The 59,327-nt window shown below is 43.8% G+C and overlaps 1 protein-coding gene and 1 pseudogene across 1 annotated transcript; both read left to right on the top strand.

The window, feature by feature from the left end:
• The first annotated feature begins 15,752 nt into the window (after positions 1–15,752).
• Positions 15,753–37,860, top strand: LOC144248280 (3'-5' RNA helicase YTHDC2-like). Its single transcript, XM_085568001.1, has 21 exons — positions 15,753–16,027; positions 17,020–17,213; positions 18,813–19,012; positions 19,685–19,785; positions 20,088–20,104; positions 25,974–25,991; positions 27,235–27,345; positions 27,507–27,648; positions 28,578–28,680; positions 29,851–29,978; positions 30,728–30,783; positions 32,200–32,307; positions 33,397–33,545; positions 33,935–34,070; positions 34,427–34,553; positions 35,513–35,578; positions 36,365–36,549; positions 36,700–36,796; positions 36,873–36,960; positions 37,060–37,140; positions 37,780–37,860. Exons 1-21 carry the CDS (start codon positions 15,753–15,755, stop codon positions 37,858–37,860), a joined length of 2,463 nt encoding a protein of 820 aa, XP_085424127.1.
• Positions 37,861–39,399: 1,539 nt separating this feature from the next.
• LOC146763726 (uncharacterized) lies at positions 39,400–51,536 on the top strand (annotated as a pseudogene).
• Positions 51,537–59,327: the final 7,791 nt, after the last annotated feature.

Raw genomic sequence — 59,327 nt, 5'->3', positions numbered from 1 at the left:
CGCAGTCGTCAGGGCTTTTGAGAGGTTCTCTGAACCCTTCAATTTGGTCACCGATTCGGCATATGTAGCAGGTGTAGTATCTAGGGCACAGGATGCGATCCTGCAGGGTGTTTCCAACGAGGCCCTCAATGAGTTGCTCTCAAAGCTGGTTAGGCTAATCTCCCACCGAGAGCAACCCTTTTATGTAATGCACATAAGGTCCCACACCGACCTGCCGGGCTTCTTAGCTGAGGGTAATCGGCATGCCGATGCCCTTGCGGCCGCCCCCGTGCAGCTGGCACCACTCCCGGAGAAGTTCCAACAAGCGAAGATCAGCCACCAGTTCCACCATCAGAATGCGCCTGGTCTGGTCCGGGAATTCCGACTAACCCGGGACCAGGCCAAGGCCATTGTGGCAACCTGCCCATCCTGTAAGTCGCTCCCCCTACCATCGGTGAGCGCCGGGACTAATCCCAGGGGTCTCCAGTCCTGTGAGGTGTGGCCCATGGACGTTACTCACGTCCCTTCCTTCGGGAAGCAAAAGTACGTCCATGTCTCAGTGGATACCTTCTCTGGGGCAGTTTTCGCCTCTGCCCACACAGGGGAGAGGGCAAAGGACGTTGCGAAACATCTAGTCCAAGCCTTCTCTATGCTGGGCGTCCCTAAATTAATCAAAACAGACAATGCCCCCGGGTATACCTCCAGAGAATTTGCCAGCTTCCTGCAACAATGGGGGATAGAACACAAGACCAGCATCGCCTATTCCCCCTCAGGTCAAGCGGTGGTGGAACGGACTCATCAAAACATCAAGAGGATGCTGAAACAACAACTTTCAGCATCCAGGCACGAGTCCCCCCAGGTCCAATTGTCGCGAGCCCTGTTCACCTTGAACTTTTTAAATTGTTCGTTTGACTGCCTCAACCCTCCCATTGTGAGGCATTTCGGGGCGTCAGAGCAGAGCCAGGTCAGGGAGAGGCCGCCAGTTCTCGTTAAAGATCCAGAGACCTGGCGGCAGGAGGGACCCTATGACTTAGTCACCTGGGGACGGGGATACGCTTGCGTATCCACGCCCTCAGGCCTGAGATGGGTCCCTTCCAAGTTCGTCCGGCCCTATGTCCCAAAAAACACCGAAAAGAGACCATCAAGTCCTCAGGTGGGACATGCAGCCCTCCGCAGGCGGAGGAGGTCCCTTTCCCCCGATTCCAATTCGTTTTTATATGACCTCCCGTTCCCCTTCCTTGGCTCCACAGAATCCCTTTTTCTTTGGAGGATGGACCTCCCCATTAATTTTAAGTATTAATTTTCGTTTCAGTTTATTTTGCAGAATTGCGCCCACCACCACCAGTCCACCCAGCATGATTCCACCAATATGCCTCATCCTTCTGGGCCTCTCCATCGCCCCTCATCTCCTGCATTCCTGGGTCGTTCCTCAGCCGCCTGCCAACGTGTGGACAACCCTCGCCAAATCCCTGAATCAAGATCACCTATGCTTGTCCACCTCCTCAGCCGCTAACCCATTCTTGTCTTGTCTCATGGGGATCCCGTTTCCCCTAAAGAGTTTCCCCTTTACCTTACCTCCCAACGCCTCCGCTCCGCCCTCTAAATCCAGGGCCAGGATCTTCTTCACTCACACAATGAGGGAGCCTGAGCTCTGGAGGAAGTGCATGAGAGCATTCCCCCTGCTAGAAAAGGACCCCGAGGAATTGGAGCTGCTCGGGTCCTCCTTAGCCTACATGTGTATCCATTTTTTCGTTTCCGATAACCCTTTTGCTCACCCTCAAAGAAAAATAGTTCAAACCATCCCCGAATACCTGGCAAAGAATTGGTGTGACCAAGTCCTACACATTCCTGGCTTTTCCACCCCAGACCACCAGCCCCACGCTCTCCCCAAGGGTGTGTTTTTAATTTGTGGCAACCGAGCGTGGGCAGGCATCCCCCCTCACCTGGTCGGAGGGCCGTGCACTTTTGGGCAGCTGAGCTTGTTTACACCTAACAAAACACAAATAGCTCATTGGAAACAGCTAAATTCGACGGGTCAATTGGCACGACAAAAAAGAGATACAGATCTCGTAGATTTGGACGAAAACTGCAAGGACGAGGTCACTCATTGGTCAAAAACCAAGAGCGTAGTTACCACCGCATTTCTTCCGTGGTTATCCATAGCTCAAGCATTCAATGAATTGGCCGGACTTGAATGCTGGGTCGTAAAACAAGCCAACATTACATCAGCCGCCCTTAGCAACCTCCTTACAGATGAGGAAACAACGAGACAAGCCACTTTACAAAATCGAGCGGCCATTGATTTTCTTTTATTATTACATAATCATCGTTGCGAGGAATTTGCAGGACTTTGTTGTATGAATCTATCATCCAAGGCTGAGGACGTCCGGACTTCCATCTCGCGAATGCAGGAGATGATCCACCACATTCAGAAGGAGTCCGCCGGATGGCTGGACTCCCTCTTTGAAGGATGGGGCCTCGCTGGGTGGATCCGTTCTCTAGTACAAACAGGCATCGTGCTGCTGCTGGGGCTCATCGCCTTTGCTATAGGCTTCAGCGTGGTCAAGAGGCTGCTGATGAGAGCCCTCGACAGCAACATCAGAGTCAACCACACCGCAATGTCCGACCCCAGTGAGCTCCAGCCCCTCAACACCAAAGAGCAGCAAAAAGAAGACCAAACTGAGAACGATGTCTGGTTTGAAGAAGAAACAAAAGACTTTGACCCCCCAGTTTAAAGACTTACGTTTTACCTCCCTCTCCTTCTTTTCTTTTTAAACAAAAAAGGGGGAGATGTGGTGGTGCGTTTTTATATATTTTATGTACGATTTTAAGAATTTGTATTTCTCAATAGTTTGTCCCTGTTTCCCCCTATTGTTGAGTTGGTATATCCTTTTGTTCTGTTTTCCCGCCTGGTCCTCCCTTCCCGCCTTCCCAACACCTGTCAGTATTCCCCTGTCCCCTCCCAGGTGCCTTGTCCATCACTCGGTGTTCCTTCCCCTCTCTCCAGAAGCTTCCACTCAGGGCACCGAGTGATTGGACGAGGGCCTGGGGCCACTCCCATGTCCCCTTCCCATTGGACCAGGTGGAATCACCCCACCTTGGAGCCACTCCTTTCCCCGTATCCCATTGGTTCCCACTCCCTGGTCACCACTCCCATTCCCCTCCCAAACCCTATAAAAGTCTGTCCCGAACCCCACTCGGGGTTCCAGTCTGCCAGTTTGTCTTCTCTGCGTTTGGCCACGTTGGCCACTTATTAAAGAAGCATTTAATCCAGGCTGGATCCAGGCTTTTCTTTTCCTGCGGGGCTTCGCCCGCGTAGATCAGGACCCACGGGGACACCTCTCAAACCCCGCTAGGGAGCAGAGAGAGGTGCCTCACTGCCCGTCCTCACCCCAGGTGCAGAGCTAGCCGGGGTTGAGCGTGAGATCAGTGGGCATTTGGGACTGAGGAGCGCGGCAGATGGAGCTCTCTGCAGCCTCAACCAGCCACCACCAGAGCCGGAATATCCCCTCCAGCCTGCGGCGCAGCCAGTGCCGCAGGGGCTTCAGCAGCTGCGGCTGTCCACGGAAAAGTCGGGCCCACACCTCGGGCAGGAGGCCACCCGGGAACTCCGGCCCTGAGGGGCCCTGCTCAGCTGGGGACAGTGTCCCCTGTGGCGCAGCTGCACAGGACACCACAGGGCCATGGGGCTGTTCTCATCCAGGCAGCCGGGAGCTCTCCCTGCCCGGCCGGTGGCCACTGGCAGCTGCTTGGGGGCGGTGCTGGCTGTGTCCTGATGCTCGTCTGAGTGCTCAGAAAGCCTGACGGTCTCTATGGGTGTCCTGCAGAGTGGGCACGAGGGACTCCTGTGTGCCCACTGCTGGATGCAGCCCAGGCAGAAGTGGTGGTGACAAAGCAGTGCACAAGTCACATCCTCTCCGTGCCTGGCACCGAGGTCTGCCAGGAACAGGCTGTGCCCAGCACCAGAGAGGCCTGGCTTGATCCTCTCGGCCGTGACCTCTCACTCAGTAGAGTTCAGGCTGCAGCCAGAGTGGCCCTGCCAATGCCTGAATGGAAGCAGTGAGAGACACAATGTCTGTTGGAATCGTGCTCTTCCCAGCCTTCATTCTGGATTAATTGCTGAATACTATGGATGCCTTGAGGGCACTGAAGGGCTGCAGTTCAGTTCAGTTCAACAGTGATGTGGGAAATGGATTTGTAGAGACAAAGCCCAAGTTCTGGACCATGGCAAGTGAGGACCTGAGAGAGATTGTTTTACAAAGACAGAACTGATCAAAAGGCCTTTTCTTTGATGTCTCAAAAATAAATAGAACTGAAGTAAGGGAAGTGGAAGTGGAAAAGACAGAAAAGTAAGAAATGATGCGTCAGCAGATGATAGGAGAGGTTACAGAAAGGGGGCAGTGGCAATCACCCGGATCAGCAGCCAAAGGTCTGGGGAACTATCAATGTCAGTAAAGCAAGAAATGCCCATTTTCACTGCAGTTAATTTATTAAACAAATATCTCTCAATATAATTTGACATCAGCCTTACTTCCCTAAATGTGTATAAATACATAACTTAATTCATGGGATCATTAATGATCACAGCAGCAAACAGCTGTCTGGTTACAAATGTACCATAATGCTTAAACCCCTGTGTAAGAGAAGGGTGACCTTTTTGTTCGATGCAGCTGCAGATAGTAATTTGTTTCAAGGAAGTTTGTTTTTTACAGCGGTAATAGGCAACAGGCTGTGAATTGCTGATAACACGCATTCCTAAGCTTTTACAGCAGTAGTAGGCAATAGGCTTTGCATTGCTTAACTGATAACACGCATTTCTAAGATAACACGTATACTTGAGACTGTGAGAATCCCCAGATCAAAGGACACCTGTGAGGAAGACAACCAGCCTTCATCCCACGACCACTAGAAGGCAGAAAATGACCACCTAGCAACAGAATGCGACTGCGCAGAAGAAACGAGTGAACTAAGGAAGAAGATAAAAAGAGCGAACTAGGGGATCACAGGCGCGGCAGTTCGGCGGAGCGGTTGCTCCCCTCTGTCGCCGCAGCGCTGCTTTTTACTTTGCTCTCATATACTCTATTAAATGAATTAAATAAATTCTATTAATCGGATCAGATGGCCTCTTGTGCTCACTCATAACAATTTGGTGCCGTGACTCGGATTGCGGATTTGGAGGACCCCTCTCTGGGAGAGGCGCCACAACTCCGCTCTTTCGAGCGGACTCAGACTGGGGGTCTTGTCCTCATCCCGACCGACGAACCCAAAAGCCTTGAGAGGAAAGCAAAAAAAGGGAAGCGGGCCCAAGATACCCCTTAAATTTTGTGCACAAATCCGAACGAAGACGCAGGACGCGTAAGTATAAGGGTTCCGTTCGGGCGGGGTCGGGATCCCGGAGTGTGGCGAGTGTGTGAGTTGCATGAGAGGGGAGCCGGCAGCCGGACTCCCCAAGTGAACGCAGACCCTCAGTAGTGCGGTTCCCAAAGCCCGCGAGGGCCTGGGCCACAAACCAGGGGAAGTGATTGTGATTCTTTGATTATTTGTGTGTGTTAGAAGGCACTCTGGAGGAATGGGGCAGGGGAAGAGTAAATCCCCCTCCCCAGTGGGGGTAAAACTCCCTTCGATTCCTAAGGACAGTCCCCTAGGATTCATGTTGACCAATTGGGAACACTTCCCAAGAACGAGGGGAAAGGATAAAGCAAAAATGATACATTACTGTATAGAAGTGTAAGGAGGGAAGGAAGTTTCCAAAAATACATTCTGGCCCATATTCGGGTCCTCAGAAGAATAGGTTAGACAAGCTCTAAACATCTGGGTGAGCACTAAACAACCCCCTAACCCAGAGGAGAGTGACTATGCTAAGACCTGGGTGAGTCGACCAGAGGTGCTTGTGTTCAAACTTTCCGAAAAACCTAAGGGGAAAAGAAAGGGACGACCAGAGGAACTAATAGTAGCCCCACCCCCTTATGTTCCTCCTGTACCACGAGCACCCCCTCTCCCCTCATCGGATGATGAGTCTGACTCAGATTCTGAACAGCCTGGCCCAGTCACCCGGAGCAGGGCAAAAGGCAAACTGTTTCCCCTGAGGGAAATGCCCATGGGAGGGCCACAACCAGGAATAGGATTCATTTCTGTTCCCTTGAGCTCGGGAGATGTGAGAGATTTCAAGAAGGAGATGGGAAACTTATTAGAAGATCCTTTAGGTGTGGCAGAAAGAGTGGATCAATTTTTGGGCCCCAATATATACACTTAGGAAGAACTGCAGTCCATACTGAATATCCTATTTACGGTTGAAGAAAAGAACATAATTAGGGCAGCTGGGATGCGGGTCTGGGATGCCCAGCCGGCACATGCTCAACACCCAGCTGACACTAAGTGGCCTCTTCAAAATCCTAATTGGAATAACCAAGACCAAGATCATAGGGTCAATATGCGGGACTTCCGAACCATATTAATTAATAGTATTCAGGAATCAGTCCCCAGGGGTCAAAATATCAATAAGGCATTCAATGACAGACAGAGGGAAGATGAAACACCCACTGAGTGGCTAGAGAGGCTGTGAAAGAACTTCCAATTATATTCAGGATTAAGACCGAATGATCCAATGGGGCAGGCAATATTAAAAGTGCATTTTGTATCCAAGTCTTGGGACAATATTAGAAAAAAGATACAAAAGATGGAGGATTGGCAGGATAGGGATTTGGCAGAGCTGCTGCGGGAGGCGCAGAAAGTGTACGTCCGGAGAGAGGAAGAGAGTCAGAAGAGGCAAGTTAAAATGATAGTTGCTGCGGTAAGGGAAAGTAGGAACATAGAGACAGGACAGAAGAAGTCTACTCGAGACAAAGCGGGTAATAAAGAAAGGGGGGGGGAGAACAGAAGAAAAGACTTGTTATTATTGTGGCAAAAAGGGACATTTCAAGAGAGAGTGCAGAGTGCGGCTTAGAGATGAGAAAGAATTCAAGGCCGACTAGGGGGGTCAGGGGCTCTACTTTATGGGGACCCGGAGACATCAAAAAGAGCCCTTGATAAAATTAAAGCTAGGTCCCCAAAGCCAGGAAATAGAATTCTTAGTCGATACAGGGGCGGAAAGATCTACCATTCAATTCCTGCCCCAAGGCTGTACCCTGTCAAAACAGACAGCTATGCTAGTAAGGGCAAAAGGGGAACCGTTTGAAGTACAAATTATTAAAGAGGTAATGGTAGAATCAGAAACTAAAATGGGGGTGGGTGACTTCTTATTAGTCCCTGAAACAGATTACAACCTATTGGGGAGAGATTTAATTGTTGAATTGGGAATTCAAATCGAAGTAGTAGAAAAAGAATTGAAAATCAGGCTTTGCCCTCTACGATTGGAAGATGAAGAGAAAATAAATCCTGACGTATGGTACAATCCGGGAACCGTAGGCAAATTGAATATGACTCCATTCGCGGTAAAGATCAGAAACCCTGAGGTCCCGGTGAGAATAAAACAGTACCCTATTTCACTAGAGGGAAGGAAAGGATTGAAACCCGAAATTGAAAGATTACTAAATAAAGGATTATTGGAACCATGTATGTCGCCTTTTAACACCCCCATACTCCCAGTTAAAAAGGCAGACGGATCCTATCGGCTGGTGCATGACCTTAGGGAAATTAATAAGCGAACCGTGGCTCGGTTCCCAGTAGTGGCAAACCCCTATACCCTTTTGAGTAAATTAGGACCTGAAAACGAGTGGTATAGTGTCATAGACCTGAAAGATGCCTTTTGGGCCTGCCCTCTGGACGAATCCAGTCGAGATTATTTTGCCTTTGAATGGGAAGACCCTGACACGGGGAGGCGACAGCAACTCAGGTGGGCGGTATTACCTCAAGGATTTACGGAATCTCCCAATTTATTCGGGCAAGCCCTAGAACAAATTTTGCAAAATTATAAAACAGACCCAGAGGTAAAGCTAGTTCAGTATGTGGATGATTTGTTAATAGCAGGTAAAAAAGAAGACAAAGTCCGGAAAGAAAGTATCAAACTATTAAATTTCCTGGGACTGAAAAGATTAAAAGTTTCTAAAGCAAAACTACAATTTGTAAAAGAAGAAGTTAGATACCTAGGACATTATTTGAAAAAGGGAGAAAAGAAAATTGATCCAGATAGAGTACAAGCAATCCTATCCCTGCCTTCACCGCAAAATAAACGACAAATTCGTCAGATATTAGGACTTACAGGGTATTATAGGCAGTAGATTGAAAACTATAGCGGAAAGGCAAGATTTCTGTATCAAAAACTTACCCAAGATGGGCACCTTAAGTGGACAGAGGAGGAAAAATCTAAATTCCAAGAATTAAAAGAAACTCTGTTCCATGCTCCAGTCCTAAGCCTCCCAGATTTAAAGAAGCCCTTCTTTTTATTTGTCAATATTACAGATGGGGTAACTTATGGAGTACTTACCCAGGACTGGGCGGGGAAAAAGAAACCTATTGCATATCTATCTAAAATTCTAGACCCTGTAAGTAGGGCATGGCCGGGCTGTTTACAAATAATTGCAGGCTGTGCAGAGTGAGTAGAAGAAACAAAGAAAATCACCTTTAATGCCACTCTGAAGGTGTTAACTCCACATAACATACGGAGTGTGATGCAGCAAAAAGCAGACAAATGGATATCTGATGCCAGGCTCCTAAAGTATGAGGGGATTCTATTAGAAACCCTAATTTCACTTTAGAAACCACCTCATTGCAAAATCCAGCCTCCTTCCTCTTCAGAGAGCCAGAGACTAACCCACTGACTCACGACTGTGTGATCACTATAGAAGAGCAAACTAAAATTAGACCTGACTTAGAAGAAGAGGAGTTAGAGACTAGAAAAAAGCTGTTTGTAGATGGATCATCCAGAATAGTAGAGGGCCAAAGAAAATCAAAGTATGCCATAGTAGGGGGACCTGACCTAGAAGTAATTGAGTCCAGAGCCCTAAAGAAAACATGGTCAGCCCAAGCCTGTGAAATATACGCCATCCTAAGAGCCTTAGAATTATTAAAGGGAAAAGAAGGAACCATTTATACAGACTCTAAATATGGGTACGGAATAGTACATACATTTGAAAAATTATGGGAGGAAAGGGGCCTTGTGAATTCACAAGGAAAGAACCTAGTGCATCAGAGATTAATAGTAGCCCTCCTGAAGGCCTTGAGAGGCCCTGCAAAGATAGCTGTAGTTCATTTAAAAGGGCATCAGCGGGGAATGGATTACCGGAGTAGGGGTAACAACGCGGCAGACCATGAAGCGAAGAAGGCTGCAATTATCAAGGCACTGACCTTGAGCGAGAGAGCCAGGAGGGATCCTACAAATACCCCAGAGAATCCTGGGTTAACCACCCAGGATAAATTTGTATTTACTGTAGAAGAGCGGGAGAAACTTGCAAAATTGGGGATAAAAGAAGAATCGGGGAAGTGGCTGTTAACGGATGGGAGGGAAGTTCTGCCTAGGGCCGTAGCCCAGCAAATGCTTACTAAATTACACCAGAAAACACACTGGGGCGCTCAAGGGCTGGTAGACCGCTTTGCCACCCATTATATGACTGTGGGTCTCCATGATCTAACAAAAAGTATTACTAAGGGTTGCCCAACCTGTTTACGTGTAAATAGGAAGAATTTAAGGAAGCCACCCTTGGGAGGGAGACCCGTGACAAAGAGGCCTTTTACAAATTTACAAGTAGACTTTACAGAGCTTCCCAAAGTGGGGAGGATAAAATATCTTTTAGTTATAATAGATCATCTAACACATTATGTGGAAGCAATCCCCACCGCTAGGGAGACAGCCCGAATGGTGACAAAGGCCCTGCTAGAGGAAATAATACCCAGGTATGGGGTCCCAGAAACAATAGACTCCGATAAAGGCCCCCACTTCACTTCAAAAATAACACAGCTGCTGGCAGAAGCCCTGGGCATAAAATAAGAACAACATACTCCCTGGCACCCCCAGAGTTCCGGGAAGGTAGAAAGAATAAATGAAGAAATTAAAAAACAACTCACTAAATTGGTACTAGAAACTAAGTTATCTTGGATAAAATGTCTGCCACTAGCATTATTAAATATTCAGACTCAACCACGATCAGACATAGGGCTTTCCCCATTTGAAATGTTATATAGGATGCCCTACTCCCTAGAGAAAATTCAATCTAATCCTAATATCACTGACCAAAGTATTAACAAATATTTTAACTGTTTTAATGAAATACAAGAAACAGTTATGGGAAAAGGGGATGTGGGCCCAAAGACCACCATTAGATCTTGTATTACACCAGGTACAACCCGGCGACTGGGTTCTCATCCGAAGCTGGAAGAAAGATTCAATCACCCCAAGGTGGGACGGACCGTATCTGGTTTTAATCACCACTGATTCCGCAGTTCGTACGGCAGAAAAGGGATGGACCCATGCTAGCAGAATAAAGGGGCCAGTGGACCCGACTCGATTCCATGCAACTTCCAGAAAGACGAGCTGGAAGATTGATGGGAAGCCGGGAGATTTGAAGCTAACAGTAAAGAGAACCCTCAAGTAATCTTAATGGACACTGCCAGTTCCGGGGACATTTGGGTCGGGAATGACTGGGGATTGCAAACACAACTGATAGGAGAAACAAAACCCCCAGGATACTGTAAGCATTTAGAAGACTTAGCTCAGCAGCCCTATTATCGGCCCATCCGACTCGAAAGGGAGCAGAGACCTTGAGAAGGGGAGGGTCATGCCAAGCATGAAGATATTAGAATAAAATGTAGCTGGTTAAATTGTGATTGTTTCCCTTTTGCTTGCTTTTCTTGTAAAATTTGTAAAAAGCTGTAGTGGGCTCACTATAGAAAGGGGAGGGCTCCAAAAAGTGTGTGTCAGCGCTGCTGGCTAGAGCAACGCAAGTTAACCTCTGAAATATTGAATTATAAGGTCGCCACTCGGGAATTGACTAAAGAATCTCCCGAGTGGTGGGAAATTTTTGTAAAGGGAATAAACCCTGAATTCCATTGCTACCACTCCAACGAGCTTTCAAGTCCATTTCTTACGGACATAGTCCAGGTCAAGTGTCGCAGGCTAGTCAAGAGACTTAGGTGCGACACCCCACAATTAAATGAGAAAAATTAGAACTCCCGGAGGTCAAAGTGGGAGAGAGGAAATAATCCCGCCCCTAAAGAATATCTCTGCTGTCAAGAAGATGGCCTACCCTATAGCTTATAGCAACCAAGTTGACAGGCGAGACAGAGAGGTAGCTAGTGGGGATGAAAGACCCTCCCAAATCGTAAGAAAAAACCCTGACCACCATAGGCACAAGAATGATGACAATAGAATAAAAAAAAGTAGGAATGTAAAATTAGGTATGATAAGCAACATCCCCTGCAGTGTGTACTACTCAGCCCTAAAGATTCTTACATTTGTGATGATATGCTTTCCTCTCCAAAGTGTTGCTACTGAAACCCATGAACCCTTTAAATGGACAATAAGTAAGTGGGAAAATCATAATACTCATTATAACCTGCAGACTGTGATAACCTCTGGGGCACCAAGCTTTAAAGCTGGAGTATGTAACATAACCAAGAATCCAAGCTGTAGGCGGCTGTTAAATTTGACAAGTTTCTATATGTGCCCTGCTTCAAATTTAGGGAGGTCATATTGCAACCTCCCCGGGCATTACTACTGTGGTTATTGGGGTTGTGAGACAATAGCATCAGCATGGGCCCCAGGAGGAGGGTCGGATAAATACCTAAGGGTAGGATATGGACCAGCTAAATGTGTAAAGCCACAAGAATAGCCATGGACAGGGAAAGATTTACTGAAGAACTGTACTTTCATATACCTCAATGTTACTCATCCAAATGACCCAGGGTGGCTATTGAGAAAGACATGAGGAATTAGGCATTAAATAAAGGGACACAATTTGAGAAACCTAATACTTATTAAGAAAAAACCTATTCCCTATGACCCTGCACCAATTGGACCCAACAAAGTAATAAGTGACATTAAAACTAAAACAATTAACTACACAGAGACAGAGGTTATTACCAGCCATATTAACATAGATAAGTCAAGTGTTCCTAAACCCGAGCATGCCACCTTGTAGAAAATAATGCAAGCCACATTTGGCATTTTAAATTATACATACCCAAATCTAACAGAGGGTTGCTGGCTCTGTTACATGATGAATCCACCCTTTTATGAGGCGATAAGATCCTCTGCCAAAACCAGAAGAATTAATGGGACAAACCCAAGAGAATGTCTGTAGAAACAGAGAAAAAATAGCACCCCAAGAATAACCCTAGCACAAGTAAGAAAAAAAGGAAAATGTGTGAGAAAGGTACCCGCAATAATGCAACACTTGTGTGAGACGACAATCAGCATCAAGAGAAAAGATAAACTAGCAGAATGGCTCCTGCCAGCGCCCAACACCAAATGAGTATATAATACACTCAAAACCACCCCTTGCTTATCCATAAGGCTTTTCAATGAAAGTTCAGATTATTGTATACAGGTGTTAATTGTCCCTCACATATCATATCACCCAAAGGAATATATACTAGAGCATCAAATAACTCCCAAACACCATCTAGTCAAAAGAGAACCACTCACAGTATTAACAGTAGCAGTCTTACTTAATGTGGGTGGAGTTAGAGTAAGAACGGGGGTAGCCTCCCTAGTAAATCAACAACAAGGTATGAAAAATTTACGAATATCTGTAGATAAAGACTTAAGCAAAATCGAAAAAGCCATAGATGGGTTAGTAAAATCAGTCAGATCCCTCTCTAAGGTTGTGTTACAAAATAGACGGGGACTTGATCTATTATTTTTACAACAAGGGGGGCTCTGCGTTGCCTTACGAAAAGAATGTTGCACTTATGCAAACCACACAAAAATTGTGGTTGATACTATGACTGAATTACGCAAACAAATAGAGCAAAGAAAAAAAAAGCAAGAAGCTCAGCAAAACTGGTATGAATCATAGTTTACTCATTCCCCTTAGTTAACAACTCTTTTGTCTACCATTGCAAGACCAGCAATTCTGCTCATCTTAGTGCTAACTTTCGGACCCTGCATCTTTAATAAGCTTATTGCTATAGTAAAAAGTAAGTTAGAGGCCGCTCATTTAATGATAGTAAAATCAAAATATGAATCACTCACTCAAGTAAAAGCCGAAAACTATCTAAAACTTAATAGAAAAGAATTAATGCAGTTCAATGAACAAAAAGAAGGATAAAAGAAAAGGGGGGAAATTGTAAGAGAAGGGTGACCTTTTTGTTCGATGCAGCTGCAGATAGTAATTTGTTTCAAGGAAGTTTGTTTTTTACAGCGGTAATAGGCAACAAGCTGTAAATTGCTGATAACACGCATTCCTAAGCTTTTACAGCGGTAGTAAGCAATAGGCTTTGCATTGCTTAACTGATAACACGCATTTCTAAGATAACACGTATACTTAAGACTGTGAGAATTCCCAGATCAAAAGACACCTGTGAGGAAGACAACCAGCCTTCATCCCACGACCACTAAAAGGCAGAAAACGACCACCTAGCAACAGAATGCGACTGCACAGAAGAAAACGAGTGAACTAAGGAGGAAGATAAAAGAGCGAACTAGGGGATCACAGGCGCGGCAGTTTGGCAGAGCGGTTGCTCCCCTCTGTCGCCGCAGCGCTGCTTTTTACTTTACTCTCATATACTCTATTAAATGAATTAAATAAATTCTATTAATCAGATCAGATGGCCTCTTGTGCTCACTCATAACACCTGCATACTGGAATTCCTTTTTTGTTTGGGTTGTTTGGGGGTTTTGTTTGTTTGTTTGTTTTGGGTTTTTTATGGGTTTTCTGCTTCTTTTTGTTTTTTGGGTTTTTTTTTTATTATTCAAGGAACTGAAAAGATAAATATATCTTGTGCTCTTTCATTAACTTGATCTTGAAGAATTGGCTTACCAGTGATCCTTGCATCATATTTCAACAGCTAGCAAGTCTTACACCACTTAAAATATTTTAAAAATCCCAAACAAACAAAAACCAGAAAGACTAATTATTTTACAGTCAAACCTGACACAGTCTAACACAGTGCATAATAGATACTACTTTTTCACCAACATCCTTTGCAGTTCTTTTTCTCTTAGAACTGGCATATTTTGTGGAACATAAGAGTGTTTACAAGAGATAAAATGTTCTGCAAACTGAAAAGAAGTCAGCAAAAGTGACTCTAGGGAAGGTAAAATAAGAATGCCTAATTGTATTTAAACATGCAGATGTATTTTTTGCGTAAAACTGTGCTGCCTCTTAATTCTTCTTATAAAAAATACATGGGCATTTGACGTATGTTAATACAAGAAAATAATTCTTATTCCAGGGGTTATTTGTTTTGAGTAAACATTAGCCAGAAGGTATTTCTGAGGCCAATCATGAAAGCAGAATTTTTAAATACTTACAGGTTGTTATTTCTAATACGAAAATCCACAGCTAGTAATTTTTACTAGGAGAATACGTATAAAGAATACAATCTCCATGTCTAAGAGCTTGGTCAGGCACAATTCTTTGCTCATTCATATGCTGAGTGCAGACTGCGACTCAGTATTCAGCAGGGCTGCAGCAGGCAGTGCATGCCTGACCACACTCTCCTATTTTTTCACCCTTCTAATAGCATTGGAGAGTCAAAAAAGCAATGAAAAGAGAAGGGCATGTATTAAGGAATTTGTTATGCAGGATGCACTCAGGCTTCACACCATTTAGCCATACAGATGAGCCCTAACCCAACAGTTATCTCTGTGCACTGCTGTATTTACAGGATTGCAAACTGAGAGCAGAATTGAGCCGAGGAATCTTTTTTCAGAATCATGGGGCTTTTTGTCTGTAGGAAGGCAAGCTGATGCTGTTAAGAGGTAGAAACTGTTAAGAGATCTGGGTTCTTAAGTAAAGATGTGACTCTTTCAAATTAGTTATGAACTCTCATTTTTCCTTGTTGATACCAAGGATGATAAGAGGAATGCTCATCTTATTCAGCTGACGTGTTTAATTTTCCCTGTGATGTGCTTTGAGGTGGCAGTACTGAATGTCTCAGGAACAGCTATGAGGAACTAGCATTTTGTACTTTGATTGAAGATACATAGTCAGATACCTGAACTGAAAAACTGAAAAAAAAAATTAAAGTAACCTTAGAACAGATCAATTGTTCCGCTCCAGTGTAATCTCTCAGTGCAGAATTATGCTGAAGTTAGCTTTGTAAAAGCCTTGCTGGAGGTCGCTTAAGAGCTATTTTTCAGCTAGCTACATCAGACAGTGTTTATTTTCTATTTATTTAATTGCCCATTTCAACTGAGGAGTAGTAGCTTATTCTTCTTCCAAGTACTCTCCTTCTGACCTAATGATGTTTCCGAAGCAGCAGCCTTCAGTACCGAGGCCTGTGTCAGGCCCAAGTGGATTTGGTTAAGTTTCTAGCTCGTGTCTTCAGCGTGGAGTCAAAGGACAGCAGGAAAAGCAGGGCAAGTAACACTTTACCGAGCGAGGAGGCTGAGGCCCGAGATGACCCTCGCCGCAGCTACGTTTCACACCATGCCATGAAAGCAGGTAATTTATGACGGGACAGGGAGCAGGGCCGCGTTCTGCCCGCAGCCACACGCGCAGCGCGGTGCTCGGGCAGCCGTGCCCCCCGAGCGGCGGGAAAAGCGCCAATTTCCTCCCGCCGGGGCCGGCTCGGCTGCGGGCGGCTCCAGCCGGCCCCGCCCCGCCCCGGCGGCGCCCCTCGGGCCGAGCGGCTGCGGCCCCGGGTCCGGGCGGTGTCGGGGCCGTGTCGGGGCCATGTCGCGACACAGGCGGGTCCCGCGGCGGCAGCCCGGCGGGGCTGCGGGGGACGGGGCTGCCGCCGCCGCGGTGCGCGCCCGGGCCGAGCCCCTCGGGGCCGCCGGCGTGGACGAGGTGGTGGCAATAGCGGCGCAGCTGGCCCTGGAGCGGTTCCGGAGCGGGGACGAGGCGGGTGCGCGGCACGGCCCGGCCCGGGGGCAGCTGCGGGTGTGGGGAGGGCGCTGGCAGCGGGTCAGGGAGGGGATCCTGCCCCTCTGCCCGGCCCTGGTGAGGCACGGCTGGGGTGCTGTGTCCATCTCTGGGCTTCCCAGCACGGAGACAGGGAGCTGATAGAGCGGGTCTGGCAGAGACCACTGAGATGAGAGGTCTCTCATCAGGAGAGCTGTGGGAGTTGGTCCTGTTTGGCCCAGAGAGGACTGAGAGGGGATCTCACTAATGCATATGAATATCTCCAAGATGAGTCCCAGGAAGGCGGTGCAGGCTTTTTGGTGACAGGACAAGGAGCAATGGCCATAAATTCAAAGAGAAGTTCCACCTGAACATGAGGGAGAGCTTCTTTCCTTTGAGAGTGGCAGAGCACTGAAACTGCTGCCCAGAGAAAGCATTGAATTTCCCCCTCTGGAAACATCCCAAACCCTAGATGTGTTCCTCTGTCACCTGCTCCAGGTGACCCTGCAGGGGGGTTACACTGGGTGGTCTCCCTTCCAATCCTAAGAATTCTGTGGTTCTGTAACATTGAGTTGTCAAGATTACTGCCTGTTGCATTGTTACTGTCTTTTCATTATTATTTATCATTCTAGAGATGGAATTTCCTTCTAGTTTCACTAGTACTGAAAGAGCATTTGTTCACCGGCTCTGTCAGTCTCTTGGACTGGTATCTAAAAGCAAAGGGTGAGTCGGGGTACAGTTTTCAGTTCTTTGGTGCAGATGATAGAATTTCAAGACTAATGATAACCTGATTGATGTTTTCAACATCCTCAACTTGCTACAAGGAATAGTGTTAGAGAAAAAAGTGTAAAAGTAGCTACACATATGAGCATCTTTGTTCATTGCTGTATGCATGCTTGAAAAAGCTTGTGACATGCATTTTGGGACAGCTTGATTTTATACTCTGTGGATTTAATGGCTCCGTTAAAAAAGGTTCTCACTGTGATTTCTGTTTTTTTTTCCAAAGATTTTGCTTAGCATCTCATACCCTGACAGATAAAAGTTAACCTAGAGTAGGTTCCTTTTTCCTAAAATAAGTTTCCCCTCCCCCCGACAGAAAAGGAGCCAATCGATACCTGACTGTAGGGAAGAAGGATGTGTCAGAGGCACACGCAGTCATGACTTGTGACTTGGCTCTCTGTACGAAACACGCCGTTCGGAGCCTAATTCAGCGCTTTCCCGTCACAAATAAGGAACGCGCGGAGCTCCTGCCAAGGACAGAGCGAGGAAGTGCCTGTGCTGTTGAATCTGGTACGTTCAGCATGTGTTCTGATTTGGACTTGTCCATCGACACCACTCGAAACTACCTGCAACCCAGTGACAAAACAAACCTCTTCCTGCTCTGTCCGCTCTGGTGTCCTAACAGACACCTTCAAACAAATGCATTAATTTTCCTTACTTTTAAGGTCTTTTATAACTGGTGCTGTGAGGAACTTGGGAAGTCATATCATGCACATTGAGATGTCCACCTTGTGTTGTGTTAATTTAGAATCTTTGAGCCAGTTCCAGCCAAATCTTTTTGGAAGCACATTTTGAAATGTGGCTTCACAGAAGTAACTATGAGGTGGGGTTGAAGAGTCAGTGTTACTGTGATGCCATAAGAATGCCTATATTAGAAAATGAGGTTGTCTGTTCTGCTTATAGAAATTAATGTCCTTGATAAATCAAAAATTTCAGTTTTTACTTCTTCATCTCTACAAAATAGATTTGGTCCTTAAGAGACTACTGTCCAGACTTCTTCATTTCTTGAATATGGAAGAGTTCACGGAAAGACAAACTTCTGTCGAAATGTTGGGGTTTTTTTTAAAAGCAAGGTTTTCATCTAGATTATTGCTTTAGCAGCTACAAGTGGAAGAGTTGCACTGTGTTTCTGTGTGCAGAGATGGGTGTAGTGAACAGAAAACATTTGTACCGGTATGCCTTGTTTAATTGCATGTTTTTGATACGTGGTGTCTCTTCTTGAAGCGCTTTCTTTGCTGTTATTTCCAATTGTTTTAGTTGTTTAATAGGATTGTTATATGAACCAGAGGGAATCTGTAATAAAAGTACTGAAATGCAATGTCTTAGGAATGTAAGGGATAAGTTAATGAACAGTCTAATATTTGCCTTTCTCTGCATCTCAAGAATGTATTTTTAGTTCTCCTGATCTTTTAGTCTGTTTGTCTTGGTACAACAGAGCTTGAAATTTAGAATATGAATCTGTTAATGGCATTACATATGTATAACTGAGTTTACAGCAAACTTTTCATTCTGCCAGAGAATAATTCTCAAGGAATTATAGAGTAGCACTTGCAATGATGGATGTGAAGTAGCTCCCTCAGAAGATGTGCCTGTTTTTTGGCTACTTATGCACTGCTTTCTAACACATCGCACTGCTGCGTGGGGGCCAGGGCTCTTGATACAGCATGCTTGCATTGGTATGATTTCAGGCAAATGTGTGGAATAGCTTAAAGGTTTAACTCTGTCAGTGTGTATTTCTAGGGGGAACTGCAGGTGTGAAATGTGGGCGCAGATACAAAGGCCACCAAAATACGCCAGGCTGATATTCTCTGGTTTAGTTTGTTTCTCCTTTTGCTCTTTGTAGGCTTTTTTGACTTGGAGCAATGCTCTGGAAGAGTCTGGTTTTCTTCAAAATACCTATGAAAGTAATATCTGTTTTGAAAAATATCTATTGCAAGCACTGCAGGACATGCTATAAATATGACGTCTAAATGTGTGATGGGTTTGTCACTTTACCCACAGGGATGCATAAAAAGCCAGCAATGTTAATTTTTAAGTACAATTTTTGAGCAGTGTTTTTGTGACCTTCCTCTGTGTCTGCATAAATGACCTTTTAACTTGTCTTCACAGAAAAGAAAGAAGTAAACAAGACAAGTGGTCGACTTAATGATGGTATCCCCCAGGTCCCAGGGAAAAGAGGGGAATCAGAGTTTGATTCCTTCAGGCAGTCACTACCAGTTCTTGAAAAACAGGAAGAAATTGTCCAAACCATAAAGGACAATAAAATTGTTTTGATTATAGGAGAGACTGGATCAGGAAAAACGACGCAGGTATGTTGCTTCAATGAAATAAAAACTATAACAGTATTTATTCTAAACTAATGCCAATTGTGTAACATTTGTGATATGGGGTACTTTGATGCTATTTCAAGGCTTTCCTTTTCCTGTGTGATTGAAAATGTTGTTCCAATTTATTTTCTTGCTTTTGAAACACTAAGCCTCTAGATAGGTACTAGAAGCAAAAATGATTCCTTACAATTTTCTGGTAGATACCATTTTTACATTAAAATAATACAAAATATTGAAGGGAAAGTAGCTGTGATGTTTGTATAACCCTTTTTCTTCTAAGGCTAGTTCTGTTCTTAGTATCCAGAGTAATCTATTTTTTGTGTTAAAATGTGAGATTATCTGCAGGGCTTTGGTTTTTTTTTTAGATTTCTCTGAAGAAGGAGGGAGGAACTGTAAGGTTTTTCTTTAAAAAAAACCTAAATAGGTTATACTTAGAAATTTACTTTCTGCTGATTCAGATATGCTTGCTATGATAATTGTAATGAAAAGTCTTTTGCAATGTGCAATATTGATATGCAGTTAATGGTTTCCCTGTGCTAACAAAGCTGTGACTTTCTCAAAAAGCAAATTTGAACCACTTCTTTACAGATCCCTCAATTTATCCTTGATGACTGCTACAAGAATGGAACTCCCTGTCGTGTGTTTTGTACTCAGCCAAGACGTTTAGCAGCTGTTGCAGTGGCTGAAAGAGTGGCAGCAGAAAGAAGAGAGAAGATTGGCCAGACAATTGGTTACCAGATCCGGTTAGAGAGCAGGTACCAATGATATTTCTAAGTGTCGGTTGATCTTGTATTGGTCTTATGAATCTTGTGTACATTGAAACTGCAGCCTCACAGGTGGGATATGTTACTGCAGGTAAGGAATACGTAAGGGTGAAAAGGATGGCTTTCTTCCTGTGTTTTGCAGTTTGATGTAGAAGGCTGTCTTACAGAACTGAATCTCAGGTATTTTCTGTTGATTTCTTCTGCATGGAAATCCTTGTCTGATTTTCAGATCAAGTCTACACTTTCTTCTTTCCCCCCCCCCCCTCTGCTTTTAACATGTGTGGATTCAAAAGGTCTGCAAGCTTTGAAGGTAGGTGTGAAAACCAGCATGCTGTAACAAATGTTATGTAGTGAGAGTTGATAGGAGCCATAAAAGGGAAAACAAAAAAATTGGAATGTGACTGATGAAGCTGAGCATTATTTATCAGTCTAGTCTGGATTAAATGTATTCTTCTTCAGCTGCTGTGTTTAAAACATGAAGTGATGTAAAAGTAGAGATTTCAGTATCACTTGATGAATTTGTCTGTAAAGCAGAGCATGAATGGATTGTTTGGGGTTTTTACATCTTTGCACCGTGTAGCGAAATGACATTTAAGGGAAAGGCCAGCAGTTGAGATAATGAGTGACCAGAAGATGGCTAAAGGTTGTGTTGCTTGAGTGAACAAAGATAACACATAGCTGGTGAAAATGAATGCACTTGAACAATGAAGCCACAATAAGAATTCAAATATGTGTATGAAAGCTCACAAGGATATTAAGAGATTAGAAGAGCTGGTGAAGATGTGTCACAAGTAAGCTGGATGATTAATATATGGAAGTACTATGCTGGCAGAAGAAGAGCAAACTCAGGTGAAAATGGTAGAATTACTGGAAGCAGTGCAGAAAATCCAGAAAAAATGACGGGAGACAAGTCCATTCTATAATGTCAACAAGTCTCAGTTTATTTCAAGCACACATGTATAGTTATACCTGTTATAATGAAGCTTATGCATATTGCAAAATTTAAGCTCATCATTGGTGTATGAAAAACAGGTCAATCCCGCCTTTGGAGCTTTCTAAGCTTGCTTTGTTTTCCCTTACATTTATCTTTTGCTGAACATTCTACTGTTGGGAACCAGCTTAGCCAAGGACATAAGATATTATTGCTACATCTGCTATTGCTGCACTGTGCAATTTTCAGCTACTGCTTCACTAACTGCATGTAGTCATGTCCTTTCTCACTAAGCCATTCATCCACAAAACTCTCCATATTTCCTCCGTTTTTGTTTTGGACCATTAAGTTAGTTGTCCACATCTTTTGAACCATGCGTTCTACCAGCTTCTGAAGACAGTTAAACAGGCAGGGCAAAATCAGCAAGAGTAGTAAAACAACAATCAAGATTCCTACTACATACATGATAAAAGTTCTTAGCCAAGGACCGATCCCTAAACTTTTAAGCCATTCTTCTATCCCCAGACCATCTTCTTCTTTTAATTGATGAAGGCCCTGTTGTAGTTCTTTAATCTTAGCATGTATTGATACAGAATGATCAGAGAGATTCATGCAACACATTCCTTCAAATTCCTCACATCCATGTCCCTGGGCTAACAACAAAAAATCAATTGCTGCTCTGTTCTGTAGTACAGCATGATTTACACTTTGTACATCCATAGCAAGCATAGCTAAAACCTCTGATGTTTTGTTAAGTTCATCTTTAGTCCAGCATCCCAATTGTTCAGCTAACACCATAGCCTTTCTGGCAGCTTCTCCTGGTAACAGGGTTGCCACTATTACCTGTTTTAGGGTCCCTATACCTGACCCATACTTCTTTGCCCTTTTTGCTTATTTCTTTTTGTCCATAATGTCTCATTGCAGGTGGTGCCTCTGAATCCCCAAATACACACAAATGATTAAGAACAAAGAGCACTTTCATTAATCTTTCCTGAACATCTCCAATCTCTCTATGTTTTTCCAGATATCTCTTCAAAGTTCCATTTGCCTTTCTACAATTGCTTGTCCAGTGGGAGAAGGTGCTATTCCTGTAATGTGCTTAATTCCCCATGATTTTAAAAATCTATTCACGTTGCCACCAATGTATGCAGGACCATTGTCTGTCTTAATCTGCTTTGGCACTCCCATTACTGCAAAACAACTACACAAATGCCTTATAACATGTAATGCTTTTTCTCCAGCTTGAGCTGTTGCCCAGATGTATTTACTATATGTATCTATAGTAACGTGAACATATTTCAAGCGACCAAAACTATTTACATGAGTAACATCCATCTGCCAGAGTTCATTAGATGAAAGACCTCGTGGGTTAACTCCCCATCCCATGCCATGACCCCCATTATGATGACTACAGATAGGACAAGCTCTCACTATAGCAGTGGCATCTGCATGGGATATTCCAAACTCCCGTTGTAACCCTTTTGCGTTCTGATGAAACATAGAACGTGCCTCCCTGGCAAGCATTTGCCCTGATAAAGGAGAAGTTTGAGTCACTGTGACGAGCTTATCTGCCCGGGCATTACCCTCTCCTAAGCCAATTTCCCATTTGTGACTTCTTATATGAATGATAGCATAAGGATGTTCTCGGATTTTTACTGCTTTTTGAAGTTGTATGAACAGTTCAAATAGTCTCTGATTTTGTACTTCCTTGATAGCAGCATCCTCTATTCTTTCCACAACACCAACTACATACAAGGAATCTGTAACAATATTCAAAGGCCCCTTCAGGACTGTTAGAGCCCAAACCACAGCTGCTAACTCCAAGGTCTGAAGGGTATCTGAGTCATTTGCAGTAAGAATTTCATGATTCCAGACTCCCTGCTCCTGCCATGTAATTGCTGCTGTTCTTGACCTCTTCCCTGCATCTGTGTATGCTGTTATTGCACCAGGAATCGGCTCCTTTTCTCTCTGTGGCCGAACCATCCAACTCAATTTTCCAATCCACTGTAATGGAGGATTTTTAATACTTTCAGTTATGACAGCACCTCCTATTCCTAGCAGAGCTTCCTGCAGTTCTTCACTATTAACCAAATACCATTGTAAAGAGTCCTTTTTCATAGGAATCTGTATTAGTTCAAGCTCTCGCCCATCAACCTGCAAAATTCTCTCACGACCTCGTTTTATCAAAGCTGCTAACAGTTCAATTTTTTGAATTAAAGTCTTTGTTTGCTGAAGTGGAGGGGATAGCCATTCCAACACCCTTATCTCCCCCGTTTTTGTTTCTAGCTGGGTTAAAGCTTCCAGCAAATGTTTTTCACCACACCATATAGTGAGATTAAGCGGGATTCCCAGTATTCGCCGATGTACTAGACCCTGAACCACACAGTCTGTAATTTGCTGAAGAGTTCTTTTCTGCTGAGGATTAAGGGTCACTGGTGCTGTTGGGTCTGTGCCCTTCACTAAGGGTCTAAGAGAATCTAACAGTTCATTTGGAAGGCTTTAAGCCATTGTAAATCACCTAGTAATTTCTGAGCATCATTTAAAGTAACAATCTGAGTTTTCAGTTCTAATTTCTGAGGCGTTACCAAGCTTTGAGACAATATCCATCCCAAGTATTTCCAAGGAGGAGATAACTGTATTTTCTCTGGGGCCACAACAAGCTTAAAACGTCCCAGCAAGTTTTGTACATGTTTAACCTGTTGACTCGTAAATGATTTAGGCTGAGCAATCAAAATATCATCCATATAGTGATAAATGATAGCTTGTGGCCACTGTTGCCTCAATGGTTGTAATGCAGAATCTACGTAAAGTTGACATAAAGTAGGGCTGTTACGCATACCCTGAGGCAAAACCGTCCATTCAAATCTTTGATCTGGACCTTCTCTGTTCAGAGCTGGCAAAGTAAATGCAAAGCGCTTTGTATCCCTGTCATGCAAAGCTATTGTAAAAAAGCAATCTTTGAGGTCTATTATCCATAGAGGCCATCCTTCAGGTAGCATTGCTGGATTAGGCAGACCTGGCTGTAGTGCACCCATTGGCTCCATCTGTTTATTAACCTCCCGCAAGTCATGTAACAAGCGGTATTTCCCTGACTTTTTCTTGATTACAAAGATAGGGGTATTCCAAGGACTTGTAGACAATTTCAGATGCCCTTGTTGATATTGTTCAGTGACCAAGGCATGAGCATGTTGCAGACTTTCCCTTTTTAAAGGCCATTGCTTTACCCATATAGGCTCATCACTTTTCCAAATTATGGGAATTGGGAAAGTCCAAGCAATGGCTATTATCCCAAAGGGTGCTCCTTTGTCAGGACAACCCCTAACTGTGTTAAAATGTCTCGCCCAACTAGGCATTGCACCGTAGGTGGTAACTGAACAACAGAAAATATTGCCTTTATGACTTTACCATCTATTGAGACAGTAAGAGGTGGCGAGCGACTTGCAAGAGTTAAACCTCCAACTCCTGTTACTGCTGTAGCAGCTGGCTGTAAGGGCCAATGTGCAGGCCAACACTGTGGTGCAATAATACTTGAATCAGCACCCATGTCCAGCAAACCTGTAAGCATGCATTTTGTCCCTTATACTCCAACAAAACCTCTTTTCTTGGTCTGTCATTCAGATCCAAAGTTAATAGAGTCAAGCCTCCTGTAGATCCAAATCCATCTCCTCCACGGCTTTTCCGTGAGGATACAGCCTTAGTAATTTGCTCCAGAGGAACCAATTGAGCGATCCTTTGTCCTTTATTAATCCGAATAGGAGGAAATGGAGTGTGAACCATAATTATAATTTCACCAGTATAGTCTGCATCAATGCACCAGGCAGCACAAATAATCCAAGCATAGAGGCCGATGATCTTCCCAATAACAAAGCTCCCATTGTCCTGCCCTCTATTATAATAGGTCCATTAACTCCAGTGGGGACCTTCTGCGGCTGTGGTGTCATTAAAGTCACTTCTACTGCGGCTGCCAAGTCCATCCCGAGGCTCCCTCTTGTGGCTGGACGCAAGGTGTCGCTGTTGGAAAGGCTGGAGCAGCTATTTGTGTCGGAGCGCGGCTGCTCTTGTTCGCGCTGTTTCGGGCGTTTCCCGGTCTCCTCTTACAGGCAGCAATGTTATGAGTATCCGATTTGCACTTAGGACACCATACTCCAGCAGCAGAGCATTCTCGCCGAACGTGTCCTGTCCCTCCACATCGGAAACATCTCATACGGCTGCTGTAAACATTTCCCTGGGTTGCTACTGACGCTTGGAGGGGTGCAAGAGCAGCTAACACTTGTGTCTGTGAAGCTTTTGCCTGCTCTTTCAATCCCTCCCCCAGCTCTTTAATAGCCTCAACTAAAAATGCCTGCTGCCCCGTTGGTATAGTAGCCATCCTCTCTAGTGCATCTTCTATAGTCCAATTAGCTCCTAATGTGTTTAACACACTTCTTGTAGAAGCATTACAATTTTGCAAAGCACACTGCTTCAACAATGATCCACGCATAAACTCAGGCACTCCAGCTCTCTTTATTGCTGCCGCTGCCTTATCAATAAACGCTCCAAAAGTCTCATCCCTTCCTTGTTTAATTCCCATATACGCTGGCAAACCTCCTGGGTCTTTCACCTTATCTATAGCCCTTCGAGCTAGTCGCATTGCCTCTCGACACTTCTCAGGTCCTAGCATAGCTTGTGCCTCAGTGTGAAAATATGGTCCTAAGCCCATTAATTCATCTACAGTTACTCCATGAAGGGGATCTCCAGGCTGTCTTTGTATAGCTACAGCTTCATTAACTTCTGCCTGCCAGTGTGCACCAAACAAAAGCCTCTGATGTGTCGAGAAAATCAGCTTAGCAAGACTTCTACAATCTCCTGGTAGCAATATATTAGTACTCCAAACATAATCCAATATCTGCCTAGCCGGTTCACTAGTAACTCCAAATTGACTCACTGTAGCTCGCAACTGTGACAACAACTTCCAATCTAAACGGTGTAATCTGAGCTGTTAACCCTCCGCCTGCCTGCTGCTGAAAAATTACAGGACAAGCCAGTTCTGCTGCTAGTTCCAAAGCCTGCCCATCTCCTTTGTCCAGCTCCTCTCTTGCCAAAGTCGCCCAAACTTCCCTCCGTTCCCTGGCCAGAGCCTCCGTTAGGTCAGACTCTGCCCTAGGGGTCGGCTTACTGACAGACAAACTTTGACAAACTGTCGATTTCTGTTCTGAGGGGGCTGGAGGAGCCGTGGGCTCGCAACGTGACTCTGTTTCCGTGTCCTCAGGCACAGGTCGCAATGGAGGTAACTCCACTGTAGACACAGCAGGTGGCATGGAAACACCAGGCAACCAATCCTCCCCGCTAAAACCTCTATTTTTCTCTAGTGCTGAAGTTCTCTGCCCGGCAGCTTTCTTTTCTGCCTGATGTTATAATAACTCATTGTGAACTACCTTCCACCACTTTCCCAACTTTTTAGCTGTCTTATCATCATCTAAAACTTCCTCCCACAGTTTATCCCCGAACTTACGCCACTCAGACAACTCATGTACTGTATGAGGATTTACAAAGAACCCCTTAGAATACCCATATGTTAATAACCCTGGCAGATCTTTTTGCAAATCAATGCCTTTAATCTGCCTTCTCTGCAAGAATGCAGTAAATAAATCATATGCTGCTTGCCTCTCCATACCTATATTGTCAGCGCTGTTGCAGCCCTCCGAGGTCGTCGGCAGCACATATCGGCCAGGCTTGCCTCTGCAGTCACCTGGGACACGGTGCACTCTATTTCAATTCAGCACTTTTGCCGTCCTGGCTGCATCGGGACCCGAACCCTTTTTCGTCACTCCACCGTGGTGCCTATCACGTCGATCGGGTCACCATTTTGTGGAAAAAATGACGGGAGACAAGTCCATTCTATAATGTCAACAAGTCTCAGTTTATTTCAAGCACACATGTACAGTTATACCCGTTATAATGAAGCTTATGCATATTGCAAAATTTAAGCTCATCATTGGTGTATGAAAAACAGGTCAATCCCGCCTTTGGAGCTTTCTAAGCTTGCTTTGTTTTCCCTTACATTTATCTTTTGCTGAACATTCTACTGTTGGGAACCAGCTTAGCCAAGGACATAAGATATTATTGCTACATCTGCTATTGCTGCACTGTGCAATTTTCAGCTACTGCTTCACTAACTGCATGTAGTCATGTCCTTTCTCACGAAGCCATTCATCCACAAAACTCTCCATAGATATTAGGAGATTAGAAGAGCTGGTGAAGATGTGTCACAAATAAGCTGGATGATTAATATATGGAAGTACTATGCTGGCAGAAGAAGAGCAAAGTCAGGTGAAAATGGTAGAATTACTGGAAGCAGTGCAGAAAATCCAGCTTGAGAAAAATCAATACAATTACTCCAGGGAAACACTGAAAGGGGGAGATAACAATATTTTGAGCTGTGGACAAAAGAAATTTGGAGTGGAGATGTTGAGAGGTGTTTCTAGTAACACAGAAACGTAATTTTTAAGGTTTTCTTAACTGTCCTCCAGAGAAAAGCTTAGAGTACAGTACAGAGGAACTTTTCAGCTCTTTTAGGATGGCAGTAGCAGAGGGAGTAGTGAGAATTGCTGTTGTTATTGGGACAGCTAACTGTGCCCCAGGTATAGAATTGTAACATTTCAGTATTTTCACCTCCTGAAAAACCAGAGGATCAAGCAGATGCCTCTGTGATTTAGTCAGCTGTAATGAATTGTGTCTTCAAGGCAAGGCTGTGGGGAGGCTTCTGTGAGGAGGTGCCAGAAGCCTCTCCCGTGTGTGACAGAGCCGGTGCCAGCCAAGGCAGACCTGCCTCTGGCCAAGGCTGAGCCTATCTGCGATGGTGATAGTGCCTCTGGGACAGTGGGGAATGGGGGAGGAAAACCTGCACAACAGAGGCAGCGGTTCCGGAAGAGCAGTGAAAGCATGTGAGAGAAGCAGCTCTGCACACAGGAAGGTCAGTGCAGGAGGGGAGGAGATTCTCCAGGTGCCAGAGCAGCCCATGGTGCAGCCCATGGTGAGGCAGCTGTGGCCCAGCAGGCCGTGGAGGTCCGTGGTGCAGCAGGGATCCTCCTGTGAAGGATTCTGTGTTGGAGCAGGTAGATGCTTGAAGGAGATTGTGATCCTCTGGGAAGTCTGTGCTGAAACAGGCTCCTGGCAGAAGCTGTGGCCCCAGGGAGGGAGCCACACAGAAGCAGGTTTGCTGTCAGGATTGTGACCCTGTGGGGTCTCACACTGGAGCAAACTGTTCCTGAAGTACTGCACCCTGTGGAAAAGGACCTGTGCTGCAGCAGTTCCTGGAGAACTGCAGCCGATGGGAAGGACCCATATTGGAGAAACTCGTGGAGAGCCCACTTTCCCGTGGGAGAGACCCACATTCTCCTTATCTTTCTCTGGGGCCTGGGAGTCATTTTTTTATGTTTCCTCTCCCTTGCCTGTGGAGAGGACAGATAGAGTGGCTTGGGTAGGCACCTGGCTCATCCCACCACATGTAGACAAGTACAAAGGCTATATCCAAGCACAGGCTGAGGAATTGGAACCTGGTTTTCCACATGGAATTTTCTAGTAAAATGAATGACATGCAGGGTTTCTTCACAGTTTTCTTTTACTTCCTTATTTATTAAAATTGAATCTTATTCTTTCAATTAATACATTGTCCAGAGTTTTGAGATGCAAGCACTACAAATTGTTAGGAAATGTCTGGGAAAAGGCATAGTTTAAAAACAAGTGGTGTGCATTAATCTTTTGAGGAGGGAACTGTAATTTCTCTTCTGGTCAGCAGCTGCATTAATTTTTGATCCATGGAAAGCTTTAAATGGTGCAAACCCCTGAGTTGTCTCTGTGATGTGATCCATAGGGTTTCTCCAAAGACGCTGGTAACATTCTGCACTAATGACATGCTCCTTGGCACGCTGATGGCAGGAGACAGCACTCTCTCCACCGTGACCCATGTTATTGTGGTGAGCATCCTGTGGTCTTTCATGTGGGGTGGAGCAATATGTATTGCTTTGGAAAATGAGGTCTTCATTTGTTTTACTTAAATTTGCTGAGCACTTTAGGTGTTTTTGTTTGGTAGAATCTGAATCAACTTCAAAGACTTTCTGAGTCCTCAGAGTAGAATGCATGTTTTGTGCAGTTTGGTGTTTTTCTGTGTGTTTGCGTTTTTCCTGTAAAAATATCTTATTTTCATGCCAATGGTTAAGTGTGGAATCAGGAGGAGTGGAGAGGGACAGAAGTGTAAATATTTCTGAACTTCCATGGTCAGCAGAAAATCCTTAGGGAGGCTTACCTTGATGTGGTTCAATGTGATTGTGTCAGATTTTCTCTTACCATTTGTTTTAGCAATACAGGTTTTCAGTCCATTTGTTTGCCCAGAGTTTTCTAGATAATGTGGAGTCTAATTGCTAGCAAAGTATTCAGATTGTTCATTTGTGATTATGTCAATATTCCTATGATGGAATTGAATAAGTAAAGGGAACTAGAATGTTTTTGGCAAGACTTAAGTACTGAAGATGAAAAGGTAAGTTTAGGTGCCTGCCTGTTTATCAGAGTTAAAAAAGCATGAGAATGATTTATACATTCTTGATGTCAGCCTACAAACTTTGTATTTTGAGTCCTTGTTTCCTTCATTCATAATATAAATCAAAACAGAAGAATGAAAAAGATGATTAATCAGTTATGTGCCTTAACTTACAGGCTTTGTGTATGACTTGTCTAAGCAATTTGTCTGTTTTTCTGATTATGTGGTGTCATACATTTTTTTAAATGCTTATCAGTGGTGAAGTGAGAATTTATTAAAATAAGATTTGTAGTTTGTGGTGTTTTCTTGAAATTTGGCTTCAAATACAAAATCAGAGAGGTTTCAGATACTCACTTTAGCCTCTAAAGTTAAGGTGCTTACAGCTTCAGCATTGTAATGCACTCAGCGCTGATAAAAACTTTTTGAGGCATTTTTGTTTCTTTATGGATAGTTTTTTTAAAAAAACCTATTACTTAAACTAGACTCACACATATTAAGGCCTCTGTAATGTGCCACCAAAACATGTATTTTTTTTTAGAGAAGTTTGTTTTTGTTAGAAGTTGTGAATCTGTGATGGTTTTTTATCTCTTTTTTTCCCCTTTTGTTACAGGATGAAGTACATGAGAGGGATAGGTTCAGCGACTTCTTGCTAATAAAACTGAGAGATGTGCTGCAAAACCAGAATAATTTAAAACTAATTCTCTCTAGTGCTGCTCTAGATGCAAATCTCTTTATTAGGTATTTTGGAAGCTGCCCAGTAATACATAGTAAGTCTTGATCTTAACTCTTAAGTCTGAGTATACCTGCCCTGAGACTCACAGATCTTACTAAACTGTAGCAAATTATTCTGAGTAAAGGCACATGATTAATACACTGAGAATTCCAGGAATCCTTGTTCTTTCTGTATGCAGGTTTCTTGTTTCTTGACTGTTTGCACCTCATTCAAAGTGAAGTGTTTTAGTCACTGGGAGTTCTGTAAATGCAGGTACATCCTGCCCCCCTCCACTCTTAATTGAAGAAGGAGGAAGAGGTCATTGAAGTTCTGTCTTCATGCTGATACAGGACTTAGGAGCTACATGAGTGTGATATATATCAGTGCATTCCAGTAGGATCTTACTGTTCAGGCTTTTTGAAGGTTGTTACTGGTTACTGGATAAAACACAAATAACTGTACCAGTTCAGTTCAGAAATACAGGCTTAGGCAGATTGAGTTTCACATGAAAAAAGAATCACATGATTCTCTGATTTAAGGAAAATTAGTAGTTGTTCATCTAGGTAAATATTCAGAAAAGACATCCAGTTTCGCTTAGTTTGTTTGCAGACTCAGTTACCTGCAGTTAGACTACATTCAAATGCAAAGAAAAGTTACCATTATTTGCTGGTTTAATTTCATTTGACTGATCTTAAGTAAAGGCAAAATGTAAATGCGTGGGAGATGGGGGGTTTTTGTGGGTTTGCGGTTTTTGCCCCACCCTCTTGGCTTGCAGGTTTTCTGCATGGGTGACCTCCTCTGGCACCTTGCAATCCTCTTACTTTTTCAACAGTAATGTCCAACTTTAATGTGTTTTGAAAGGTAGCTTTTAAGAGAAATGCTTTATCTGGCAATCAGGTAGACTCTCTGCATGTCAGCCTTTTTAAAAAAAAATCTCAATGGTTTTAGGAAATGGGATTGCTTACTGGTTTATTTTAGCAAATGTTTGTGAGGAGGAAACCTTTTTTTCCTTCCTTTTTTTGCAGATGGAACTGTTTAGTTCTCAGTTTTGAATTTTTGCCCAGTTGAATAAGGTTTGCAGCTTGTTGGAGACAGGAATCTGGAAATTACACGTGATTTCATGTTCTCTGAATTTTTTTTGCAAGGGAGTGCCTCAGTTGTGATTGTTGTATGACTTTCCAGTTTAGTCTTTTTGCAGCTTCCTGTTCTTTCAGATCGGTCAATTTGTGTTGGAAAATCTGCTGGCAATCTCTCCCAGTCTTTCCAGTTTACCACAGTGTTTGTGCTGGTTATGTAACAGGCCAATAACAATTCAAAATATGTTTTTTTCCCGTTGTTTTTTTTTTTTTTTTTTTTTTTGTTAATTTAAGAATTAAAAGAAGTAGCTTTTTCTGTTAATGTAATATACAAGGTTTGAGTCTCCTTCAGCAATACAGCTGACAAAATCCTGACCACAGAAACCACATCTTGTAGCTGTGGATCGCTGTAGTACACAGAGTTTGTGATCAGTGTTGGAAGGCTTCCTCTGTGACCAGCTTCTAAAAGTATGTGAATTGTGGATTGTTCTTTCTGAAGGAAATTCCTGAGTGTTCCTGAGTCAGGTTAAGGAACAAGAAATCAAAATGTAGAGATTTTAATCTTCATGCAAAAAGCATCCTGCAATGTTGACAGATAAGGTCTAAAAAACAGTCCTGTTGAAAAAGAAATCAGGATAAATTATCAGAAGGTAAAGGCCACTGGGATGTCTCATCTGTCAAGAAGTATTCAGTAAAGAAAGCTCAGCTTTGCTGAATTAGTAGAGGACATGGATATAAGGCTGCCTTCTCACATGATTCTCATGAAAAGAAAGTAGTTCAGTAGTTCAGTAGTTCAAAGATGTACTGTCTCTGTGTGGAACCTTGCAAAAAGCTGTATTAATTGCTTATTAATTAATTACATTTTTAATCCAGATGGCAGATTTACATGGCAAGTTCTTGTTTGTAAGCCTAAACAAAAACAGCTGTTTTCTTTTTCTCGTTTAAAAAAAAATTGTAGTTAATAACTGTCAATCTTCCGAACATCTCCTGCTGGAACACTTCATAAAATTGAAGAGGTTATGGAGAAACAAGGTGGCATTTGATTTTGGAAATGTTTTGTTTTGTACAGTTTTGAGAAAAATAAACTCCAGTGAAGGTAGTTTTTTAAAAAATTAATTCTGTAAGTGAAGCTGGTGAATATATGATCTTTTACGGATTTTTTCTATTTTAGTCCAAGGGAGACCTTTTGAAGTTAAAGAGATGTTTCTGGAGGACATTTTACGAAGCACTGGGTATACAAACAAAGAGATGGTGAAGTACAAAGAAAAGAAGCAGCAAGGTCAGCGGACTTGTTAATTCTAAGGGTTGGCAATGAGAATCATTGATTGAACAAACAATTAACAGGATTATTTTCTGTTGAAATTCCAGAGTCAGGAGATTAAATGAGTGTAATTTAGATGACAGCAAGTATCTTTAAGCTCTCAATATTTACATTATGGAAATAGTTTATGCAATTAAAGAAAAAAAAAATCACTTTGATTCAGTGGTTGCATTCTGTTTTCACTCAGTTGATAAATGTCATCTTTTTTCTAATTATTATGCTGTAGAGTTATATATAACTGGGGGCTCTGCCCACATGAATACTAAAGAAGCATAGGATGTCTGTACCTTTGGGTGCAAATTAAAGTGCAGCTATTAAAGCAGGCATGATTTTGTACATCTTGCACTAAATGGACAAGGTATTCCCTTCAGTAACATTTTTCACTGCTTTCTTCAGGCATGGATGCATTTTTTTAAGTGTTAACACTCTTGAGCTAAACATCATTGGTTTTAAATTAAGTAGATACTGCTTCAGAAGTTTTCCTGGCAACTGAAAGTAATGATCCCAGTGATTATTTAAAGAAAAAGTAGAAAATGCAAACCCCAAAGCTATAACATTCAATATCCAGTCCTAACTGGATATTGATCACAGTGCTCATCTCTGATCACTGGGGTCAGAAAAGTTCAGTTAGGACACTGGTGTTTTCTGATGTTTCTTCCACTAGTGTAGAAAAGTAAGTTGTTACATGCAGGGACTATATCACTTGTCTTCAGAATTCCATTTGTGGAAAAAGATCTGGCCTGAGATTGTGTAGAAGGTGATTACTTAAGGAAGATACTTTGAATGCAGTAGTTTGGAATAATGGAGGTTTGGGGGGTTAAACAGCAAAGTGTTGGGTTTTACCTTGTTTTTATAGCCCGGGTGCAGTGCACTTTGGGTACCCTTAAACATGTCATTTATGTTGGACTGGTAGGAGCATTCTAGACTAAAAAAAGATGTTGAATGGGTAAAACTTGGTAAAACCTGCTGTGACTAACTTTTTTAGTAGAAGACAATGGATAATAAATATGACTCTAAAACTTTCTTGGGGAATACTTTGCATTCTAGAAGAGAAACAGAAGAACACTCTTGCTGAGTGGTGTTCAGCTCAAGATAACACTAACAAAGGGACATCTCGGAGACAAAAATCGGTTCCAAGGACAAATGAGGAGTACAAACGGTTGGATGATGGCGGTGACACAGTATTTAATCAACTGGTAAGTTTTTTCTTTAGTCGGAAGAGATGTTACAGGTGTTTATATTTGTGTTGTATTACTATCCATTTAAAATCTGTTTTCTAAAGTTCTGTCGAGTCTTTCAGGACATTAACGTATTTTAAAGATTACTTGATGAGGATGAACGGCTCTAGCTGAAGTGTGCTCTTCAGTTCGGGTGGTTGCACACAGCTTTTCCTCAGATCAAATGGCTCGACTGCCATTGTGTTCGTACTTGCGTATGACAAAATCAATGCATGAACTGATACCTGAGTGCTGGGTTTCTGTTGCTGCTGGGAAAAATAACCATTGCAATTCTTTGTGGGTAATGTATGAGAATAAAGACAACTCTTGGAAAAGATTAAACTTTCAATATTGTTTTTTATCTTCAGACTGAAAAAGATGTGAATTGCCTTGAACCGTGGATAGTAAAAGAAATGGATTCCTGTCTTTCTGACATCTGGTTGCATAAAGATATTGATTCGTTTGCTCAGCTGTTAAATCTTATTTTAACTGAAAATGTCAGTGGTAAGTTTCATGTGTTATTACATAAGAAAAAAGCAACCTCAGATGTACTTAGATTTTTATGGCTACTTTTATCTCCAGTTTCAAATGGTGTTAACCTTTGCATTCTGATGCTGACTGAAAAAATGATAGGGCTAGCAGAAATAATGAGTTGTTTAGTTAGTTGTTGTTTTGAAGTATTGACAGAAGTGTGTTTCTAAAACAGTGTAGAATTCATATGAACTAACTTCAGAGATAAAGTGAGGAAACAAATTCTCTTTGGGCTGGAATTTGAAAGCAATATTTGTACTATATTTAGATGAAAAAATAACATTTCTACTGGGTTTGCTGGATTTTTTTTTTTTTTTTTTATTTCTCAGTTGATTATCGGCACAGTGAAACTGGTGCGACTGCTCTGATGATTTCTTCAGGGAGAGGCTTTTTGAGTCAAGTAGAGCAGTTGATCAGCATGGGAGCAAGTATCCACTGCAAATCATCTAATGGCTGGTAAAAACAGAGAAACCAAAAGATAGATTTATTTGTCAATATAGGAGAGAGGAAGAAAATTCTTTATCATCTAAATTAATTTGCTAACTTATCACACTGCTGTAAGAACTATAGATTTTGACAGCCTCAACAATTTCTAACTCCTGATAATCACATTGTTTTCTGTAAATTCTAAATTGAATTCTTAATTACATGGTCTTGATTGTGAGCTATAAACTTTGCTTCAGTAGGTCTTATTTAAGATACTGGTTAGTAGAACAACTGTAATCTACTGAATTGGACCAAAATATTTGGCAATTGCTATTTTCATGGAGTTACACATATCAGAAGATCTTTCTGTTATGTTTCTAAATATATTGTAGCATGTAAAAATATTTGTGAATCTGTAGAAACTCAGGTTTTGTGGTCATGGAGTATGTCTTCATATAAACAGGGAAGTACAGTAAATAATTGTAGTATGGAATGATAAGAATTAGGATTCCAGGGGTCTGATATTTGGTACTAACATTTGAATAACTTGGGGAAGAAATGCAATTTAAAGATAAAAGAGTGAACTGCATAGTGAGAAGGACAGCTTCTGAAAGACATGAAATAGCCAGATGTTATGCCTGGGGTGTGACTTTTTGAGATGACTTCAAGGATACTGCAAACAGGCAGGTCTGATCTCTGCACCATTTTTAAAGGAATGGCACCTTCTTCCTCCTCACTTCCTTGTGCATGTTTGCTCCTGTGTAAAACTGACATTCTATTGTGGTAAAGAACTGTAGTCACCTAAAAGTCAGCTGTTAACACCTATGAAGCACTTTCAAATGGGAAGTTGCAGATCCAGCAATAACAGTACTGATGTCAATACAGAAATGGGTACAAAAGTCTGATGTCAATTGCCTCTCCTGATGTGCTCTTCATATGCATCTTTTGAAGTGAAAAGTCTAATAAAAATACTTGTGCAACTATTTCAGGATGGCTGTGGACTGGGCTAGGCACTTTGGACAGACAGAGGTTGTTCATCTGTTGGAATCCTACAGGTAAGCTGTAACTGTTTTGCAGAATGAGTTGTATATGATATACATAGAGTTGTGATGGGAAATTTGAGATTTGTGTTCTTCTAATCAGAACAGGTTTTAGCTTTTCATGCTCTAAAATCTGGACTTAATAGCAATACCTTTTTTTAAGAATAGGAGTATTTCAAAAAATAAACAGCAAAAAAGTTTGTACTCAATAGCATATTGTTTATGCTTGCACAACTTGCTAATTCTATACTATGTACCATTTTCTTTTCACATGCTTATTTTGGAAACAAATCTGTAATGTGTTTTTATCTATATTTTTTATATGCAATAGGCATATTAAAGAAAATTTGCAGAAGTAATGTGTACACTAGGCCATTCAAGAATGATTTTCTGATTAACTTACAGTTATCATACTTGTGGTAGTGTTTTGTAAAGATTATCTCTACTATAATTTCTTTTAGTGTAGTTTCTGCTAGTGGGAAATTTTTGGAGAAGACGTATCTCTCAAATATTTTTACTTGAACAGATAAACGAGAAGTATCTTTATACTTTCCTTTGCTTATGGTTGTGTTTCAATGAAGTTGAAGAAAACTAAAGTTACCACTAATAAATAAAGTGGCATCCTTCATTGGGTTAACATTGGAATCAGTAAACAGTAATAGTATGGTGATTCCCTTCTGCTACACTTAAACATCAGAATTCAAGACCAATAGTCATGTTGGTCTTGATCTAAGTTTGAGTTGATGGCTCAATGCAAACCCGAAGGGGCAGCCTTGATTCTGGTGTATTTTCCTGTTACAGCGCTTCATTCGGATTTGGAAACATGGATGAAAGTTCCAGTTCCCTGGTCCAAAAGAGTGCTAGTGACCTTAGTGCAGAGGACAGAGAGCTACTGACAGCTTACCATCACAGTTTTGATGATGAAAAAGTGGATCTGGATCTGATAATGCACTTACTTCACAGCATCTGTCATAGTTCTGATGCAGGTAGGTAAATACCTAACCAGTGGTTGTGGATTTGACTTCTGATAATCATGCTCTTTTTTCAGCAATCCACAGACGTTAAAACCTTCTGAGTGCTATTCGGCATGTATTTGAATTTTCTGTTTAACTTTGCAAACCCACTTCCTTTTTTAGGAGCAATTTTAATATTTCTTCCTGGGTATGATGAGATAGTGAGCCTGAGGGACCGCATTGTTTTGGATGACAAGAGATTTTCTGATAATGCTCACAGGTAAAACCTTTAGTTACTGTGGCTTTTCATTGCTTCTTTTAAGGATCCTTAAAATGTTCCTTTTGTCTTGCATTAGATACCAAGTTTTCGTGCTTCATTCAAGTATGCAGACTTTGGACCAGAAGAAAGTGCTTGAAAGTCCACCTTTTGGCATCCGCAAAATTGCAAGTATTAGAGGACTTTTTCCAATGCCACAATGACCTATTTTGCCATTGCTTTTGCAGTTATTATAGTTTTGGTGGTTTTGGGTTTTTTCTTTGCAGATTCTTTCTACTAATATTGCAGAAACCAGCATAACAGTCAATGATGTGGTGTTTGTCATTGACTCAGGCAAGGTGAAAGAGGTAGGACTGCCTTAAATTTTCCTAGTGTGATTCTAAAACACACAGTGTATAAATTTTGGAGAACTTTTTTTTTTTTTTTATTACTTTACAGTAAAGTGAGAAAAAGCTTTTACTAGCTGAGACCTAGTGCCTGTCAGGCAACAGTCCTTTCTGAAAGGCTTCAACATGCATTTGTTTTAAGACAAATACTGTAAACTATCCGTCTAAAAAACCTTGAAAATCTTGAATTTCAAAAATTGCGGAGCATTGAGATACTAGAAAGGAGATACCCTCATTAATTCACTTGAAATTGAGAAGGTACCTTTGTCTCAGAAGCTGCTGTATATATTACTATTTCATACTTTTTAGAAAACTCCTGTTGGTAATCTAACTAACTAGTAACTTGTATTTCATGTACCCTATTAAGTTTTCAGTTTGTATTCCTTTCTTTGTTTTTCTAGAAGTCTTTTGATGCACTGAGTTGTGCTACAGTGCTAAAAATGGGGTGGATTTCAAAAGCCAGTGCTATCCAGAGAAAAGGCAGGTAATAAATGCCTCATAGCGGTTCCCATTTTGCAGATATGCACAGTCCTTTATGTTTAGAATAAACCACACAACACAGTAATTGTTTCTGGCCTATTCTGGTGTTGTGTTGCATAGAGGCCAACACTGGTTCTCTGCAGACGAGTAGGTGTCAGCATGTATTTCCTTGGAATAATCTCCCAAGTTGTAGAAAAGTGATGCTCAGGCATTTCCCAAAGGTCTGGGTTGTTTTCCCCCCATTAATTTGTTCTCCTTCCTCTTTCTCCCACGTAGCACCCGCAGTCACAATGTCCAGTGGGATGTTTTCACATCATGTCTATGGGCAGAGGACTGCCTATTTCACTTTCTCCAAGCTATCCATGACTTAACAGGCCATGATTATATTCTTCCCAGCACTGTGGGGGAGGGCTCAGAAGTTTATGTAGCAACAAATGCCTGTTTAATCAATCATATTGGCATTAAGCTGCATGTATGCACATAGATGTATATGACTGAGAGAATTTGCTCATTCCTTCCTCATTCGCTCACAAGTTACTTCATCTTTATTCTACCTTTTACTCCAAGCATCACTTCTGTTTAGGGGATGTGAGGGGAAGCAAGAAAGTTTGCAACTGGTTCCTTACAACAATGGATGATTGAGATTTGGACTGGTCTTAGGTTAGCAAAAAACCCACAGCACTTTACATTAGAAAAGCCTTGTTTTTCTTTCTCCAGATTTCTCAGTGTTGGGTTAAAATTACAGTAAAAAATTGCCACACTCTCAAAAATAATTAATGATTAGGAAATTCTCATGTTGCATGTGACCTAACAACACTTTCTTCATGGTAGTGCCTCTTCTTTTCCATTCTGAGTTTCTGTGTCTGTTTGTTGGCTTTTGGTTTTGTTTTTAGAAAGAAATCCTCATTTTCACAACTTCCCATATTTTATTTTCAAGGGCTGGGCGCTGTAAGCCTGGGGTCTGCTTTCGTCTCTTCAGCAGGCTCCGATTTCAGAATATGTTGGAATTTCAATCTCCAGAACTTCTAAGACTGCCGCTTCAGGTGCATGTTCAGTTAGAAACGATAACTTTAAAAAATACAATGTCCTCAAACCATACTACTAATTGCAACAAATCATGTGTTTGGCAGCTGCTTCCAAATCTTGGTAATCTTTTTTTGTTCTGCCTTTTACCTTGCAGGAGATCTGTTTGTACACAAAAATTCTGGCTCCAATTAATTGTCCAATTGTAGACTTTCTTATGAAAGCTCCTGATCCTCCGCCTGCTGTAACTGTGAGAAATGCTGTGCATATGCTTAAGGTCAGAAAAGGAACAGGTTTAGATGGTAATTGTGTTTGATCCCAAATTTGTGGTGTAGCAGTTTACTGACTTCAGTTTGTACTGAAGCTGTTTTTAATTACTTAAGGATGTTTTGAAGTTTTGCTTGTTGTCTGTTTTCATTTTGTGTGTGGGGATGTGTTTTTCCATGTCAAGGGAAGAGAGTGCTTCAAAGTCTTGTCTCTGTTAATAGTCTGACTTGCTTCTTCAGTGTTTGGAAACAAGTCTAGTTAATGTCCATTATTCACATCCTTTTTGCTTTCACTGTAAATTGATTTTGTCCACTGTACCCATCCTCCTCTCCTTTATTTGTTTGTTTGCTTGTTTATGAACAGACCATAGATGCCATGGACCCTTGGGAAGATCTCACTGAGCTTGGTTATCAGCTGACTGAATTACCTGTAGAGCCACACCTCGGTAAAATGGTGTTGTATGCTGTAGTTCTGAAGTGCCTGGATCCTGTTCTGACCATTGCCTGTGCTCTTGCCTGCCAAGACCCTTTTGTGCTGCCCACGCTGGCCTCCCAAAAGCGTGCAGCCGTGCTGTGCAGGAAGCGCTTTGCTGCCGGGACATTCAGTGACCACATGGCCCTGCTCAGGGCTTTCCAGGTAGTCTTTCATTTCAGAAAGTACTAATCACAGCACATCACCCAAGCAAAATGCAGATGTACCAGTTGGATGTAGAGTGGCGGACTGTGATTAAGTCCTCAGAGAAGACTTTCTTTTTGCCTAGTGCCTTTCCTGTGTATTGGACTCATAAATTTGTGAGGGAGCCCTTTTTGTAGTATGTTTTGTTTCAAACCCTAGAAAATTTTGAATGTTTCAACAATGTGCCTCTTTGCATCCTACTACACTGAACTTTGAATCATTATCTTAATGTAATGATCTTTATTTATTGTTTTAATTTGACATAATCATCACTGGAGTGAGCACATAAAGAGAATCTAATTGTTGAACAGAAAAAATAATCTGGTTTGATACATTAACTTTTAGAGTGGGTTTTGCATTCATTTTATTGACATAAATGTAATCTTTAAAAAAACACCTGCAGTTTTTAGTTTAAGTCCTTCAAATTAATAGGCAAATGTAAAAACATTTTCAGGCATGGCAGAAGGCACGCAGTGACGGCTGGGAGAGAGCCTTCTGTGAAAAGAACTTCCTATCCCGAGCCACAATGGAAATCATTACAGGAATGAGAACACAGGTGCTTGGCCAGCTTAGAGCCTCAGGTAGAGAAGTTGGAAACAATTTTAACGTTGTTTTAAAGTCAAGCATATAGAAATTGTAACAAAAATCATGTTCACTGGTGTAATTTTCCTTAATTTGAAATACACTGTCATGCACACATTCATGCAGGGTATGGTGCAGATGAGGAATTGTGGCTGATCAAACTGAAAGCACCCTCATCTCCACATGCCACTGCATTTCATGTTTTAATGAATTATTCCCATAGGAAATGTCTTTATATTGCAGAAAATAGTGGTATCCTGTGTCAGTATGAAACCCCTTATCAGGAAGGATTTCAGTGTAATGGTTTCTTCTTGGTGCTGTTAAGGTTGGCAGTGGTGAAAAATGCAACAAAGAAGTCATTTATTTCACCTTTAGTTTCTGACTCCTTTTGAGAGCCAAACACAAGGTAACATGGCACTGTTTTGTCTCTTTCATTTGTCAGGTTTTGTGAGAGCCAGAGGAGGAGCTGATATTAGAGATGTTAATGCTAACTCTGAGAACTGGGCTGTAATTAAAGGTGCCTTAGTGGCTGGGATGTATCCCAATCTTGTGCATGTAGACAGAGACAGCCTGGTGTTGACGGAACCAAAAGAGAAGAAAGTGCGATTTCATCCTACCTCTGTTCTTGGTCAGTCTCAGTATAAAAAGGTAAAGACACTTTGAATTCATAGTTCAAAAAAAAGGGTACTAAAATCTGTCACGTGTTTTAGAAATGTCTTTTCCTATTTGTCAGTACTTCAAAAGCAGTATAGGCATTTAACACTACAGCTTTAGAAAATACTGTTCTACCCAGCTGATAGAATTGGAGTTGATTCATTTTTCTATCGTTTCAATTAGTCCTTTCTCTAGATGGAAAAGGCAAAAAGGCAAAAAAAACTGCCCTGCTATAAAATTGTTTTAAAGATATAATGATCCCTATTCTTAAAAGCAAGTTTTTCTCTGAAACTTATTTTTAACATTTCTTTTTAAAGCAACATATTTTGTTTTACCATGGTAGGATAATTGATGAATCTGGTTGAATTCTCTCACACTTTTTTATGTGCATGTGCGGCTTTCGGGGGTTTCTCGCCGCTGTCCCCCGTCCCTCCCCGGCCCCCCGGGACCCTCTGGCTAGCTGTCCCCTCTCGGGGCCGGGGTTTTCCGCGGTCCCGCTGCCCTGGGCTCACCAGGCAGTGGCTGGGTTAGCACGGTCCGAGCTGCGGCGCTGCCTCGGTCGCCACTAGGATTCGAGATAAAGAGACCAAGAGAGACCAATGGTATGCTTGTCCAGAGAGATTGTATTGCCTGAAGCATTGCAGGGACCAAAGGCCCCGGGCTATTGCCCAGATACAGTTTTATACAGCAAAATTAAGACTTAAGGTCTAAACAATAGAGACAGTGTCCAGCTTAGGCACATCAGAACCACCCCAAGGGCCAGGTCCAATAGGAACTGCTCAGGGGTGGGGAGAAAGGGGGTTTACAGAGGAATGCTGAAGCGGGACTTTCCTGAAACAATGGAGCATACATAAATGTATCTTTTCCCTCAGTTTCTCATTTCCAAGGCCTTTCTAAAACAAATCCTCCACACTACCATGCCAGCATGATAGCAACATGCATGTATATTTTTATATGTATATAATTGTACATGTATTTAATTCTCAAAATACAGAATCATAGAATGGTTTGTGTTGGAAGGGACCTTAAAGCTTATCTCATTCCAGCCCCTGCCATGGGCAGGGACACCTTCCACTAGTCCAGGTTGCTCAGAGCTCCATCCAGCCTGGCCTTGGGCACTGCCAGGTTGAGGCACCCACAGTGTCTCTGGATAAAATGAGAAATACGTTCAAATTTACATTAATTACAGGTAGAGGGTACAATAGCCTGGTTTTACCTGCTCTTCCACAGATTGCCCCAGCAAATGGACAAGCTGCAGCCATCCAGGCCCTCCCTACAGACTGGCTTATATATGATGAAATGACGAGAGCTCACAAGACAGCAAACATCAGGTGCTGCTCTGTTGTGACACCTGTCACCGTGGCCCTCTTCTGTGGACCAGCCAGACTGCAAAGTAATGCCTTGCAGGCATCTTCATCCTTTCAAGGTACACTGGAGTCTGGATTTGGGATGTTTCCGTTGGTATACATCAGCGTGTGACATGCAGAGCTTATTTTTCAGTAATATTTAATACATATATTGGCTGATTCTGGAAACAGCGCTGTTATAATTCCTGTAGCTATTCAGGAAGAGTTTGTTGGTTCTGTAACAAATCTCTCCATTTTGGGATTCCTTACCTATTCAAGTCCATAAATTACACAGTCGTAGGGTCTCAGAAACTGCAGTATAGTTTGTAAGGAAAGAATGCAGCCACAATATCTAATGAGAACTGTAGTACTGGTACTGAGAAGTGTAGTATGCATGTTCTCTTTCTGCAGACTACTTTATTTGATACATTGAACCAGATTATTCAAACAGAATAATTTAGAAACAATCAGTATGGCAAACAAGTTATGTTGCTTCTAGCTAACACATACATTTTCAAGATATGTTCTACTGATAATTTTTAATTTCAGTTAACTGTACTATTAACTATAAGTAATAGAGAATATATTTACATTTCCTTCTTTTTTTCTCATTTAAATTGAGTCCTGTTGGAATGGAAGCAAAAATAACTGCTTCTAGTTGTCATAGTTTGAATCAAACTAAAAGTCCAACTTATTTCTAAAGCTTTCCTGTCTTGCTTTTAAACTGTGAACCTTAGAGTAGTGCTCATGCTGACTGAATTGCACTTAAGAAAAATAAAGAATCCTAATTAGTAGCCATAGATATTTTTTTTTTCTTACTAGGTCTTTAAATCTGCTGTTTTACTAGGAAATAGAGGCATGTGTGATTTTGCCAACAGCTTTAGGCAAAAGTTGTATAGTGGCCTGTGAAAACTGGTGAAGGTACATGAGTTGGGTCACATCATATCAATCCACATTTTTACATAGTAGGACCTTCAGCAGTCCTGGCTACTTGATTGCTGCTATCTGGAGCAAAGACTTTGCAGTGTATTTGCAGAAAAGAAGAGGTAGTTTTACAAATGTTTACATTTAAAGTCAATTTTAGAAGGAAAAATATTGCTGGTAATACAGTAGTATGCGGGTTTTTGTATAGAAATAATAGTAGAAAAAATATGGAAATTCTGATGAACCTTTTGTCTTTAATTCAGGGGGAGGGGTGTCTAATGATAGCAGCGACAGTGAGATGGAGGACAGGACGTCTGCTGATCTGGCACTGCTGAAGCTGGATGAATGGCTCCATCTTAAACTGGACCCTGAAGTAAGTAAGAAATTACTCCTGGGTTTGCTTCATGTAGAGGAATTGTAAAAAGATGTGAAAAGGTTTTTGTAACATTTGAGTAGCCAAGAATTTTCTCCAAGAATATCATGGTCCATTTGGGTCTCTCCAACTAGGTACTCTGTGATTTAACCTTTACTTCACAAGCTCATTAAGAATTAAACGGCTTCAATCCCCTTTGGCACAGAGTTGTCTGTTGCATAAATTTGTGTATTCAAAATCCAAGTTGCAGTGTTTGATCACCTATCACCCATACCTTTCTCTTCTTTTACCTGTCAGCAGAAAGAAAGAGAATAGTCACCTAAGTCAACAGTGAGAGTGCTCATCCCTCTTCCTCCATATTGGTGTGGGTGTCCTGTCTCTCACAAAAGGGAGCAGGAAAGCCTCAGCAATCCAGATTCTGTTGGGTCTGTTTCAAAAACTTTCTGGGCAATATGATGTTTTATATCTGAGCTTGGCAGTTTTGTCCCTTTCCACAAGTCAGCAGATTCTGAAGAAACTGGCAGACAAAAAATGATGACTGCAAGGGACAGCAAGCTGCAGGTGACAGTGACAGCATAAGGGCCCTTCTGCTCCTTCTGGCCTCCTGTCCTGCCTGCATGGTGCTCCATCAGGCCATAGCACAAGCTGGGATAAGCTAAAATCTGGACAGGAGCTGAGAGAACAGTCACATTGGCATATTGTGTTCTTCTTTCTCTGAGAGGATAACCAAAATCAGATCAAAAAAGGAGCACTTGAAGCTGAAGTTGCTGAGAGAAAGTTGCTGTCAGATTTTGGAAGGATACATTTCAAATCCTCTTTGAAATAGAAGTCTTTATGTCATTGAGGAGCTGTGGCTGCAGTTTATGGGTCATGAAACACACAACTTTACCAACTCTAATAATAATACTCTCTCTCCTAGTCATGTCCAGAAGAGTGATTTTTAAAAATTTATTGTAATGGAAGCGTTTCTAGTAGCAGAATTAGACAATAGTCTTCTGAATTTAGTCATCACATTTGACCAGGTGTCTATGTAAGAAAAATATCACTTAGAGCTCTTTTCCATCAACGATACTGAAGAATGCATGAGTAGAGACTGATTTGAGAGGAAGGGCATAAAGCATGAAAGGATTGAGTTTTCTTGAAAGATAAGAAGGAAAAAAAAAGTCTGTGGAATTACAATACAAAGCTAAGTTTAGTACAGAGCTAAATGAAATGTTTCCAAAATGACCTTGTACCCAAGGAAAAGAAAGCAAATTAACATCATAGTTTAAATATGGATTATTCCCTTTCCCCAAGACCTTAGTCTTGCCTTCAATTCTGGGCTCTGTTTATATTGGAATGCCAGGTGTTGCTTGATAGGGAAAAGACAGGGTTCTCTTACCTGTGTGATCTAATTTTCATCAGTATTTAACAGAATTGGAATTCATTGCAGGCTGCTGGTATGCTGCTGCAGCTCAGGCAGAAGTGGCACAGCTTGTTTCTGCGTCGTATGCGAGCTCCTTCTAAGCTGTGGTCTCAGGTTGATGAAACAACTGTAAGAGCAATTACAGCTGTTCTGAGTGCTGAAGAACAGTCTGCAGGTCTGCAGCAGCCTTCAGGAATTGGCCAGAGACCAAGGCCTGTGACTTGTGAAGAACTTCCTTTGGCATCTACATGGAAGTCAACCAGCAGCAGAAAAATCTCAACAGAAACAGAATTATCTGACTCCTCTCATGCTGAAAAGTAAGATGCTGAGGTCTTCTGCTTACTGTAGGTTGCAGTTTATGTATACGAGTATCACTTAAGTTTCTGCTAGTAATAGGAGGTGAAAACAGTGGAAGTACATTTGGAAGGTGTTATACTGTTGTATGCTGCATTGTAATCCCAAAGAGAAGTATTTCATACCTGGGGCTGCTGTTTGAGAGAGCAGTCAGGAATATTGTCCATGAATTGTGATGTTTGAGAAGTAGCAGAAGAAGTTTAACAGTAGCATTAAAAAGCAATGAATGGTCAGTATGAGTTTTTAGTTAGGTTTAATAGATGTTGTAGTTGCTGTAATACATGTGGTCATGCTGTAGGTGGACAGGTCGATGTAAATTGTTCAGTGACTGCTTGTGAAACTCAAGGTATGTCCTTTGTAGGGTTTCAGTGAAATCTTCTTCTCCTGCACTCCACCAGCCAAAGAAGTACAAAGAAAAAGACATTTTGCTCTCCGGACAATGCTCAGATGACAGATCAGCTCAGTCCTCAGTGAAACCTGCAGACAGCAGTAGCTATTCCAGCCCCTGTGCTACTCCTTCTTCTCCAGTGTCTGGAAAGGTAGAGTTCTCTAACATACTACCCTGCTCTTCCAAAATAATAGAATTTCTTGCTGATATCATTCTGCAGTTAGGTATTTTACTGATAAATTAGGAATCTAACGTAGCTTTTCATTTGTAACACTGCATAATACTTCCTTCTGGAATTTAAAAATCTAGACTAAATATCCTTGTTTCACTAGTTTAATACAGCAAAAATAATTTATGGACTGCTGAGGTAAAGCTATCCAAAGTAGAAAAAATGAGATTTAAAAAAACCCCAAACTTGTTCTAATAAACGTGTAAGTTTTTTTCAACTAAATGAGTATATTATATACATACTTCTGAAGTTTTTGGATTCTGCCTTTTTCTGCATTCATAATAGATTTTCAGTATCAATACTGATTCTGTCTTACCTGCCTTACTATGACTGATTTTTGTGATGGTTATTTTAACAAAGCACACATTTTTAATGAGATTACTGTGACAGTTGTCCCTATATACTTGAATAGTAGACTGCAGTAACATGAAGGAGATCATTCAGAGGAAACTTCATGGACTCATTGGAGGATGTAGTAATTCCTCTTGAATCTTTCAGCTTTTAAATTAAGACAGCGTAAAAGGAAGAAAACATTTTTCCCGAATATAGAAATGCGAGTAGTGTGCTGTAGGCTACACTCTAGGATGATGAATTTTGGTGTCATCTCAAGGTCTGTCAGACTTTAACCAATTCTAATTAATCACTAGGCTTTTTAATCCTATTCTGCTCTACTTGTTTCCTGCCCCTCATGGATGAATTACTGTGGAAGGGGCTAACAGCAGGCCTGTTAGCTAAAGGAGCAAAAAGAAGCTGAGGGGCAAGAAGCTGATAAAGAGCTCTCTCCAAGGCTGCTACCAAGGAGGCTGAGAGAAGAACTGGAGAAAGATAAGGAGAGAACTGCAGCTGGATAAAGCATTTTCAGAAAGTTAACTAAAGTCACTATTACTGTTCACCAGTGGTGTTATGTTGATTTTTTGTGGCCAACAGTTGGGGTAGAAGAAGTATAAACAATTAGAAAGTTTATAAAAGGTCATGTTCGATAATAAAGAGTTGCCATCTGAGACCGCCTGTGGTCTGTGCTTTGTGTGGCGACCGCCTCATGATGCAGTGTATATACCAGTGATAGCTGGTGCCCACCACGTGGAGCCACAGCCTGAGCAGCGTGGTCGGTCTGGAGCCACGCGGGGTCCCAGCGACTGGCAGCCCTGACCCGCTGGGGAGTAGCAGGGGAGGCGGCGCTGGTGCAGCTGAGAGTGGCGGGTGGAAGCCACAGGCAAGTCCTGACCTGATTTTCTCCTATCAACACACCTGGAAGCAGGTGAGGCACCAACTAGTGATAATGGGAAATAAATCTAAAGAGGAAGAGACTATTTTGGCTACATAGAAAGCTGTGTTAAGAAATAAGGGAATTACTACTTCAGACTATGCCCTTTGTAGTATATTGCTGTGGACTAGATCATAGGATTTTGCTACTGATCCTGACACAGCATTTAGTGTTAAAGGTTGGAAAAAAAGTCAGGGACAAGCTGTGGGAAGTCACCTGAGCGGGAGATAAAACTATTGTCAATCTAGTTGTTACTTGGAGATTGCCTTTTGAGGCATTAAAAGAATGGAAAACAGCGGGAACAAGCAGAGTACAAGGTGGATGAAGATTTGGGGTTGATAAAGGAGTCTGATGGGAGGGATGAGTCAGATGGGGCCTCTGATGGGGAACTTGTTGCATACATCCTTGAAGAAAGTGCAGGTGCCCATGGAAGTTACCAGGCAGGCTACCAAAGCTTCCAGGAAAGTTGCCAGAGCTTCTGGGCTGGATGCTGAAGCTTTTGGGAAAGCTGCTAAGGATTCCGGGCAGACTGACAGAGTATCTCCTTCTCAGACTCCTAAGCCTCTTTATCTCACCTGCACAGCAGCTTTCAGCAGTGCCTCTATACACTACACCACTGTGCCAGTTAGCGGAAATGTCTTTGGCAGAGAGACAAACCCAGCTGTCTGCCCCCTGCTCCCCTCTGACGCTGTTGAGGCAGGATGGGAATGAATAGACTTTGTTCAGAAGGCTGAGACTATAACTGATTTATTTCAAAATACATCACTCTTTTATACAGAGCTTTGTGCAGACCAACTCTATTGGTCCTGAAGTGAAAACATCTCAACGTATTGGTGTGCAGTGGATGACATACAGTAGTAAAACCTAATTATAAACAATTTGAACAAGAGAGATAAAGAACTTACATTCTTTCTCAACACTTTCTCAAGCTTCTACCTGGTTAGAAATTTATGGTTTTTCTTTGAATCTAAGACCTACACCCCTCCACTCTAGCCCAGCCATTTGCCCCCCGCCCCCCTCTGAGCTGCATGAACAGTTTGCAAGGTCGTATCCTCCACTGCCAGACAGTGACAGCAAATCAAGTGAAGAGTCACCCGCAGTAACACCTGAGGTGGGGCAGGGAACTGTTGGCAGTTCAGCTTTTAAGTGATCTAGCCCTACTGCCCCATGGACTTTGCCTCCGTGTCAAGTAACTGTGCTTCCATGACAGCCTCAGAAGTTTTGGGAATTTCTTAGGAAGAAAGCAGCTGAATAAAAAAATTGGGACCTAATAGAAAGATTTGGTGCCCCAAAAGTACCTCAGGAGGAGAGTGTTAAGGCAAATGTTGCCTGTGATAATCCTATGGCTTTTCCAGTTTTTAATGCAGTTCTTGGAATAGGGCAGGATGACAGTCATCATGTCTTTGCCTGGAAGGTTGTGCAAGATCTCCAATTGAAAGTGGCTCAGTTTGGTATTAATTCCTCAGAGGTAATGCAATTAATACATGTAATTAATGCAGTATGCTTGTACCTTATGACATCATGCATCTTGCTACAGTTTTATTCCAACCAGTACAGTATGGTGTGTTTCAAGAAACTCAGAGGTGAGTGGCTGAGCACACAGCTTTAACAAATATGCAGCTGCCTCAACACGACTCGTCATGCTGTGGGTGTTGATGCCTTATTGGGCACTGGGCCTTTTGCTAACCCAGATTTACAGGCAAGGTGGGATCCTTCAATTTTGACACAAACTCGGCAAATAGGCATGAGTGCTTTAATTAAAACAATGGAAATGGCAGCTCCAAAACAGAGATATGTTACTATACAACAAGGGATGAGAGAACCATTTTTGCAGTTTGTGGAAAAGCTTGCTGCAGCTATTGAAAAACAGGTAGATAATGAACCTTTGTGACATAGATTGTGTATAGAATTGGTGAAAGAAAGTGCAAACCCAGACTGCAGAACGATTATTGACACCTTACCTGGGGAGCCCACATTGCCTGAAATGGTTACTGCTTGCTCAAAAGTTGGTTCAGTAGAGCATAAAATGGCAGCTCTTGCTGCAGTTCTAAGACCACCACCGAAATGCTGTAATTGTGGACAGCAAGGGCATGTAAGGGCACAGTGTAATACCCAGAAAATAACATCTAAGTCAAATGCAAGCAGCAATGTTATGTGCAATCATTGTGCTAAATTTGGGCACTGTGCACGAGTAAGTATCATGCAAATGGTCAGCTGTTGCAGGGAAATGGGAAGAAGAACACGAAGGGGTGTGTGGGGACACAAATAACCTGACAACCATTAACAGCAATTATGGGCCTTCCCAGCACTGCAAAGCTACCCATTTGCAAACAGTATTCAGGAGCAACAAGTGGGTCCACAGGGATTGATGTACCCACCACCGACACAGTAACTATTTTGACAAAAGAAATCTGCAAAGTGCCCCATGACACCTATGGCCCAATAGGACGTGGATTGAGTGCATTTCTGATAGGGATATCAAGTACTACACTTAAAGGTATTCATATGCATTTAGGACTTATTGATGTTGATTATTTAGGACAGAGTCATGCTATGATATGAATTGATGACTGCCCTATTACTATTCAGGAAGGAACTTGCATCACTCATCTTGTAGCCTTTGTGAGTTTTGTTCCCAATACAGTAAGTACCTCAAGTGTTCCGGACTGAGAAAGTAACGGAGACCCATCCAGAAAAGACATGCATCCTCACAGCCAGTGGATATCATCCAGGGACTGTATCGGTAACAGGTTTGATTGACACTGGAGCAGATGTTACAATAATACTCTCATGACTGCGTTGACCTCAATCGTGGCCTCTCACTCATGCAAGTTTTGGACTTATGGGGTTGGGTGGTTCTACAACAGGTGGCTTGTCAGCCATTGTAATTCATGTGAAACATCCCGATGGCCAACAAGCTAACATCAGACCCTCAGAATTACTGGGATTTTTAATTACTATTATTACAGAATTAGTATGGATTTTTAATAGGAGCCGCTGTGATGCAGGGTGGTGAATGTCCAATTGTAGCCTTGACATGGTTAACAGATAAACCTGTCTGGGTTGATCAGTGGCCCCTTACTACTGAAACGCTTACTGCCCTGCAAGAATTAGTCACAGAACAATTGCAAGTGGGTCATATTGAAGAATCATTCAGACCCTTGAATACCCCTGTTTTTGTAATAAAAAAGAAATCAGGAAAATGGAGACTTTTACATGATTTACAGCACATAAATGCTGTAATGGCAACAATGGGAGCTTTACAACCAGACTTTCCTACACTGACCAAACCTGGCTAAAAGATACATTGAATCAGATATATATCACTAATACTTTCTGAAAGACTAAATATGGTCTGCAATAATTCTAAAGTTCATCAGCTGCTTACATTATTCTTAAAATGTAAAATTGTACTGCTGTCAAAAGTAAGAACCTTCCTCAAACTCCTAAGTAAAAGGTTGTTTGAAACATATTATTTCAAACAAGAAGTGTTTCTCAAATATTTTACAAAACCTAGTGAAAATATTATTTTCTTGCAAAATTTCACATTCCTGTACAGACCCAAGCCAATTGTGCTTAAGCAATAATAATTACTCACACTATTACTGTGTTCTTCTACGCTACAAAGTACATATTATTTAATGTCAGTAACTTCATTTTATAAGCTAAATTAATAGTTTAAGACTTTCCATTAGGAATCAAAGTGTATCTGACAGTATTTCAGAGATTAAAATGTATGAAAATACCACAAATACATAAAATTGCAGTCCTATACAGCATGTGAACATAGTAAAATACAATGATCATGACAGTTACATTTTTCCATTCTAATCTTTTTCTGAAGCTTTGCATGTGTACCAGGTAACTGGGCTGGGCTTGGTGTATCACTGTAGAGCCCCAGGAGCTCTGCTCCCAGTCAGCTGAATGTTAGCACATGGGCACCAGCCCTGGGCAGGGGCCAGTACAGGGCCCCTCCTGCAGGAGAAGGGATCGGGCCCTGCTCTGTAACTTTCATTTTGGCCACTTCTGTGAACAGGTAAGAAAGGTCAAAATGAAACCTTTCCCAGGTATTTCCGTCTGCTTTATCTTTTTGGCGCCAAAACTCTGGGACACAGATGGCCTGGGTGTGTGCTGAGCAATGCAGCCCCCACGAAGTCCTTGGTTTCCCCACAAGTTGCCATGCCTTGTTCCCAGGTGTGCCCAGCTCTGACAGGAGCAAGAGTCTACAGCGCCGTGCCCTGCCCAGCCACTTGGAATCAAGTGGGCATGTGCCTTGGAGATTTGCAGGGGTCCTTGATCTTCATGTGGAAGCTCCGTGTTCCCTGTCCGGCATGGCAGAGGGCTGGTGGGCTGCCGTGCTGCCGGCTGAAGAGACGCCGCAGCCAGGCGTTTTCTAAGGAGTCCAGGCAGCCTAGGGAGATCTCCTGCCTAGGCTTGCTTTCACTGCCAGGGCTATAAAGGGCTTTTTCTGCTGCCCTTTTCTTTCTAAGGGCTTTGGAGCTGTTTATAAAACCCTCGACACCAGCACAGGACAACAGGTAAAGTGTCAATACCCGCGGCAGTTTCTCCCTAAGCTCTGCTGTCTGGCAACAGGGCAGTTTGGCACAGCTCGCTGTGTCATGGCACGAACGCTCTCTCCGTGTTCCCTGTGGTCTCGTGCAGGGAGTGACTTCTCAAGTTAATAGTGGCCAATGTCTTTGTAGGTGGCCATCAAGATAGTGTCTCTTCAGGAGAAGATGTCTGAGGAGCTGGCTGTCAATGAAATCTTGGTGATGAGGGACAGCAGGAATCCCAATATTGTCAGCTACTTAGACAGGTTGGGGTATTCTCACGTCTATGTAGCTTTAGACATCTGCATGTGCACGGGAGGAGTTTGCAGCTGGCTTTCAGTAATCTCTTCTGGCATGTGTAGCTTGGAGAGCAGTTGCAAAAGCCTGGGTCAGGCCCTCAGGTGCCTGAGCCGTGCCCATTCCTCTCTCTCCATGCCGTGGTTTCCTTCTTTCAGCTACCTGGTGGATGCGGAGCTCTGGCTGGTGATGGAGTTCATGGACGGCGGCACGTTGTTTGATGTGCTCCGGGCAGTGTACCTGGAGGAAGGACAGATAGGCGCCGTCTGTCGGGAGGTGAGGCGTCCCGCTTGTGCTTCCCCTGGCCTGCCCAGGATGGTTCTTGTCAGCTGGTGGTTAAGGAGAGCAGAGATTTCTTGGCCCCGGCTTTCTTTTGGCGCTGCTCTCACGACACAGAGCAGAAGAAAGAGCATTAATCTGAAGGGAACTGCCTGCTGGAGTCCCCGCACGCCTTAGGCTCTGTTCTTGCACTCTTCCATGCTGTCCGTCCTCTGGCGCTTGTGCACACTCACTTGTTTCGTTTCCTGGCTTGCTCCTCTCAGCTTTGCCTCTGAATGTTTGTCTGGAGCCTGTCCGTCTGTCCGACATTCCTTGACATTCTAAGCCCGCATGCGGGTGGCAGAATTTCAAGCCGAGGGCGAAGGAGATGTCCTCAGCTTCAAAGCACGGCATTGCAGCCCAGATGGTGAGGGATTCTGAAACAGGTCTAATATGCTGCTTCCTCCTCTGCTGCCACAGGGCTTGCAATGAAATCGTTGCCATGCTGCTTGCCAGCCAAAGGTCACGTGCTTGGTACCAATGGCAGGATGGACTCGTGTGAGCTCAGATGCCTTCGCTTTGAAATATCCAAAGCACTTCTAAGAGTGTTGAAGCAGCAAGCTCTTGCTCTTGACAGCGCCGTGCTAGTGCTCCCTCCTTCAAAATTCCCTAAGAAAGCAGTCAACCTCTTGGAGCCCTTTCCTTTCTTCTGGGATCAAATCAGATGCTGAATGTTAACTTTCCTTCCCTCCTTTCTCTCTCAGTGCCTGCAAGGACTGCATTTCCTTCATTCCCGCCAAGTCATCCACAGGGACATCAAAAGCGGCAACGTTCTCGTGGGCATGGACGGATCTGTCAAGCTGGGTGAGTATCGCCCCTGCTCAGGGGCAGCCTTCCCCGCGTGTGCTGTGGGGCTGCTTTTTGGTGACTGCCACTTCCCCAGAAGCGCTGCTCAGCCAGCGCGTGAATCGTGAGGGTGTTTCTGAAATGGCCAATGCCCTATTTCCCTGGCTCCAGCCACGGGGAAGGCGAGCTCAGCTGCCTTTTCAGCTAGACTGGGCATGGCCTTGGCAGGCTTGGAGTGGGCCATCCTTTAGGCCGGTTTGCCAGCGGTGGCTGGCTTTGACAGGCTTTGTTTTTCTCCTCAGCTGACTTTGGCCTCTGCGCTCAGCTCAGCCCTGAGCGCAGCAAGCGCAGCTCCAGAGTGGGCACTCCCAGCTGGATGGCCCCGGAAGTGGTGAGAGGAGAAGCCTACGGCCCCAAAGTGGACATCTGGTCCCTGGGGATCATGGGGCTGGAAATGGTGGAAGGGGAAGCTCCTTACGAGAGGATGGCCCGTGTCAGGGTAAGGTGCAGCTTAGAAAAGGGGCTCTGTGTGGAGAGAGCTGTTGTGGCTAGGAAAGGAGCAGCTAGAGTGTCCTCTTCCATCCATGTGTTGTAGGTTTTTGAACTGATAGAAACGAACGGGCCCCCGAAACTGCAGAACCCCAGGCACCACTCGGCTCTCCTGCGCGACTTTCTGCGCTGCTGCCTGCAGGCAGACGAGGACAGGCGCTGGTCTGCCCAGGAACTCCTGCAGGTGAGAAAAAGCAAAGGGGCAAAAAGCCCTGCCAGCTGAGGACACCTGCATCCAGGGATCAAGAGGAGTGTGGGCTGCGTGGGTGAGGCAGCTTCCAGGAGAGGAAGGCCCACGGGGAATGTGCTGCCCTCGGTCCTCTTGGTGTGTCTTTTGGGCAGCCAAGGAGTCCTGCTTGGGCCCGTGAGGATGTGCTCGTGGAAAGTAACGGGGGTTCCCTTCTTTTTGGTTTTTCTTCCGGGCAGCATCCGTTTGTGACCTCAGGCGAGCCAGCCTCCAGCCTGGCTGCTCTGGTCACCTCAGCCAAGCAAGTGCTGGAAGACTGGAGAGGAGACGCTTGCGCCTGAGGAGGCCCTTGTGCCGTGCCAGCTCCGAGCAGGGGCAAGGGGATGTGTTGTGTTTGGGCAGAGATTCAGCCATCCCCTGACTTTTTAATAAGGGGCTGTGCTGTAGATAGGAAATGTAATGGTTCCGGAATTTTCTTAGTTTAGCTAGGTTCAACTTAAACCGTTGTTGGGGTTTTTTTTTCATGAAAAGATTAACTTTTAAAACTTAAGGAAATTCAGGCAGAGAATTCAAAGGACTGTAGAATCTAGATAGCTTAGATAGTAGAGGATAGTTTAGCTTAGAATATAGTCTTGTTAATTTAGGTAAGTTCTGAGCTCTCTTTTAAGTAGAAAAGAATGAATTGTCATAATCAGAATTAAGCTGTGAGAGGAAAAGCTGTGATGCAGCAGAAGTGCACTGTGCAGGCGCTACAAGCTGTCAGCCTGATCAGGCCAGCTGCAGGGCAGAATGATAAAGATGCCGAAGTAGTGAGGGGACACTTTGTTTCAGCCAGAGTGGCAATAAAACTCTGACATAGGCCGAGCGTTGGAAGACTCCCTTCCTTGCCATGCTCTAGCTAAGCTGGACAGTCCCTTGCAGAGGCCCAGAGATCACGCTGAGGTAAGCAGCTTTGCTTACCGCAAGTGGGGAAAGCAAGTGCAGGAAAACTGGCGTGCAGACGCCTGCGCCTGAGGAGGCCCTCGTGCCCTGCCAGCTCAGGGGAGGGAAACGGGGATGGATCGTGCATAGGCAGAGCTTCAGCCATCCCCTGAGTTTTACGAGGAGCTCTGCTGTAGATAGGAAATGTAATGTTTTGAGGTTTTCTGAGCTTAGCTGTCTTTAGTTAGGACTAGAGACCATAGAAGGCTTCATTCATGAAGCATTGTTTAGAAAAGAGTAGAGTAGTGTTGATGTAGGGAAGCTCAGAATTATCCCTTAAGGAGAAATGAATGAATTGTCATCAGAAGAATTGAGCTATCCAAGAAGAATGTGGGATTGAGCAGATCTGGAGCAGGCATGTCCCACGAGTTGTCTGCCTGAACTGGCCACCTGGAGGAGGCCACCTGGAGGACAGATTGAGGAAGATGAAGATGGTGAAGTAACCAGGAGATGCTCTGTTCCAGCTCTTGCTTTCAGCATGACTGGCAATAAAACCTCTAAACCCCCCAGAGCCCTGGAGTGTTCCCTTGCGTGTCACGCTGTGCCTAAGCTGGTCAGTGCCTTCCAAGCTGTGCGCTGCGGACGGGCTCTCCCGTTCACGGCTTTGCGCTGCTTCCGAGCGGCCCAAGGCTCTCCCCCTTGCCAGAGTGGCCCTGGCCTGCCCCACACACCTTCCCCGACAGCTGCCCCACACCGCCCCACCTGCCTGGCTGAGATGTTCCCCACCGTGCCCTTGTGTCCCTCCGTGCCAGCTGCCCCTCACGCTGGGTCAGGATGAAGGACCTGGCCTGGCTGTCCCCCGTTTCCTGGCGGTCACTTGGTGCTGAGGAGTAAAGGAGGGTCGAAAGGGCACGTCTTCCTTACGCTTCCCTCTCTTGAACCTCTGGGGCACCAAAGCGCCCTGCTCAAGGGGGCCTGAGGGCCTACACTGGGCTTTCCATGCTACCGTGTCATTCCTCCTTCTCCAAAGCCCTACAATTTGCTGGTTGATGTGAGCGGACTTGGAAATGGGGAAAATGAGATGCTTTCCAATGGAGGCAATCCTTCTGGGTAACTACTGCAGTGTTTCAGCAAGAGAATTTGAAGATAGTGCTGGGCCTTGCATCAATTGCATTGATTTTGAAATGCCACCCTCAGCTTCTGAAGTGTGAGGAGCCCAGGGTAAAGCTCCTTGAAAGACTGGACTGTGCTGTCCACCAGCAGAGGACTTGCGGGTGCGGAGTCACCAGGAAAGCAAGTCTGGCATCCTTGTTCTACAGGTGAACCGAGTTGATTTCCAGAGGAGTTGCGTGCACTTTTCCGCCCTCTCACGCAGTAATTTCTTTCTGCTTTCAAGCTGGCTCCTGGGTCTAGCTGAAGATTTTAACAGAGAGGGGAATGACTACAACTCATTTTCATTGGCATGTGGCTGTGCAAGTGTCCGCCAGGAATCTTACAGGGAGCATGGAGCCTGGGCAAACATCTGTGAGACTGCGGCTTTGGCCTGTTCCAAAGGGCCCTTCCTTGGGCTCGACATCTGCAGGGCGTTGCAGAGCAGTGGGCTGCAGGCTGCTGCCAGAGCTCCAACACAACACAACTGTGGCAGCCCAGGAACCACTGCAGAGCTCCTGTGGTTGTTCTGAGGCTTTCAGTGGCCAGAGAAAGAGCAAGCAGGACAAGAGGAGCTTTGTGTCAAGAGCTAAGCCAGCATCTCCCTGCCACAAAAGGGAGGCCGTGCAGCAAACAGAGTGGGAGAAAAAATCAGCATGCACCGGTGTGCTCAAGAAGCATCTGCACGCTGCAATACTCCTGGAAATTTATTTTCTTTGCTTCTTTTTCCCCCTACATGTCATGGAAGAAGCTGGCTTTTCAGAACCAACTAAGATGCCAGGGAGAAGAAGCACACTTGCTTTCTGTTCTCGCGTGCAGGCTGGGCCGCCGTGTCTTCTGAGTTGCCCTGGGACGCCTTGAGCTCTGGCTTATGGACTGGAAGGACATATTCTGCTGCTTCACGACTGAGCAGAACTTCCCAGGCTTTTCTTTTGCGTCATCTGTACAGAAGGTTTGGTTGCTGGGCACAACAAACCCAGAGCAGCTGCTATTGTGAGGTCAAGGGAGCGGTGCCACGTCACAGTGCCGCGTCACAGCACAGCGATGTCCCCGTGAGCCCGAGGCCTGGTTGTCCAGAGCAGCTTTTCCGCTCGCTCCCTGCAGGAGGATCCTTGCGACCAAGGAGTTCTCAGCAGACGGCCTGCACCCCGAGAGGAGTCTTGCTTTACCCCTTGGGTGGCATTCAGTGTGCGAAGCAGCAGAGCACGGCCAAAATGTTCGGGCAGGTCTGTGCCGCGGTTTGCACCATCTTTACCGTTGCTTATTCTGGATATTACCTGACCCACCTGACTCGTAAGTAAAGGTTTATCCTGGGGCTGGCGTCCCCTGGCTTTTGCTTCGCTCTGCTCCATTCGCCGCGGTAGTGACCGAGTTGATCAGGGAACAAAACTGCCGTTAGGATGCCACCAGTTTGGTAAATCTCCTGCCAGCAGCATCAGCTAAGAAGGGGGTATCTGTACTGGGTGGTAGGTGCAGAGCGTTTGCAATGTAATTTGCAGCCTGCAGCGCTTGCCTTCCCTCCCCGGGACAGCGCGTGGCAGTGGAGTGTGTCATTTCCTCAGCTTGCTGCTTCAACCAAGACAACCTGGAAATTGTAGACTCTGAGGGGAGATGCTCAGAAGTACTTCTCAAAACCCTGTGGCTCTCTCCAGGAGTGAAGGAAAGCCCCTTTTGCTCCAAATGCTGCCATTTAGAGGCCTTGGCTGTGTTCCTTGACCCTTTCTAGGCTGCGCCAAGGTAGCCATTCCCCTGGCGATGCAGCACAAACTCCAGTCCAGTTAGGGTTTGCTGCTGAAGGCAGGAGCTGTTCTGGGGCCGCTGCAGCGGAGAGCTGCCACAGCAAAGGGGCCCTTTGTGGAAGCTTTGCTGTTGTATTGTCTTCCAGCAATTGATGGGAATGGCTTGTGCATGCAATTAAAAAAACGATCTATAAAATACTGGGAAGAGAAGAGGAAAAACTGCTTGAGCTGTTGCATTTCCTTGGCCGTGTTTCTGTTTCTTTCCTGGCAAAAGAGGCCCAAACGTAGACAGCGCCTACTCTAGTGTCCTTGTTTGTTCTCTCGCTTGCTGTGGGAAAGGGCTCTTGCTCCTGGAGGCATGTTGGGAAAGGGAAATGCTCTCCGTTGGGAATGACTTGTGCTGTGGGAGCCCCCAGCAAAAGGCACTTTTCTAAGGGCCTCTGGTTCCTTTTCCCTTGCTCCCTGCAGGTCACCTCACACGTGGATGGAGAAAAGCCTGTGCTTTGGTGAGTGGCAAAGGAACCCCTGACGTTGCTGGCGTGTTAGAACTGTGCAGCAAGCTGTGAGCTTGGCCTGTTGCAGTAGAGTGTAGAGTGCCAGCGTGGGAGGCTGAAGGAAAGGCCAGCTGCCTGGTGGCAGCAGTAGTAGCAAATGGAGCACTGGCTCCTTCCTTATTTTCCCATCAAGAGCCTTTCAAGAGGTGAAAAGCAAATGTGACAGCTCCAAGGTGTCTTGCTGCTTCTAGCCAGCATGGAAGATCAAATGCACAGCAAGAGGCAGTAGCACCTCATGCAGCCATCTTCCTAGGGCTTTCATGACTCAGAATGCCACTTGTATCCAAGTCTATGATTTGCCCTTATTCTGGGTGCTTTCCCAGCGCAGTAGAAAGCAGCTGCTGCAAGGGTTGGCTGTTCCCAGTCTCTCTCACTTCTGTCTGTCTGCAGGGCTCAGCCGCAGGGTCAGCGCCTCGTCTGGCTGGCACTGTTACAGAGGGAGAGGCTGAAGAGGAGCAAAACAGCAGCAAGCCTCCAGCTGCTGTCCCTCCACAGGCTGAACTTGCAGAGCCAGTAAGTGGCATCTGAGGCTGGCACTGCCTTGAGTGCAGGGCCAAGCTTCAAGCCAGGCCTTCAAGCCCGGCCCTTGTTGCTTGCGGCTGAAGATGCTGGGGGCTGTGCGCCTGCCATGACCTAGTGCTGCTTCAGCCAAGCCAGGGAGCCCTGGCCAGTGGGTCCTGAACTTTGACACTTGAGCATCACTTTGCTGGGATGCTGAGAGGGCTCGAGAATGCCTCTTGGCATCAGACAAGAGGCAGCATTCAATGATTCCCAGCGTAGAAATGAGCGCCTTGTGCCCCCTGGCGATGCGGGCCGCCTGTGGCCAGCGGACAGAGCGGTCCAAAGACTCAGCTGACAGCCTTGCAGGATATTTGGGAAACACTGGCCCCTGGAAGGGACAAGCCACACTCCATGGACTACTTAGGTTCAGGCATGATGTAGACTGCGCTTCACTTGCACATGGTCAGAGCAGGATTTGGTGAGGAGAATCCTAGAGGGCTCTGCATTGTAAAGGGCGGGTGGGGCTCAGCAGGGCTGGAATGCAGCCCCGAAGGGCCGCCCCCCTAATGCCTGAAATACAGAGGGGAAATCGGTGAAAGGGATCAGAGAAGGGACACGCTCTGGGCTTCTGCT

This window comes from Lonchura striata, chromosome Z, assembly GCF_050655825.1.
Source record: "Lonchura striata isolate lonStrDom1 chromosome Z, ASM5065582v1, whole genome shotgun sequence".
Lineage (NCBI taxonomy): Eukaryota > Metazoa > Chordata > Aves > Passeriformes > Estrildidae > Lonchura > Lonchura striata.
Note: the sequence above shows the minus strand (reverse complement) of the source record. Positions and strands in the feature narration are given on the sequence as shown.

Coding starts and splice junctions, on each gene's coding strand:
- LOC144248280 (XM_085568001.1), top strand. CDS start 15,753: ATGTCGCGACACAGGCGGGTCCCGCGGCGGCAGCCCGGCGGGGCTGCG. Junction 27,346..27,506: donor GACAGCTAACTGTGCCCCAG/GTATAGAATTGT, acceptor CGTGTGTGACAG/AGCCGGTGCCAGCCAAGGCA. Junction 29,979..30,727: donor GATGCAAATCTCTTTATTAG/GTATTTTGGAAG, acceptor CTTGGCTTGCAG/GTTTTCTGCATGGGTGACCT.